General features: G+C 39.5%; 1 protein-coding gene and 1 pseudogene across 2 annotated transcripts; both read right to left on the bottom strand.

Annotated features, from left to right (window-relative positions):
- Nucleotides 1–27196: 27196 nt before the first annotated feature.
- On the bottom strand, nucleotides 27197–30580 carry LOC107768890 (14-3-3-like protein GF14 iota). Of its 2 annotated transcripts, none has more exons than XM_075221820.1 (7): nucleotides 30389–30580; nucleotides 29069–29375; nucleotides 28827–28914; nucleotides 28461–28570; nucleotides 28012–28146; nucleotides 27685–27761; nucleotides 27197–27601 (listed from the first exon to the last, which is right to left on the bottom strand). In XM_075221820.1, the coding sequence occupies exons 1-5, from the start codon at nucleotides 30459–30461 to the stop codon at nucleotides 28029–28031; spliced, it is 696 nt and encodes a 231-aa protein (XP_075077921.1). In that variant the 5' UTR covers nucleotides 30462–30580; the 3' UTR covers nucleotides 27197–27601; nucleotides 27685–27761; nucleotides 28012–28028. The 2 variants fall into 2 exon arrangements, with proteins under 2 accessions (XP_075077921.1, XP_075077922.1); XM_075221821.1 differs by lacking the exon at nucleotides 30389–30580 and adding an exon at nucleotides 29903–30017.
- Nucleotides 30581–30762: 182 nt separating this feature from the next.
- LOC107768889 (putative methyltransferase PMT5) lies at nucleotides 30763–36276 on the bottom strand (annotated as a pseudogene).
- Between the last annotated feature and the right edge of the window lie 35813 nt (nucleotides 36277–72089).

Here is a 72089-nt window from a genome sequence, read left to right as displayed (position 1 = left end):
TCATTCTGACTTATTACAACTTTATCATAAACAAAGATGCACTTAAATCCATTCTTGATAAGAAGTCCGAGAGAAACTAAATTCTTGTAAATTTCAGAAACATGAAGTACATTGTTTAGACTCACAACTTTTCCCGAAGTCATCCTCAAAGATCTCTTTCTAACTCCTTCAATTTTGACAGTTACGGAATTTTTTATAAAGATAATCTCGTCGGGCCGTGTAGGAGCATAAGAGGCAAACAACTCATTGTTAGAATAAATATATTGAGTGGCTCCAGAATCAATCCACCACTCCTCGGGATATCCTACCAAGCTGCATCCAGAAAGTATGGCATATAAGTCCTCCATTTCTTCTGTCTTTTCAACTATATTTACTTAACTCTTCTTCTTATAGCCTTCTGCCCGACCTTTCTATAATTGTGAAAATTACCTTTGAACTTCTTCTTGATCGGGTAGTTCTTAGGTCCAGTAGGCTTCTTTCTCTTTTCGTTACTTTGTTATACCTCCTCAAAAATATTTGCTCCTATTATTGTAGAGTTTCGTCGGGACTTCTTTTCGGAAGCCTTGTTGTCCTCTTCAATTGTTAGACAAACAATTAGGTCTTTAATCTTCATCATCTTGCGCTTATATTTCAAGTAATTCTTAAAGTCCTTCCATAAATGAGGTAACTTGTCAATGAACGTCGCTACTTGAAACGCTTCATTAATGACCATATCTTCGATAATAAATTTATTATTAGTAATATAATCAATATCTTTAATAAAAATATTGATTTGGTTCATACCTTCAGCAAAGAGATCATGAACGATGACTTACAGTTCTTGGACTTGAGTTATGATAGACTTGCTGCCAACCATTTTAAGGTCCAAAAATTTGAAGGCCATAAACTTCTTAAGCCCAACATCTTCAGTCTTATACTTCTTTTGCAGATCATTTTACAACTCTTTAGAAGTTTTCATAATGCTATAAACAATATACAAGTCATCTTCCAAACAACTGAGTATATAGTTCTTGCAAAGGAAGTTAAAATGCTTCCAAGCCTCAGTGACCACAAATCGCTTATTGTCAGGAGTTTCTTCTGTCAAGAGTGGAACGTCCTCTTTAATACAACGTTGCAAACTGAGCATGGTCAGATAGAAGAACATTTTCTGCTGCCAGCGCTTAAAGTCCATGCTGAAAATTTTTCGGGCTTTTCTAAGCCAGTATAGAAGTTCTGCGGCTTGACGAGGCAGTGGCCGCCGCCACAACAGAACCATTTTGGTTTTCCGAATTCTCTGCCATTGTTTTTGTAAAAGAAACTGACAAACAGATTTAGTAAATTGGTGTTGATGAACAATCCACTATATAAAAGAGAGTACAAAATATCGAAAGAACAATCTCACAAAGAGGCACACTCAAGTGAGAGGCTAGCACTTGTTCCAAAAATTCTCCACTTCAAGACTCTCAAACCCCTTATGGCTACATTGTGTATGCTACTAACTAAATGAGAATTGAAAGGGACTAGCCAGATTTGGAGAATTATATTTTTCTTGTGGTAAAAGATAAAATCAATTATGGTAAATATACTTCCCTTTCTTCAAGAGATAGGAAAACCAAATGATAAGAAAATAATGACAAATACCTAGCAATTTTGGGAGAGCATTCTAAGGTTACAGAGATTTTCTTTTTCGTAGAGATAGGGGCGGATCCACCTCCCGACCTACGGGTTCATGTGAACCTAGTAGATTTTGCACAAACAGTGTAAATGTGTTTGAAAAATTTACTAAATATCTATAAATATTTGAATGTGAACCCGGTTACTATTGATAATTTACTCGAGATCGTTGCAGGAACCCATAAGTATTAAATCCTAAATCCGCCTCTACGTAGAAATATCTTACTTGAAGGTTATTGTTGAATAAGGAAGTCAATTTCAACCACTTTTGGAAGTCAAGGTTCAATCTTTACAGAGTTTTTCTTATTCTAAATCTTCTCCTGTGTTCTTCATGTTTATTTTTTATACTATATCAAGGCACGTGCGTTGCACGTGCATCCCATATTATGTAAATATAATGTATATTTATAATTATATATTTATGCATATATCTTCTAAAAATATTTGATTGAGCTAGTGTATCCGACGTCCCAACAATCATATTCTTTGTATTCGAGATATAAAAGTAAGAAAAAAAATCATACTACTCCTATTACATATGAGTATATATCACTACACTTTCTTATCAAACTTCTATCTTTTGTTTTAAAAGAAAATATTCTAGAATAGATAGAACCTCTAGGGATTAATCAATTGGAAAACAATAAAGCCTTCCGTTGGCAAATAGGCCATAAACTAATTCTAATGGTTCTTTTGCAGAAAGTTAATATTAAAGTACACGATTGTCCCATAAATACAAGCCTCTAGATGGTAGGAGACATGAGAAAATGAAAAAAAAATTAATTTACCTGTCCAGGTGTAACTGAGCAAAATATGACAAATGAAAGAGACAATACATTTTATGGGAAAAATGGAATTTCTTATAGAAAGAAGAAAAAATTGTTAAATTGATTTGGCACTTTGTGGTGTACTGTTATAAGTGCAATAAAAGATATGAAAAGTACACATAAATGTTATTATTGGTGGAATCTCAAAGGACCAAAACCGATAAAGGGGCAAAGCTTTAAAAACATTTGCACGAATTAAACATGTAATAACTAGTGTAGACTAACCAATCCTTCCTATTTATTAAGCAAACAAATGTGCACACCTACAACATGCTATAACTGATGGCAGATGAAACAATCCTAATTCAATTCAATGCAGCTGATATTATCATCTAACATATTTGTTTCATTTTTTTTAAAGGGGTAATACAGTCATTTAGTTTTTATGGGCATTTGTGTAATTCAACTTTAGACTTAGGGTCTTCCCATATTTAGTATAACTAGTTTTTAGACACGTGCGTTGCACGTGCATCTTATTTAAGAGTGTTTGAATTATTTGGATCGAAATGCAGAAACTGCCATGCCATTTTATTAATATCTACTTCAATTTATTGGAATTCCATTGAAAAGTTTTCATTAATTATGATCTACATGGTTGGTAGGGGCGGATCTAGGATTTAAATTCTATGGGTTCAATCTTTAAGGTTCTTGACATAAAATCAATTATATATTTAAAATTATGGGTTCAGGTCTATTATTTTTATAAATTTAGTAGAATTTTACACATGAATTTATACTCTATGATAAAAGTACATGGTTCAGTTGAACCCGATAACACTATACTGGATCCTCCCCCGATGGTTGGGTAGCTATTTTAGAGGAAGAACACAATATTAAAACTAATTGCACGATAAGTAAGAAGCAAGAAGCAAAAGAAACTTAAAAGACCATGCATGTAACGACCCGACCGATCCTTTTACTTTCTAGATCCCCGTTTTCCTAAATAAGACTCCTCGTATGTGTTTTTATGACTTGCGGGGATGGTTAGTTCGAGGTTTGGAATGGTTCAGGTTGAAATCGTAGTACTTGGTTTCTGAGGGTTGGCTAAAAAGGGATAAGTGTGACTTGAGTCAACGTTTTGAGTAAACGACCTCGGAACCGGGATTAGACAGTTCCAATAGGTTCATATGATAATTTTGGACTTGGGCGTATGTTCGGATCGGGTTTTGGATGACCCGGAAGCGTTTTAGCGCTTAATATTGGAAGTTGGCACATTGAAGGTTTTAAAGTCCATTAAATTTGGTTTGAAATAGGATTTGGTGTTATCGAGGTCCAATTATGATTTCGAGCCTAAGAATAGTTTCGCGTGGTGATTTAAAACTTGCATGCAAAATTTGATGCCATTCCGAGTAGTTTAAGTATGATTCGGCGCGTTTGGAGTAAGTTGGAAGAGTTTGAAGTTCATAAGTTGATTCTATTGGTTTGGGTTGCAATTCTTAGTTTTAATATTGTTTTCCGCATTCTGAGGGTGCGAGCGAGTTCGTTTTATGTTTACAAACTTGTTGGTATATTTGGACGAGGCCTCGGGGGTCTCGGGTGCAATCCGGACAATGCACAGATTGAATTAGGACACAAAAGGGCTACTGGTGCACCAGTTCTGGTGTGCCCGCACCTGCACACTTTTGGCCGCAGGTGCGAGCCCGCAGATGTGTGATTTTGGCCGCATAAGCGGCTTGGGGCATCTGGCTAGTGGTCCGCAAAAGAGGAGAAGCACGCGCAGAAGCGGTCGCGCTTCTGCGATGGGTCGCCCGTAAGTGAGAAAGGGGCCGCAAATGCACTTCACGTCCGCAGAAGTGGGGTCTCGTCCACAGAAACGGCCAGTGTTGGGCCTAAGAAGTTCCGCAAAATCAGTACCGCAGATGCAGCCCAGGGACCGCAGATGCAAAAGTCCTGCTGGGCAGAACCTTCATTTAAGTCGGGAATCAAATATTTTGGGTTCATTTATTGCATTCCTTTGGCGATTGTTGGAGCTCTTAGAGAGGGGTTTTCACTAGCTATTTGAGGTAAGTAATTTCCATCACAATGTAAGTTAAATATATAGATTATGAGTAGATTTTAACATGTAAATTTGTAAAAATTATGGGTTTAGATGAATAACCCTAGGTTTTGATAAAAATGGGATTTACCCACGAAAATGGTTATGGGATTGAGTGAAAATTATATATTTGAGTTCGTGAGGTTATTAGTAACAACTTTTTCGAAAATTTCCGAAATCCGGGCACGTGGGCCGGGGATAAATTTTAGGAATCCTTCAATTGGGGTCGGGTAATCACTCTAATAGTTAGAATATGAACTTTTGAACATGTATTGATTAATTTATGTAATATTTGACTAGTTTTGGATTGTTCGGCACTGAGTTGAGTCTTTAGAATGAAATTGTGACTAGAAAGTGAGCCTTGAGACGAGGTAAGTCTCTTGTCTAACCTTGTAAGAGGGAATTTTCCCCATAGGTGATTTAAATTAATATTTGCTTCTAATTATGGGGGCTACGTACTCACGGGGTGACGAGAGCCCGTACGTAGTTACTATTTATGCTTATGTCTGGGTAGTTTAGGACTCAAATCATACATTACTTGTAATATTTTCACCCTACTTTTTAATTTAAGTGCCTAAATTATATTAGAACTTGTTAGAGGAATTGTAAAAGACTGAATTTTACTTACTTGAATTTTTAGCGGATTACTTGACCATTAATGGAAATTATATTACATTGTGTATTAGTCTTGTTATGACGTTGAAGTCAAATGCTTATAAAGTATCCTCTCTTCTTGTGGAGCGCGCGGAATGCCTCGGCAGTAGATAGATAAATCTATGGTTCATGCCGCACGACCCTCGGCAGTGTACACGTTATTCTGGATAGAGTCGTACGACCTTGACATAAATCGTACTTAATAATACTCAGAGCCCAATTATACTTGATATTATTTTATGGCTTGTGAGGTATTAATTATTAGTGACAGGAAATTGACTTGGAAATTACTAAATGTGAAATAATTATTCATTCCTGCTTGTTATTGAGTTGTTATTTTTATTTACATAACTCATGCCTATTTAGAATTTTTGTATTATTATTGTTGTAACAACCCGACCGGTCATTTTGAGTTCTAGCATATCATTCATCGGTTTGAGACCCTGAGCAGCTTCACTTCAGGTATTATGACTTGTACGCGTGGTCGGAATTTAATTTTGGAAAGTTCAGAGTTGATTTGGAAAGAAAAATTCTAATTTCGGAAGCTTTAAGTTGGAGGAATTGACTAAAGGGTGATTTTTGAGTAAATGACCTCGGAATCGAGATTTGAAGGTTCCAACAGGTTCGTATAATGATTTCGGACTTGGACATATGTCCGGATCGGGTTTTGGATGACCCAGGAGCGTTTCGGCGCCTATTGTGGAAGTTGATATTTTGGAAGAATTTCATAAATTTGGGTTGAAGTGTATTTCAATGTTATCAATATCCGTTTGGGATTCCGAGTCTAGGAATATCTCTGTATGGTAATTCTGGAATTGGGAGCGCATCCGGAAGTGGATTCGGAGGTCCGTATGTCATTTTGGAGTCATTTGGCTAAAGCTAGAAATTTGAAGGTTTTTGAGAAGTTTGACCGGAAGTGGAATTTTTGATATCGGGGTCGGAATCTGATTACGGATGTTGGAGTAGGTCCGTAATGTCAATTATGACTTGTGTGCAAAATTTGAGGTCAATCGGATGTGATTTGATAGGTTTCGTCATCGAATGTAGAAGTTTGAAGTTCTAAAGTTCATTAAACTCGAATTGGGGTGCGATTCATGATTTCGATGTTGTTTGATGTGATTTGAAGGCTAGACTAAATTCGTAATATATTTTGGGATGTGTTGGTATGATTGGTAGAGGTCTCGAGGGCCTCGGGTGGAATTCGGATGGTTAACGGATTGAAATTCGACTTTAGGGATCTGCTGAAGTTGTTGTCATGACTGTTGTTGGTTTCCTTATAAGCGATCGCGAGTGGAAGTCCTCGATCGCGTAGAGTTATTTGGGGGCGACTGTGAAATGTGCTATGCGGTCGTGATGATGGACCTGCGATCGCGGTGCGGTGGGTAGTTGTGCTACGCGAACGCGGCTGTGGTAATGCATTTGCGAAGAAGGAATGAGGGATGGCCTGATGCTACGCGTTTGCTTATCGCGATTGTGTGAGGAGGAGTGCGATCGCGAAGTGTTGGGTTACAGAACGCCGCGTTTGCGTGGGCTTGTGTGCGGTCGCGTAGAAGAAAATGTGGAGGCAGTGTGCTTAGCCTTCGTGATCGCGAAGGCACTCCCGCGATTGCGAAGAAGGCGGACCTGGGCTGGGCAGAATGTTTTAAAAGCGGGGTTTGAGTTCATTTCTCCCATTTTCATTTGGCTTGGACGATTTTGGAGAGCTTCAAGGGGAGATTTTCATCAAGCAATTCTAGGTAAGTGATTTCTTCCCATTTATGAGTTAGATACATGGTTTATATATGGATTTAGACATGAAAATTAGTAGAAATTGTGGGGTTTTGGTAGAAAATCTAAAAATTGTTATTTTTGGAATTTAACCACGAATTTGGGTATGGAATTGGAAATGAATATATTTGAGTTCGTAAGGCTATGGGTAATGGTTGTCTTCGAAAATTTTCGGAATCCGGGCACGTGGGCCCGAGGGTTGCTTTATCGATTTTTCGAGAGGAGTTAGAAATTGATTAATTATGAATATTATAGTATATTTTGATTGGGTTGTAACTTATTTGACTAGTTTTAGAGCGACGGGCATCGGTTTGAGGTGCTAGGGAGGCTTTGGGGTTATGGAATTTCGGAGCGAGGTAAGTCTCCTTTCTAACCTTGTAAGAGGGAATTAACCTCATAGGTGAACTAAATTATTGTGTGCTTCTATTTGTGGGGGCGACGTACCTACGAGGTGACGAGAGCCCGTACATAGTTACTAGTTATGCCTATATTCGGGTAGTTTTAGGCTCACATCATGCCTCGTTAATATTGTTATTGATTTATGTTTATTGTCTGTCTTAAGAGGGAGCGAGATTGAGTTTGCTTATTAAATGTTTTGAAAGGAGTTGAGATTGAAGAACTTAAGATTTAAAAGGTTTCATTTGAACTTCGTAAATTTCGTAAAGGATTGAGTAATGCTATAATAGCTTAAGAAATCTATGTGTAACCGCGTCGCATGTATGTTTCGCGAGCGGGGTAATTTTCTTAAAAAGCTATAAGCTAATTTTCCCTTATTTTGAAAAGAATCAAGAAAGAGATGTGATTTTAATGTTAAATTTATATTTGACCGCATCGCAAGTATGATCCGCGAGCGAGGAGATTTTCTTAAATTTATACTTGACCGCATCGCACGTATGATTTGCGAGCGGGGTATTTCCTTCTACCACTCTTATGGGATCAGGCTATTCGCCTTGGCAGGATTTATGTACCACACTCCAAAATGATAGATGGGATCGAGCCGTTCGCCTCGGCAGGTTAATGGATGCATATATGGTTCGCGTCGTTCAACCCTCAGCAGTGCACAATTTACTTTTATGTTGGATCTGGTCGTACGCCTCGGCACTTCCTATATATATATATATATATATATATATATATATTATCCTCATGGAATCGTGCGTAATATTTGGCAAGAAGCCAGTGTATCTGAGGGTTTTTCTCTGATTTGAATTATGACAACCTCTTTGATGAAATCTACTATATCTATCTATATATATATATATATATATATATATATATATATATATATATATATATATATATATATATATATATATATATATGCTCCGATTACGGAGGGAACTTGCTAGTTGAGAGCTTGAGTAAATTGTAAAGAGGAAAATTGTACCACGTATTTTATACTTGTTTGTTTCATATATTTACTTTGTCTCATATTTATTCACTTCTTTACTATACCTGATATTATTGGACCACTAGTAAGTGTCGAAGTCGACCCCTCGTCACTACTTCTTCTGGGTTAGGCGGGATACTTACTGGGTACGTGTTGATTTACGTACTCATGCTACACTTCCTGCACAGTTTTGTGGAGGTACACATATGTTTAGCGGCCTTGTGGGCGCAGAGGTGCGATTATGGCAGGGACTTAGGTGGGCTGTATTCTTTACGACGATCCGCAGCCAACGGAGTCTCCCTTAGAGTATTGTATTTTCTTTTCTATCCAAATTTGCATCCCGGACAGTTATTGTATTTTATTTTATCTTCCTAGTTGATGCTCAGGCACTTGTGACACCGGGTTTTGGGTTGATTATGAGTTGTGCTATATTGGAATTTTTAAAGATATTATTATTTATTTTGTAAGCTTCATCTTTTACGATTTAAATTGAAGGAAAATATGATTTCAAAAGTAACAAAAATGAGAACCCATTTAAGTATTTATTGTTGTCTTGCCTGACAGTGGTGTCCAGCGCCATCACGACCTTTATGGAATTTGGGTCGTGACAACATGGTATCAGAGCGCTAGGTTCACTTAGGTCTCACGAGTCATGAGCGAGTCTAGTAGAGTCTTGCGGATCGGTATGGAGACGTCTGTACTTATCTTCGAGAGGCTACAAGGCTGTTAGGAGCACTTTCCTTCTTGATTCCTCATTGTGCGAATTGATTCTTTGAGGCTTGTACCTTTATTTCTTTCCTATTCAATCTTATGCGACGTGAAGCGCTTGTTGTAGATTGGGAATCGAGGAATTGTCATGGTACTTCATAGGTGGTGCAGGGTGTCTCTGCCTGCGTGTTTGATTGGGCTATTTCTGTCACCTTGCGGAAGGCTGTCTTGTCGTTTCAGCTCAGCATCAGTATTTCCAATGGTTTTGAGATTTGGCATTGATTGTTATGACGATTCGTGTGTTGTTATCGCACCGTGATTGTGTAAGGTAGGATGCCTCTCTATGCGTCGAGGCACTGAATAACTTGAAAGGAGGTTTTACTCAGTGCATGATTCAGAGGCTCAGTATTTTATTTCCAGCGGAGGAAAGGCAATCGGACTATGAGTGTTTGGTTTGATGAAGTAACGGGACTTGGTATTTTGAACGTGGTGAAATTTCCATCTGTGATGTGGTGTCGTCATCCTTGATTGAACGTGTTAAGCTCGCCGGTGTTTTGGTCTTCTTCAAATTGCCTTCGAGGCAGGGTGTTGTGAAATAGCGCCTGAGATGCGGTTGTCAGAGATAACGGAGTGTAGCGGTTTCAGAATCGAAGGGGTATTTCTAATGTTGATGGCTCGAGGAGGATGATCTTCTAGGAGGCTTGGGGTTGGGGGCAATTTATTAGCTCAAGCGTTACTGAGATGGATTTTTATTTAAGGCAACAACTGGGCAGCGAAGAATGAGGAAGGACACGTGGGAGGTGTCTTGCGGTGGTTAAACTTCTAGAAGGCCAAGTGTAAGAAAATAGAAGTTGAGTATTGCTTAAAAGAGGAGAGTTTGACCAAAGTGGGAGAGTGGCAGAGTAGCATATAGGTTCCGTGGTAGGATAGCCACACGCATTGAGGGAAGCTTAAAGCAATTTTGGAATCATGATGGGCAGTGACCAGGACCATGGATTTTATTTTGATGCAACATGACTTCGAGTTTGGAAGGCGTTGTTGGACTTTTAGCTGTTGTCGATGGGGAAGGAGGAACCTTGGCGGGCCCCAGGGTTATGTAATTGTAGTTTCAAGCTAAGTGGGAGAGCCCCACCGCCTATGATTGGATTGCGCAGTTGTCAACTTGTGCGGTTTCTGGTTATTAGTGTATTGATGGGTTATTACGACTAAGGAAATAATACATCAACGGTAACTTGAGCAAAGAATTTGAGGAATGTGCGTTATCTTTGGCCTTATCGGTTCATGTTCAGGTCTTGGGTAGACTCAGAGTCTATGATTCATATAGATGCGATGTAGAAGGAAAGGAATTCAACCGGTTGCTTCTTCGAGAGGGTGTTCATGTGCTAGCAGAGCCTTGGAGTTTGATTATATTCGGGGACAAGTCAGAGTGGGTGACTCCCAACAATTGTCCTAGTGGGTTCAAAATTCAAAGTGCGGTGCGTAAGGATTTCGAGTTCATGGTATGGTTAAGTACTGAGTTTCGGCAACGGATTATGGTAAAGGGGACTTGAAATGTTCTATGTTATCATCGGTCTGCGGTGTGGCATTTGAGGAATGGGAGAAAATAACTTCGGATTCATAGAAGGGTTTTCAGAATGGGTGTACCAGTTGAAGATGCGAGTATGCGCATAAGGAGGGTATGAGATGGTTCGTGGGTTTTGGAGACAACGTGGTCTTGTGAAATAAGGTCACTCAGGATGAGTGCGAATTTGGGTTCATGATGTTTTGAATGGGGCTATTATTATTCCTAAGGAAAGTCCAGAGTAAATTAGAAGAAGTCGGATTCGGTTAGCTATGGTTGAATTGTTATGATGGTAGCAATGATTAGTTCCTTCAGCGTGTTGAGTTATACATGTGATTTGTGGCGGTACGTGCGAGGTTTAACGACCGCCGTAATTGATTTTATTTGGAGGCATTCGAGTATTATGACCTGTTATGTGTAGATGGATCCCGAAAGAATTATGGTGGTTTAAACCACTACTCGAGGTTTGTATTTTTCTGCGGTTATGGGAATTCAGTCACGTGTGGCGATGGTTCTCCTGAAATGAGTTAAGTGAAAAGTTTCTATAGGATGAAGTGTATACCCTATTGGTGGTTTGGGAGTTATGATGAAATTCTTGTACTCTTGCATATTGGTATGTTAGGTGTAGTGAGCGGCATGGGAATTGGAAGTTGAGGATCAAGGTTGCGGTTGATGTCGACAAGAATGTAACGAGCTCGGATAAGCAGGGAAGAATTCAGATGTTTAGAGTAAGCTGGTATTGTCCTTAGCATCACCTGAGATCGGTGTCCTGTGTAAGAGGGCTTTGTGTACTAATTTGTAGCTTCTTGATTTGCTTTACAACACTAGTGTGACCGGTGGTATGGATATGTGGACTTGTTACTTGGTGCGGAAGGTCGTGGGGGTGTATCCCAAGGGAAGATTGTATAAGTGTGACAGTAGTAACTTGATTGGTTAAAGATTTAAAACCAAGTATGGAGATTGTGGTACTATCGCTAATGTGAGAATTTATGCCTGAAGGGCATTCGGTTCATTTGGTTGTGGAATGTGGAAGTTTGTTCCGGATTTGACAGTTGTTCTTATGTGTCATGAATAGGTCATTGTGGATCCCTGAGGGGCTATTTAGCCAAGCATGGTATGATCAGAATCGGTTTGAGGTCCGTGGATGGATCTATATGTGAATGTGGGCTCTATATCAGACTAGATGTGCTCGTCTCAGCATAGCGTTGTTTTTGGAAGGGTCTTCGGGCCTTGGATGTTATTCTTGTCGTCATCCATTCCGTGCAATCTATTATACCAAGTAGGTTGTGAGGTGGTTTAATTATTCGCACTCGTATTGAGATCCCGTATTGTTTGTGGTATTATGTGAGCAGGATGGCTCTTGAGATGCAGGTCATATATTGCACCTTAGTGATGCTTGCGTTTTGTTGCGCGTGACGCTACCCGTATCCTCGGGATTTGTATTATGCACTTGGCGTGTTTATAGTTGATATTCGGGCATTTCGTGTGGATGAGTGGTACGACTCGATGTGTGTTTTCTTTAGATTATTATATGTGGATCGGGTGGCATGCCGCCACAGGTATATGGTTGGATCGGGTGGCACTCCGCCACGGATATGTTGATTGGATCGTGTGGCACGCCTCCATGGGTATCATGTGTGGATCGGGTTGCACGCTGTAACAATGTGTTATTGAGTACAGTTTCCCATATCTATTATTGCGTGTTTTGCTTCTCATTTCCTGAGGAAGGTTCATAACATCCTTTCGGTTGTTTAATTAGTTGCATGGGTTGAGTAGTTCTTTCCAGAGTTCATTTTTCCTTATGTATCGCCTTCGAGTCTGTAGCTTGTTGGCACATTGTGGCATCATACGAGATTTCTGGCAGTGTCTGAGGTGGCTTATTTCCTGAGCAGCTTGTACTGGGTGAGACGAGATTATTGGACCTGGGATCAGTGCGATCAGATTTATATGAAGCATATTAAAGAGTAAATATTGTTATTCAGTCCAGAATGAGTAATGGTTCTTGTCGGGAGGAGAGACTCCATAAATGGTGATTCGGTAGGTGGTTATGAGTTATACACATCTTATCTGTCGTGGCAATATTGCAAGGGTTGGAACAAGACTTATATAGGTCATGAGGTGTGTTGTGAGCATCGGATTCCTGGGATTTCGGCTGTTGTTATCAGGGGATGTTATTAGGGTCATATGAATTATGCGGTGCATGGTGTGCATTCTGCGAAGGTATGCAAACATGTATTGGTGCATCGTGTAGTGATTACTACAGTGTTCGTATGTTGGAAACAGACCTGGTAGAGGATTTCAGATGTTGGAATTTGGCTCTAAGGCTTATTTGACTAGATAAAAAGCAAGAATTTTCAGGTTTGCTCGAGAAAATGTGCTCAACTGGGTTATGGTAGCACGGGTAGGTGCACGAGGTGTTAAATAGCGATTTCAGACAACTCCAAAGTAGTTTTTAGTACGTTCGCGGGCGAACGTATATTGAAATGGGAGAGAATATAACGACCCGACCGGTTGTTTTGAGCTCTAGCGCGTCATTCAGCGGTTTGAGACCCTGAGCAGCTTCACTTCAGGTATTATGACTTGTACGAGTGGTCGGAACTTAATTTCGGGAAGTTCAGAGTTAATTTGGAAAGAAAAATTCTAATTTTGGAAGCTTTAAATTGGAGCAATTGACTAAAGGGTGATTTTTTGAGTAAACGGCCTCGGAATCGAGATTTGAAGGTTCCAACAGGTTCGTATGATGATTTCAGACTTGGGCGTATGTCCGGATCGGATTTTGGATGTCCTGAGAGCGTTTCAGCGCCTATTGTGGAAGTTGACATTTTGGAAGAATTTCATAAATTTGGGTTGAAGTGCATTTCAATGTTATCAATGTCCATTTGGGATTCCGAGTCTGGAAATTGCTCCGTATGGTGATTCTGGAATTGGGAGCGCGTCCGGAAGTGGATGCTAAGGTACGTAGGTCATTTTGGAGTCATTTGGCTAAAGCTAGAAATTTGAAGGTTTTTGAGAAGTTTGACCGGAAGTGAAATTTTTTATAACGGGGTCGGAATCCGATTCCGGAAGTTGGAGTAGGTCCGTAATGTCAATTATGACTTGTGTGCAAAAATTGAGGTCAATCGGACGTGATTTGATAGGTTTCGGCATCAAATGTAGAAGTTTGAAGTTCTAAAGTTCATTAAGCTCGAATTGGGGTGTGATTCATGATTTCGATGTTGTTTGATGTGATTTGAAGGCTAGACTAAGTTCATAATATATTTTGGGACGTATTGGTATGATTGTGGAGGTCCCGAGGGCCTCGGGTGGAATTCAGATGGTTAACGGATTGAAATTCGACTTGAGGGATCTGCTGAAGTTGCTGTCATGACTATTGCTGGTTTTCTTATACGCGATCGTGATGGAAGTTTGCGATTGCGTACAGTTGTTTGGGGGAGACTGTGAAATGTGCTATGCGGTCGCGATGATGGACCTGCGATCGCGGTGCGGTAGGTAGTTGTGCTACACGAACGCGACTGTGGTAAGGCGTTCGCGAAGAAGGAATGAGGGATGGCTTGATGCTACGTGTTTGCTCATCGCGATCGCGTGAGGTGGAGTGCGATCGCGAAGTGTTGGGTTACAGAACCTCGCATTCGCGTGGACTTGTGTCCGGTCGCGTAGAGGAAAATGCGGAGGCAGTGTGCCTAGAGTTCGCGATCGCGAAGGCACTCCCGCGATCGCGAAGAAGGGCGGACCTGGGCTGGGCGGAATGTTTTAAAAGCGGGGTTTGAGTTCATTTCTCCCATTTTCATTTGGCTTGGACGATTATGGAGAGCTTCAAGGGGAGATTTTCATCAAACAATTCTAGGTAAGTGGTTTCTTCCCATTTGTGAGTTAAATACATGGTTTATATATGGATTTAGACATAGAAATTAGTAGAAATTGTGAGGTGTTGGTAGAAAACCTAAAAATTGATATTTTTGGAATTTAACCACGAATTTGGGTATGGAATTGAAAATGAATTATATATTTGAGTTCGTGAGGCTATGGGTAATGGTTGTCTTTGAAAATTTTCGGAATCCGGGCACGTGGGCCCGAGGGTTGCTTTATCGATTTTTCGAGCGGAGTTAGAAATTGTTATAAATTGATTAATTATGAATATTAGAGTATATTTCGATTGGGTTGCAACGTATTTGACTAGTTTTGGAGCGACGGGCATCGGTTTGAGGTGTTAGAGAAGCTTTGGAGCCGGTTATGGAATTTCAGAGCGAGGTAAGTCTCCTTTCTAACCTTGTAAGAGGTAATTAACCCCATAGGTAAAATAAATTATTGTGTGCTTCTATATGTGGGGGCTACGTACGCACGAGGTGACGAGATCCCGTACATAGTTACTAGCTATGCCTATATCCGGGTAGGTTTAGGCTTACATCATGCCTCGTTAATATTATTATTGATTTATATTTATTGTCTGCCTTGAGAGGGAGCGAGATTGAGTTTGCTTATTAAATGTTTTGAAAGGAGTTGAAATTGAAGAACTTAAGATTTAAAAGGTTTCATTTGAACTTCGTAAATTTCAAAAAGGATTGAGTAATGCTATAATAGCTTAAGAAATCTATGTGTAACTGCGTCGCATGTATGTTTCGCGAGCGGGGTAATTTCCTTAAAAAGCTATAAGATAATTTTCCCTTATTTTGAAAAGAATCAAGAAAGAGATGTGATTTTAATGTTAAATTTATATTTGACCGCATCGCAAGTATGATCCGCGAGCGGGGAGATTTTCTTAAATTTATACTTGACCGCGTCGCACGTATGATTCGCAAGCGGGGTATTTCCTTCTACCACTCTTATGGGATCGGGTCGTTCGCCTCGGCAGGATTTATGTACCACATTCTCGTGGAAGTGGGCCGTTCGCCTCGGCAGGTTAATAGATGCATCTATGGTTCGCGCCGTTTGACACTCGGTAGTGCACAGTTTACTTTTATGTTGGATCGGGCCGTACGCCTCGGCACTTCCTATATATATATATTATCCTCATGGAATCGTGCGTAATATTTGGCAAGAAGCCAGTGTATCTGAGATTTTTTTTTCCTGATTTGAATTATGACAACCTCTTTGATGAAATCTGATATATATATATATATATATATATATATATATATATATATATATATATATATATATATATATATATATATATATATATATATATATATATATATATATATATATATATATATATATATATATATATCTAGTTGAGAGCTTGAGTAAATTATAAAGAGGAAAATTGTACCACGTATTTTATACTTGTTTGTTTCATATATTTACTTTATCTCATATTTATTCACTTTTTTATTGTACCTGATATTATTGGACCACTAGTAAGTGTCGAAGTTGACCCCTCATCACTACTTCTTCGGGGTTAGGCGGGATACTTATTGGGTACGCATTGATTTACGTACTCATGCTACACTTCCTGCATATTTTTGTGCAGGTACACATTTGTTTAGCGTCCTTGTGCGCGCAAAGGCACGATTATGGCAGGGACTTAGGTGAGCTGCATTCTTTACGACGATCCGCAACCAAAGAAGTCTCCCTCGTATTTTCTTTTCTGTCCAAATTTACATCCCGGACAGTTATTGTATTTTAGTTTATCTTCCTACATGATACTCATGCACTTGTGACACCGGGTTTTGGGTTGATTATGAGTTGTGCTGTATTGAAATTTTTAAAAATATTATTATTTATTTTGTAAGCTTCATCTTTTACGATTTAAATTGAAGGAAAAAATGATTTCAAAAGTAATAAAAATGAGAACCCATTTAAGTATTTATTGTTGGCTTGCGTGATAGTGGTATCCGGCTCCATCACGACCTTTATGGATTTTGGGTCGTGACAATTGTAGCCCATAGTAAGTATCATTGTCGATCCCTCGTCACTACTTCTTCGAGTTTAGACTAGATACTTACTGGGTACATGTTGTTTATGTACTCACGCTACACTTCTGCACTAACTGTGCAGGATCTGAGGCAGGTGCATCTAGCGGTTCTACCGGCGCGCATCCCAGTTATCCCGAGGCCTAGTGGTGAGCTGCTTCCTGAGCCGTTCTGCAGCCCCTAGAGTCTCTCTTTGTATTTTATATTTTGTCTACTTTATTTCGGACAGTAGTTAGAGTTTTGTATATTCTACTAGTTGCTCGTACACTTATGACACCAGGTCTTGGCACACACACTAGTAGACTTTATGGTTTTGGAGCACTTGTATCACTATGATTGCCACTCAGTTATCTCCGTTTCATTTATTGAATTTTTCACTCCTTAATTTCTAAAATAAAATGAAATTTAATTACTTGAAAATTTATTTAAAAAAGAGGAATAATATGGTTTATTCACTATTGGCTTTCCTAGCGGTAATGTTAGGCGTCATCACGACCCATAGTAGAAATTAGGTTGTGACAATGCACGAGCTGGGACAAGAGTTCTGTGCTCTGTAAACGAAAATAACTCAAATGCGGTACTTGTATTGCTATTTGAATATGCATCCAGTAACCGTTTGGACACACTGATTGAAATCCTCTGTGTTACTTTTATCTACGGGTACGTTATTGCAATGTACGTAGTACATACTATCTGAACTTTTAGAGTTTATAATGTCAATTAGAAGTTTATTCCTTTTAACTTCCAACAATTATTCAAAAGTTACGAAAAAATTATTTTATTTGTGTGTTTAGTTACATTCCTATAATATATTTAACTATTCTAGAGGTCTTTCATAGATCATTGTCTTGAGAGTTGAGATCATCAGGCATTACATCCCTAAAACAAATTCATAAATAATAATGAGAAACAACTTCAAATGATTGAGATCAAGCGTGTCAAGTCAAAACTTGTATGCTTCAACTTAGTATTTATTTAAAAAGCTAATATAAGAATGAAAATAAAAATGTAATAAGATCATAATTATGAACACTTTAAAATTATAAGGAAATTTTAGGAAAAAACTAATACAAATGGCGATGACAGCATATATAAATAGAACACATGTTTTTCTTCGGGAAATAACTTCTGGTTTGATTGTTACTTTACAAACAACAAATGGAAAAGACTAGAACCCCTCACTTACATAAAGCCTCACTTCTGGTATGTTTTCGTTTGTCGTTTTTCTTCGCTTTATATCAACCAAACAAGCAAACCATATTCAATGCGACCCAAGCATCCTTTTATGGATGCCTAAGAAAGTGATATAGTTTGTTACGACTTAATATTAATGTTTGAAATTTAATAGTATATAGGATATGAAATCAAATTATTCGGTAACTAAAGGTAAAACACAACTCCTATATTGTTGTGTGCGTTTCCTACCCGGCTGTCAGCTCTTATATATGCAGCGAGAGAGCTATGCGGCCCTTAGTATTCCATTTGGAATGTATTTTCAAGTCTCAACTTAGACGTTTTATGAATTAATTAGCTCAGAATATAATAAGTAACATAATTAATTAGTTAGGAATACTAAAAGAATCACAAGTTTAAAAGTGTATCATATACATTGTATATTCTAATCTAGTGTTGTTACATTTTTATACATCAATACCCAAAAGACAATATACTTTTAAAGGGTAAAAATGATGGAAAAAACTGATACTTAGTATTAGATGGGTAAATTTGTAAATTAACTTTGACCTAGGGTGTTCACACTTATAATATAGTATGATATGATGATTTGTTTTAATATTTCTTCCACGGGTTATAACTGAACTCATCAATCTAGGATTAATGGAACCTATTTTTGAATAATTAATATAATTTGTGTGCCTTCGTTTTATAATTCTTTTGATTGAATAAAGTGATTGGAAAAGATCTCTTTAAATTGAATTGCCATAAGTTGAATTGAACTTGGGAGAAGGACTCTTTTACTTCAGACACGAAGCTCTATATGTTACACCTAAGTTTCAATGATGACAATAATGTAAATTTAACTGTATCTATTTAATTGCAGGAAATTAGGAGGGCAGTACTAAATCAAAGAAAGTCAATATATTAAAGATATCACAAAGGAAACAAGATCAAGTGCAATTGCAATAGGAAGACAGTCCCTACTTCAAGGATTGATTTGGAATCTGGAGATTCTGAAGATTGATCGATCAAGTCAAGCCACAAATCATTCCTCTAATTATGAATACGAAAAGGAAGGACGTAAATGAATCCAACCCATCTCTTGAGAAGGATTCGGAGGCATCCCTTGGGTCAAAACTCTTAGAATATTTTGTGCCACAATCAAAGGTCAATCTGAAATGGCTACTCAAGACTCTCGTATAAGAAGACTGGCAGACTCAAGAATTCAACTATGCAACTTACCACTGTTTTCTATGTCTTCCTAGTTCTTAGCACAAACACTGTATTCCTAAGTTTACTAGTGTCTCAAAAGATAGGAAGTGTTAGGAAGCAAAACAAGAGTTGTGTCAAGTTTATAAAACATTGTTGTTGAAAATTGTTGGTGGTAAACGATCCATAAAATCACTACTACTGTAACAAACCATTGAAGATCTAAGAGAATCCTTGTGACCCAAGGGAACTGTATGTAGGTACCACACCGGTACTGAACCAATATAAAACTCATGTGTTCTCAGCCTTTAAAACCCTTGCAATTTATTTTCTTCGTCAATCAAACCTGCTGATAAAGCTAAGTCGACTAAGTCTCTTCTAAGTTGACTAAGTTTTTAAATTAGCTACAATTCATGCCCTCTTGTACTTTCAATTGGTATCAGAGCAAGACTCACGAACATTGCTTAACAGCAAGTGAGGAAAAGATCATGGGATCAAATACAGTCGTTGAAGCACTATTTCAAGAAGGAACTTCTCAAGTACGACCCCCTTACTTCAATGGTCAGCACTTCTCTCATTGGAAAGTGCGCATGGAGACCTACACTATGTTATATGACATTAAAGTTTGGCGCATGATCAAAAAGAAAAATCTTTCAATTCTGCCAAAGAAGGATGACAACGGTCAAATCATAGTATCATCTGATCCTCTTGACTTAGATGATTACATTGAAGAACAATCAATCGTTATTCAAGTGAATGCTAAGGCAAAATGTTGTACAATGCTATCAGTGGAGAAGAATATGAAAATATATCAAGCTATGAAACTGCAAAGGAAATGTGAGATAAGTTAAAGGTCACATATGAAGGAACCAACAAAGTGAAAGAAACAAGGATCAATCTCCTAGTTCGACACTATGAATTATTTCAAATGAAGGATGACAAATTAGTAGAGGAAATATTTTTCAGGTTCAGCAAAATCCTCAGAGACTTAAAATCATTTGGTAAACCAATCAAAAGCGGAGAACAAGTTAGAAAAATTCTTAGAAGTCTTCCCACAATTTGGTAATTCAAAGTCATTGCTTTGGAATGTCAGGATCTTGACAAAATGTCCTATGATGAACTTAGAGGTGATCTAATTATGTTTGAGAAAACACACTTAGACAGGCAAGTTCAACAAGAAAATAAGAAGACAGTTGCATTCAAAGCAACTACGGTTGAATCAGAAAATGAAGAAGAAGAAGGAGGAGGAGGAGAACAAGATGAGAACATAGCTATGCTTTCCAAAGTTATAACAAGCATGATGAAAAAAAAATAGAAACAACAGGAGAGGTAAATCAAATTTCAGAAAAGGGAAGATGAACAATGATAATGACAAAAATGATGGAAGATGCTACGAGTGTGGAAAACATGAACACATTCAAACCGAATGCCCTGAACTGAAAAAGAAACTAAGCAAGAACTTTCTAAAGAAGAAATCATTTAGAGCTTGGAGTGATGAAGAAGAATCTGATCACGAAGAAATTGCCAATATGTGCTTCATGGACATCAAAGAAGATAGGGATGAAAACTCTGGTGAACTTGGTCTCATGACAGACGAATGAACAAGTGAGGTACGTCTTCCTACATGTCCTAACTATCATGAACTCCAAGAATTTATTGATATTGCTTTTGCATATATTGAAAAAGTTCTGAATGAACTTCGAAAAATTCAAAGAGAAAAGAAAGACTGGGCTTTGAAGTTGTAAGTATGTGAAATTGAGAGAGATATGCTTCAAGATGAAGTTAATGAACTTCAGCTTCAACTGAATGGATTACAAAAATCCACCAGTCATAGTTCAATTAGATCAAATCAATTTACTCGTCATAAATCTCCGACTAGAACTAGAAATCTTTCTACATGTACTCATTGTTGCAAAAATAGGCACAACTTCTGACCATTGCAGGATTAAAATCAGATGAGAAAAAGTCTCTGAAAATTCCAATAATCCCTCATATTTTTACTGCGGAAAACTCGGTCATACCTCTAATCATTGCAGATTTAAGAACAATAGGAGATGGGTCTGGCGACACAAGCCCTCTAGTCAAGCTAATACTCAGAGCACTAACCATTCAGGACCCAAGCAAGCTTGGGTACCTAAAAACAAAAAATTTCTCTTTGTTTTGCAGGAACAATGCAAGAAGAGTCGAAAAGGGAAATGGTACCTTGATAGTGCGTGTTCAAGACATATGACTGGTGACAAACAACTATTCAAGACGGTCATGAAACTAGATGGAGGAACATCCACTTTTGGAGACAAATCAAAAGGGAATGTAATTGGAGTTGGAAGAGTTCCCTTCAGCTCAACATGTGATGTAGACGAAGTGTACCTGGTTGATGAACACGGTCACAACCTTCTCAATGTCAGTCAACTATGTGAAAAAGACTATGAGGTTCATTTTAAAAAGCATGGTTGGTTTATTGAAGATGAATTAGGTAAAGTTATTCTTTCTGAAAATAGAGACATAAATGTCTATACTATCGGTAACATAGATAGTCTTGGTAATCAAATTTATTTAGCTTCTATGATTGATGATCCTTGGTTATGGAATAGAAAGCTTGGCCATGCTAGCATGCATACTATTCAAAAACTTTCCAAATGTGATCTTGTTATTGGTCTTCCAAAACTAGATTTTTCAAAAGATTATATTTGTAATGCATGTCAATTAGGAAAACAAACTCGTTCATCTTTTAAGATCAAAAATATTGTTTCTACTACCAAACCTCTTCAACTCTTGCATATGGATTTGTTTGGTCCAACTAGAACTACTAGTATTGGTGGTAGAAAATATACTTTTGTTATTGTAGATGATTTTTCTCGTTTCACCTGGGTTGTTTTTCTGAGCCATAAAGATGAAGCTCTAAGAAATTTTGAAGTCTTCTGTAAGAGGTATAGCGTGAAAAGGGATATTACATCTCTTCTATAAGAAGTGACCATGGAGGAGAGTTCGAAAGCAGAGCCTTTGAAAACTTCTGTAATGATCAAAGAATCTCTCATAACTTCTCTTCCCCAAGATCACCTCAACAAAATGGAGTGGTAGAACGTAAGAACAGAACTTTGCAAGACATGACAAGAACCGTGATTGTGGAAAACTCTCTCCCTCACCACTTCTAGGCAGAAGCTGTAAGCACAACATGTCATATCATTAACAAATGTCTGATTTGACCCATTCTTATAAAGACTCCATATGAGCTATGAAATGGTAAGAAATCCAACGTCAGTTACTTCCACCCATTTGGATGCAAATGCTTTATTCGCAATAATAAAAAAGACAATTTGGGTAAGTTTGATCCAAAAAGTGACGAAGGTATTTTTTTTGGATATTCTCCCTCAAGTAGAGCATATAGAGTATTCAATAAAAGAACTTTATGTATTGAGCAATCCATTCATGTTATTTTTGTGGATACTAGCCCTCGCTTAAGGAATGAAAAATCTCCTAAAGTTGAGAAAATATCTATTATCCCAAAATCTGTTATTACAGGAAAAGACATTCATGATCAGGCGACAAATTCGCAATTTCAGTCAACTGAGGAGCACATTGAAGTCTAGGAACCATCGTCTGCTGAACAGTCAACTAATGTGGAAAAGGATCCAGTCACAGGTGTTCCAAATGAATGGAAAAGTGAACCTGGATATCCCCACAAGTTCATCATTGGAAATCCACAAGAAGGTATCATTACCAGAATATCTCAAAAGCTCAACTCTCACGTGGACTTAATATCACAACTTGAGCCAAAAAAGGTTGATGAAGTCCGCAAAGATGACTACTGGGTCAAATTCATGAAAGATGAACTTGATCAATTTGAAAGAAATAAAGTGTGAGACTTGGTTCCAAAACCATCAAATGCTTCCATCGTAGGAACTAAATGGGTTTTCAAAAATAAGCTGAATGAATCTGGTCAAGTAGTTCGTAACAAAGCAAGGCTAGTTGCCCAAGGTTACTCTCAGCAAGAAGGAATCGACTACGATGAAACACTTGCTCCTGTAGCAAGATTAGAATCCATTCGAATGCTACTTGCTTTTGCTGCTCATAAAGGATTCAGGCTATTTCAAATGGATGTATAAAGCGCCTTCCTAAATGGATATATCTCTGAAGAAGTATACGTGAAACAACCTTTTGGCTTTGTAAGCAACAGCTTCCCAAATCATGTATTCAAGCTGTCAAAAGCTTTATACGGACTCAAGCAAGCCCCTCGAGCCTGGTATGAAAGATTAAGCTCTTTTCTTCTAAATCAAGGTTTCAAACGAGGTAATATCGACACAACTCTTTTTATTAAGAGTTCAAATTCAGATAATCTTATTACTCAAATTTATGTAGACGATATTATTTTGGGAGCTCTAACTCCGTATTATGTGAAGAATTTGCTCATATCATGAAAGGAAAATTCGAAATGAGCATGACGGGAGAGCTAACCTTCTTTCTTGGTTTAGAAATCAAGCAATCTCCCAAAGGGATTTTTATTAGCTAAACCAAATACACCAAGGAACTCATAAAAAAGTTTGGAATGGAGAATACAAATCCTATTGGAACTCCAATGAGTCCAACAACTACGCTTGAAGAGGACAGAAATGGAAAAAGTTTGGATGAAACAATGTATAGAGGAATGATTGGATCTCTACTATATCTCACGGCTAGTCGACCAGATATAATGTTCAGTGTTTGTAAATGTGCAAGATTTCAGTCGGCTCCAAAGGAATCTCATCTGACTGTAGTAAAACGCATTATTAGATATCTCATTGGGACCACTGAATTAGGATTATGGTATTCTCATTCCAACAATTTTGATTTAAAAGGTTTTTCAGATGCAGATTTTGCAGGTGATAGGACTGACAGGAAAAGTACTAGTGGTACATGACAATTACTGGGGAATGCTCTAATTTCCTGGCATAGTAAGAAACAGAATCGTGTTCCCTTGTCAACTACTGAAGCAGAGTATTTAGTTGTTGGAAGATGCTGTACACAAATTCTTTGGATCATGCATCAAGTTCTCGATTATGATTTATCTCTCACTTCTACTCCTATTTTCTATGATAATACAAGTGTTATATTCTGTCAAAAAATTCTGTGCATCATTCTAGGGCAAAACATATAGAAATTAAGCATCATTTTATTCGTGATCATGTTACAAAAGGTGATATTTTGCTAGAGTTTATTAGTACTCAGTCCCAACTTGCTGATATTTTTACAAAACCTCTTTTGGAAGAAAGATTCTGTCTACTGCATAAAAAGATTGTTATTTTGTCTATTACGTAAAAATCTTCCGTATCTTTATAAAATATTTTACTTCCTTTTTTAGTTTGCTTAATTGATGAGTGTATTAATTTGATGTGAGTTCTATTATTACTCTTCCATTGGTGTCGTCGAAGCAACTTCTCAGACATGTCACTTAAATCTAAACCTGCCCTTTCCTCCAACCGATGCAACTCTTCAATCTTCCAAAAGCCTAGTTAATTACCCTCCTCTCATTATCCATCACTTCTCACCAACCTTTCTACCATGGCTAAGAGAAACCTGTCATCCTTCACTGCCACAAGACGAAGCAGAAGATTTCAAAAAAACTAAAACCATGAAGACGCCGTCGATCTTGAATCATCCCTTGATTCAGACCTCCTCAAAATCGATAATAAAAGTAGTGAATCATCGGAGGATATACCCATTAGCTAGAAAAAGGCAGGAAAAAGACCTATGGAGAAAACACCCAAAAGGCCTGCATGCAAGAAAGGAAAAATGAAAAGCATAGATTTTGGGCCAGAGGATAAACTGAACTTCTATGGACCAAGTGAGAAATCGAGGTTTGAGTCTTATAAGTATAAATCTATGGCTTATGGACGCTCTGTAAGTCTCTCTCTTATGAAAACTTTGCACTGTGATGTGATTTCTAACTTTGATTTTCAACGTCTTTCTCCTCTGTTTGATACTGTTGGAAATTCTGTGTATGAAGAACCTGTGAGGATGTTTTATGCAAATATGTTTGTTAATGACAAAGATAACTTGGAGTCAATAGTTCTAGGCACTCGGATTGTTCTTGATTCCTCTCAATTTGAAAAGATCTTTTCTTCTAAGTTTTATGGTTATGATGTTTTTGTGCAAAACTCCTGGCCTAAAGACTTTGAAGTTTCTTTAGAAGAGACAAAAATGTTTCTGTCTGAAAACCCTCCTGACATTGGTCCTAAAAGTCTTAAGTTTGAACACCGCGTATTAGCCCACATGATTTTTACTACTCTACTTCCTAGGACTCGGTCTCTCAACACTTTGACTACTATGGATATCTTTGTTCTTTATTGTCTTGTGAACAATAAAAGGCTTGACTGGTTTGTGTGGATTCGTTAATATATGCTTGAAAGTATCAGGGATATATCCTCTTCTGCTGCTTGTTTACCCTATGGCTTGCTCATCTTATATATTCTTGAGGTCATAAAGGTTAATTTGACACCTTTCACCCCTAAGTACGTTACAAACACTTATGATAATACAGCCTTTGCTATGATGGGTTACACCTTAAGTGACGATGGATGGGTCAGACGTGCCAAGGTTGAAAGCACTCCAGTACAGGTTGAGCCAACCACTGAACCAACTGTGCCTCAGTCGACTGCTACCAACAACCTACAGCAGATTCAACAAAGTCTAGATGGGGTAAAAATCATGCTCATTGCAATGAAAGAATATGTGGACAAGATCAGGAAAGTCACCAAAGAAACAGGTACAGATGTGGCTAAACTCAGGATGGACATGGGAGCCACAAGGAGGCAAGGAATAAGGGCATTCAACTCCATGACAGAGAAGATGGGCAAAATCACCAAAGAAGTTGAAACCTCCTATGACTTCTTCTGCACCAAAGTGATCAATACCTTGAAATACTTTCTGGGGAGGAACTAAGGCAGTTGTATGTGTGTGTTTAAAACAATCTTTTTGATCTTTGTTTATTTTTGTTTTGTTAATTACTTTTTCTTTGGTCTGTAAGAACCATCACCATGTGCCTCTGCTGAAGGCATAACATCTGCTACCCTAACTACTATGTTCAGTATCTACTCTGTTATGTTTGTTCTATCTGCACTTGCTTCTTTCTTTTTAATTAATGTCAAAGGGGAATAAACGTGATGAGTAAAACAGAGCAACAACTCAGGGGGAACAACACTTCAGTACATGGTAACAACTCAGGAGGAGCACGCATTTTAAGATATGAAAATATGAAAGGGAATTATACTTTGTTTACTCTTTTTGATTGTCATCATCAAAAAAGGGGAGATTGTTACACCTAAGTTTCAATGATGACAATAATGCAAATCTAACTGTATCTATTTAATTGCAGGAAATTAGGAGGGCAGTACTAAATCAAAGAAAGTCAATATGTTAAGGATATCACAAAGGAAACAAGATCAAATTCAGCAAGGACAATGCTAAATCAAAGGATGTCAAGGCCATCAAAAAGGAAACAAGATCAAGTGCAATTGCAATAGGAAGACAGTCCCTACTTCAAGGATTGATTTGGAATCTGGAGATTCTGAAGATTGATCGATCAAGTCAAGCCACAAATCATTCCCCTAATTATGAATACGAAAAGGAAGGACGAAAATGAATCCAACCCATCTCTTGAGCAGGATTCGGAGGCACCCCTTGGGTAAAAACGCTTAGAATATTTTGTGCCTCAATCAAAGGTCAATCTGAAATGGCTACTCAAGACTCTCGTATAAGAAGACTGGTAGACTCAAGAATTCAACTATGCAACTTACCATTGTTTTCTATGTCTTCCTAGTTCTTAGCACAAACACTGTATTCCTAAGTTTACTAGTGTCTCAAAAGATAGAAAGTGTTAGGAAGCAAAACAAAAGTTATGTCAAGTTTATAAAACATTGTTGCTGAAGATCGTTGGTGGTAAACGATCCATAAAATCACTGCTACTGTAACAAACCATTGAAGATCTAAAAGAACCCCTGTGACCCAAGGGAACTGGATGTAGGTACCACACCGGTACTGAACCGGTATAACACTCTTGTGTTCTCAGCCTTTAAATTCCTTGCAATTTATTTTCATCGTCAATCAAACCTGCTGATTAGTCGACTAAATCTCTTCTAAGTCAAATAAGTTTTAAAATTAGTTACAATTCACCCTTCTTGTACTTTCACCGTAAACAAACTTTTTTGCAGGAACCATGACATGCATGATAGCTGTCTCTCGTCTCATCCACTCTAATACATCTCCAACCATAGAGCACATTATCCAGCTATAGCATTATCATCGAAGGATGACTACTCAAATGGAATAACGTTTTAGCATCAATTTTGTTCTTCATTATCATTAACTTTATCCAATTACAGTAAGTAATAATACGGAGGGATTGGATCAAAATCTTTCAGCAAATCCTCCTTTTTTGTCCTTCAAATGAAATTAACTCATAATCTCAAGAGATTGGCCTGTCCCTGAACAAAATCCAGGATCTAAGAAAAGACTAAGACTCATTTGAAAAAGATCAAGTTGAATAACACTTTCCACCAAAGAAGATAAATAAAGGAAAAAATGGAAGGAAATGAAAATGTCTCAATCAAATTAATAAATGCATCTTCTTCTGGTAGGGGCATTGCAAAATCATGCACGCGCTATAGTCTCTAAGATAGCTGAGGGAATTTCTCAAGCATACTGCCTGTCATGTCTCTCCTTGAGACTCCATTAATGCTGTCAACGAACAAAAGTCAATTTTAGCAAGTGTAAATTGATGATGATTCTAAAGTTGGCTTTAGATCAAGTTAAAGACTCACTTGAGGCCAATCTTCTGTTTTTTGAGGCGGTTCTGCTGCTTTTTGAGGAGGTTCTGCTGCTTTCGAATTCTCTTCAGCTGCAAAAACAGTAACATTCAATCTAGTTTCCAGGAATCTTTATATTCATTTATTTTTCATAGCTATTTTTCCAGCGCATAAGGGAAAGTAGAATTCAGAGAGTTCTTCTGGTTCCTTCAGTACAGAGAAATCAAAGGTGTAAAGTAAAGTTGAGAAAGACATTTAACAAATCTATCAATTTGAGTTCTCCTCAACTACAGCTACAATAGATTGCCATAATCCTAAAACAGACATTTAGATAATTGTTACCTCCATCTTCGGGCAAATCAGAGGTTGTCTCTCAACAGCTGCATGATTAAGGTACTGTCCTTGTATGATTCTTCACTTAGAGTGTCCAACTCCGCTATTGCCTCATCAAAAGCTTGTTTAGCCAAGTGACATGCCCTGGAAATTTGAATTGTCAGTTCACATCATCAAGAGAACAAGAAACATATCCAGAGATATTCAGTGGTCAAAAATTGTACTCCCTCCGTTTCAATTTAGATGAGTTAGTTTGACTCGACACGGAATTTAAGAAAAAAAAAAGAAATTTTTGAAACTTGTAGTCTTAAAATCTTTGTGGGGTCATTACATTTGTATGGTTATAAAATTTTCTCATCAAGGGTAAAATAGAGTTTTAAGTTGATTTATTTTCAATTGTAGAATTCTTTTTGGAACAGACTAATAAGGAAAGTCTAAATTGAAACAGAGGGAGGTACCTTTCTGGAGAGTTCATGATCTCATAGTAGAACACAGAGAAGTTCAAAGCAAGACCAAGCCTGATTGGATGTGTTGAAGAGAGATCAGAGTTTGCAGTGGCCGTAGCAGCCTGAAGAATACAAAACAAGAGAACTCTCAAATGTACCCAATTTAATGTGCATCAATTGACATAATTAAAAAAATTTAAGTTATATACATTGACGTTGTAAAGAATTCTAAAACAACCAGTGTAGTTTAACCTATTATGGTTACCAATTAATACTATATAGAGATTTACCTGTAATTATCTTATAAGTGATGTGATTATGTAAATATGTTTTAAACCGTCAGTGCATAGAACTTAAACTCAAATTAGAATAACTTGCCTCGTAGCCCTTCAATGATTGTTCAGCAGCCTCTTTCCTTTCCTGATCAGTCTTGAACTCAGCAAGGTAACGATAATAATCACCTTTCCTGAAAAGGATACCGAAAAGAAGTTATACACAGATTATAAAACATGGTTTTTAATAAATGCAGATATCATGAAGAACCTCAGAACTGGATCATAAGCTTGTATGAATCATTTTGATTAAAACAGTTAGAATGGATTGTTAAACATTTGCCTTACATTTTGTAATAAAAGACAGTAGCTTCTCCGGTGCCAGAAGATGGGATTAGATGTTTGTCTATGATTTCTAGTATATCATGACAAATCTTGGACAGCTCCTCTTCTACCTTGTGACGATATCCCTTAATCAGCTTCACATTGTTCTCATTCCCTTTCGACTCCTCTTTCCGCTCAATGGAGGACATAATACGCCAAGAAGCCCTTCGAGCTCCAATAACATTCTTGTAACCAACAGAAAGCAAGTTCCTTTCCTCCACAGTCGGTTCAGCATCGAGTTTTGCAACTTTCTTCATACTCTCAACCATTTCTGAGAAGCAATATGAATCTGAAGTTACCAAACAGAACAATAGTGCAAACACACTTATATCTGATTCCCATTAGATGATTCAAAGTCAAATTTGTGGTTTTGCATTCTCAAACACCAAACCTGCCTAGGCCAAAGGCGAATCGAGGAAGTTAGCAGGTTCAGAATGAATGTGATCTTATTAAATGTATACATTTTAACTTCTTTTTTTTTTTAATTTGCCTATGTATATAAATTTTAAGTAGAAAGCAAGGGATTCAATTGAACCCATAGATCTCGCCTAGATGCACCTCTGAACCAGGCAACAAATATGCCCTTCAACCCAATAAAAGAACCAATCGACAGATCAGGATTTTACTATCAAGCCCTTAATGAACTAAGATCAATATGTTCTAATTGCAAATCCAAGTTGATGATAAATCGAATTCTCGAGTGGAAGACTTTTACCAGGAAAAGGGGTCAAATGTTAGTTCTTTTAATTTCTATTATCAGAAGAGCCTAAATTGCATAAAGATTGGCACTTTGCTTACGTGTTTAACATCTTCTAGACTTATAACTGGATTAGATAGCTTTGAAACGCAGTATGGATCAATATGTTTTGACCTATAAACAAGCACAAATTCATTATAGTAGAAAAAAGCTGCATTATAGGAGTACATAAAGATTTCCCCAGTACTAAGAACAGCTTGCCAATTTGGATTAGCAAGAGGGAGAGTCGTGTCCATTCTCTATTTGGACACAAGTAGAAGCACAAACAAAGAAAGAGGAGAAAGGGAGGAAAATTGAGTATATGTATATGATGTTATTCATGTAAAAAAACAAGCACGGTGATTCCATAATTTAATGAAATTAAATCAAAGAAAAATGATACATGAACATATAATAAGTTACCAATACAAATGCATGCTCGTAGATACATTCTTGATGCAGGTATAGAAAATCAAAGGATTAGACAGGCCAGGGGCTTCGGATATGAATGCTAAATTAATGAAGAAAGGCAAAGAAATGAATTTAACCATCATAACGTTCAGCTTGTTCAGCGAGCTTAGCCGTGTAAACATGGGTTTCTCTTTCCTTTTCCTTCGACATGTTTCTTCAAGCAAAACAAGATAAAGGATGTTGATGTTGTTGTAAACGGCTAATGCCAAGAAAGATTAATAGTTCCAATCACAATTCTTCTTTCTCCTTGGTATAGAACACACGGAGAGGGGCCGGGATGGGGGAATGAAGAAGGGACGTCAACACAGAAAAGGGAAGGGGATGGATAATAAGAAGGACGACAGTTACAACATGGAGAGAGTTGTGGGAAGATGACTATATCTCTACCGTTCAGTTGTTACTACGCCAAATTCGGGATTTAACATACACTTTTACTCACGTAGCCTACGGATCACATCTGGATTCTATCTTCGATCTCACTCATCGTCTATACAACAAGTAAGCCTCACTCACAAACAAATTGGAGTCTGGCTAACTGTCCATTTAAACATGTCATATGTAATACGTACTGGTTTTTCCTAGTCGTATGTACGTTTATTGTCTTTCAAATATTTTCTTTGAGAGACGTTAAATTAAAGTTAACTAACTCTATACAACTAACATTTAACTCTGCACATCTTTTTTCTAATCTACGGTCCTAAATAAATTGTATTTGTATCTCTGCAGGCTGACATATGATCTATTTGAAAGAACGCCGAGATTCAGAGCTCTTTAGGCAGCTTGTGGCCTGGTAAGATCAAATAAATTCCACTTCATAACAGACATATCACAATGGAAACTTCTTTCACACTTCAACATGTCACGTGTATTCCTCGTTTCTGGTGGATTTTTGGAGAGTCGCCCGTGTTAAAAAGGAATGGACAATGATTTTGATGAAGACTGGACAATCGTAGGATTGGCGGAAGTGTTAATTTCCAGAAAAATCACTTTCTCGTGAATGGTTTTTGGCATACAAGTAGCCGTTGGTCGCTTCCATTCTGGAGGTCAATCACCCTAGCTTCCCAGTGGATTTGTGTGGCTAACATGCGTGCTTTCTCTATGAGGCCTAATGTGTCAGAAAGAATAACCCAACCCTATCAAGAATTCATATTTAAATGTCAAAACCTGTACAAACTGCAAGGAATCATGAAACATGACGAGTAACACCTTCAGGTGTTGAGTCAACTAGAGCAGGAAAAAGAAAGTGTAACCGAGATTGACAAGGTCAGCGCAAAGGAAGAGTAAGCTGGATGATTTTTAAAGAGCACAGCACAGAGAGAAAATACAATATTACCTCAGATCGCAGAATACGATCCATCTCAAGAAGTAGTTCAAGCATACTGCAACCTTGTGAAGCAATGTGCGAAAGGAGCCCATTCGCATGGAGCAGATCATATGTTAGTGGATATGTAGGAAACGGTTCGCACCTGCCCAATTTTGAAAGCACTGTTATCAGTACGTTACCAGAATCCTTCAAGCATTAACTTAAAAAGAAATTGCTGAGTTCATGGTCACTCAATCAACTAAGCTTAATTTAATAGATGTCGCCTATATAAATCCTCTACATCCATTCTGCTCTGTTCAGGCCTGTTTCATTCCATTACTAAATGTCTTCAGTATTACTGTATAAAAACAAGCTACTAAGCTGTATTAATGCATGAAAAATTAAGGGAAAAGCAAGAAACAAGTATCAACAATAATATTCTTTTGAATAGAACAAGTACAAGCCTTAAATTTCTCTGGCTCTTCCGTTTGTCTATAAGTTTATCTTCACACATGCAACATAACTGATGGCTTTTCTGGAGTAGAACATTCAAGCTTTAGAAAATACTGCAACCATAAATTTTTTTTTTTTTTTTTGAGAAATAACTGCAATCATAATTGTGAAATCAGTATTCTACAGATGCCAAAAGATTTTAAATCACATGAAGTACCAAGATTATGAGATGGTTTTACAACCCTTCTCACTGGTTAAGGGTAATAAGATTGAGATAACAAAACTTCTTCCTAACATCTATCGTCTTGACCTCCCATTTTAGTTACTAAATCTTATTGCGGATTTATAATGCCATCAATCATCAATTCAAAGGATGAAAATGTAAGCAAACTGAAAATATAATAATTCATGCAACTTGAACAAGAAAAAATCACGATATGTAAAAGAACAAGAATTTTGGAATAGGGGTTATATTACAGCATCGTTAAACCCACTTAAATATTCTACATATTATGTATGTGATTTGCAAACACAAGCATTACAAAAAATATATCATTGTTATTCATTTGGCGAATGTGCCATAATTTTCTTCCACTATAACAATCTGACTGAAAAGCTGATTGATAAGAAAATACACCAGAATATTTCACTACCAATTAAGAAAAAGTAGAGGAAATATCCATATTGCCTATTTTGGTAGAATTATTGCATATATGTCTTTGCAAGTCTTAAAAATATAAAAGATAATGGCTTTACCAGTCATGCAGAATACCAGCAAAACCTCGATCAAGTATGAGAGGAAGTGTATTACGCGGCACAACATTCATCACCCATACTGATTTACTTGCCTCCAACAACGCAGCACTTAAACCCCCATAATGTGCATTCATGTCCACGACATTCTGCACAATATTATATGGAGGCAATGGATCCTCTTCACCTGGCCTCTTTGGATGATCAGAGAATATCAAGGGTGACAGCAAAGACCAATAATTTCTCAAAGCTGATTTCCAGAATTCTGAATCCTCAAAGAAATCATCAGGATGGACTCCTGTCCAAGAGCAAAACACAGGCAATGAATGATTGCTAGAATGAAGTGTACAAATAGCCGAAAGTTGGAGAATGAATGAAAAAGCCACAAAATCCATTTTAACCAGAAATAAAATACTTGCCATGAATTTCAATATCAGTTGAGTTCAGAGGACCAGATCTTCCGTGAATTGGAATCCACCGGTTACTGCCTGTCCCAGATATACACCGTGCAAGCGGTTGGTAGTATAATTGCATGTCCCCTTCTTTACAAATAGGTATATCAAACTGCTTGCTACACCAAAATGTAAAAGATCACTATTGGAGGTTAAGAGGAAGAAATAATGAAAAGGTATAACTATATCTTCAAAAAAAGGAGAACGAAAACGGAAGACAAGTATATGATAGTTTCAGCACAAGAAGATTTCTTATTTTTACTTTTTTTTTTTTTTTTTTGGGTTTGGGTGGAGGGGGAGTGGGAGGACATATGATGATTAATTTACGACTGCAGATCTGTGAATCATTTCAAAGTTATCAAAGCACATATCAAGTACGATTAGAACAAGTTTGTTTATAGGAAAATTCTTTGTATCTGCTTTGCAAAAAAGACTGGCAGGGGTTGGGAAGAAAAAACATTTTTTCCTAAGATCATATATTCTAATCGGTATTTTGTTTACTGATTCAAGCTCTGAAATGGATAGTGCCTTTTCATCTAGATTACTATTCTTCACATTGACGTTTTTTAGTTAAAATAAATTGAAACAAAAAATAGCTTCAGTGAAGCTATGAACAGAATTTAGAGGGAGGAGTACATGAACTCCTCAGGTTAGTGCTCTCATTGGCCTTACCTAGCTATATAGCAGTGAGAATTTACTGTCTTCTGCCAGATGAAAGTCTCTTCTTGCTGTCCCAAAAGAGACCAACAAAGCTTTTTAGTCAACTCTTCCAATGGAATAGACATGCTTCCCGTCTTTGCACTAGTGGAACTACCCTGCTGCTGCCGGGTTGTGGGTGAGGTTAAAACAAAGTAACCTCCAGGCTTGAGTACACGGTCTATTTCAACTAAAAATAGTCCATCTGTTTTGTCAAATCACTATTAGTTTCATGCTATTGAATTCATGTTCATGATTTAACAGAAGCTCAGGTATAAAAAATTGACAGTTGTTGAGGGATCCAAAAAGAAACAACCAGTCTTATCTTTTTCCTTAATAGGAAAAATAGAAAACAAAATTTAACAAGCACCACCCTGCAGTGCATTCCTATATTAGGAATGGTGAAGGTGTTCCTAAAAGGGAAGATCTATTTAAGCTCCAACCTAGTAATAAAGGTTAACCATCCCACATCCAAGAGATGGTCTTACCTTCAGGGCAGCTGCAATTGGCAATTCTGCTTTGGAGGGAGAGGGATCAAGCTCATAGCAAAATTTTGAAAAAAGGATGATAACAATCAGCAGGATCACCAAACAGAATGGAGCCATATAGGTAGTATAACGCAACTTGTTAATTGTTATATTTGAAAAAGAAAAAAGAACGAGATGGTTCAACAATAATATGAGATTTATTGTATAATAGACATTAGAGGATGAATGCTCGTTTGCGAATAAATTACAAAAACAAACTGGAGAGAAAATCACAATTATATACATTGCAAGTACCTAATGAAACAAACGATAGATAAATTAATGCTTATGCAGCCTGCAGCTCAGATAAGTATGCATATAAAGATTATGAGAAAACAGCTGGCAACCCACAGTTCCTCAAAATAAACAATACCTTTGCTATCCCAAATGATTCCACACTGAGCACAATGAACCATATCATAAGACAACGATGGAAATGGAAGCTGCTTCGAAAAAAAGTTGCCTATGACTGCCGGAAGTCCTCTCTCAAGTGCTAACTGTACTTGGCTACCAGATGATTCATATGCTGCCACACAAAAAGCCATCAACTTCAGCGAGAGTAGGTGAGCAACGAAGCTACCAAAGCCGCAACCAATATCTAGTACAGTGTGCACCTGTTATTCAGACGAGAACAAAATTCTTATATTCTAATAGTGCAAGAACGGTTCCATACCCTAGTTCCAATATAATGAAGCGGACTTGCATGTTAGGAGCATATGTGTTGATTCTTGAGAAACCAGCAAGCGAATGAAAAGTGGAAAGCGAGAGTATATTATGGAAAGAATAACAAAGATTAACTTACACCAGCTTGAAGAAATTCTGCATCACTTTCAAGCCCAATCATCTCAGCAATACGGTGAGAGTAATCTTTGACACTATCAACCATCATACCAGCCTCTGAGTGGAAAGAAATTTGGTTCTCTTCCAGTAACATTAGTCTGGAAAAAGAAAAAAGAAAGCCTATTATAAAGCAGGCAAAAATTTTATCGCAGCATCACCTAGTGGAGGTCGAAGACTTAATACATAGGCTTTCATCCAACTAACATGTTAAATACTCAATTTGACCTTTCAAAGATTACTTCAGGGAAAGAAAAAGAGAAAAATCATCCCAAGTTCATTTAATTAATTATACCTTTTTGCCATACTTCCAGAAGAAAGGAACTGATCTTTGGTTAGCCTCACATTTCCACTCCATATGATATCCCTACCTGTTGGCCACGTCAGAGGAATCTTATAAGTCCTTAGGAGGACGAACCAAACAATGTGGATGTTCGCGTGATAACTCCCAGTTTCGATCAAACTCCTCCCCATCTTTCAATCCAGCTAACAACTTTGCAGATACATTATAACAAGGCACATAGTTCTCTCTTTCCTTGCCACAAAACCCAATGTCCTTTATCCAATTGGCTCTCAGAGAAAGGCTCTTTAGCTCTAAATAATCGCTTCGCGCTTGCTCCTTTAACTTTCTATAACTCGTATAGATGTCAGGCGTTAAAGAGGAGGTCACAGCGTCAAAGGAACTTGAAGTTGATCCTAACAAAGCTATTAGCACAAATATACTGACAAGACACAAGAGTAACCAGCTCAGCGGCGGTTTATGGCCGAAAAGTACTGATAGTTTAGTGAACAAATGACTTCTCATGTACAAGTTTCCGCAAGAACTGCCTTAAACCCAAGTTTTGAGAGGATCAATAAGTGCTAATTACTGTTACAACCTGAATCTCCAAAAATTGTGAAAGCTATAACCTACCATCAGGTAACATCTCCCGTATGTATCATCTTGCGTCCTCTAAATCCTAATTAACATGAGTTAGACCACTATCAAAGCTTCCTCAAGAATAAATATAAAACTCCCAATCCGTGGCAAAATAATCATACACAAAAAAGAATCACAGGACCAATACAATTTTGATCCCAGAAGTGCCCAATCCGCAACTAAAACAAGAAATTTCAGATCAGTAAAATCCTCCGTGAAATAAACTTGAGACGCCACAAATAAACAGTCGAGCAAATGACAACTCTGAAACAACTATCACAATTTACTTTAAAAGAACTCAAATGCAGCAACCAGGCCCTCAGATTAACCTGCAAATGAAAAACACCAAGTCCCACATAAAAATTCAACCACAAAACAACAAAAAAATTACAACAGCAATAGTAATAAGAAAACAAAGCAGCAGCAACAACAACAATAACAACACTTCAATCCCGAACTAGCTAAGGTCGACTATATGAATCGGCTATATCTATTTTACTTTAATTAAAACTTGTTTCATTACAATACTCAATAATTTGTCTTTTAAGACAAATGGGGTTCTCTAAAACTAGGTCCTCAGCTCAACATTCAATAAAACACCATTCCACAGAAAATATCAACACAAAATAACAACAGCAATAACAATGCTTCAATTCCAAACTAGCTAGGATCAGCTATATAAATCCACTATAATCTATTCTATTTAGACCCATTTCATTTAAAAGCTCAACTATCTGTCTTTTAAGACAAATGGGGTTCTCTAAAGCTAAAGAATTAAAAAAGAACTTCAACATGTAAATAAAGAAGAGAAAAATGGAGCAGAAAATGGCTCCAAAATTTTAAGCATTTCGAAACAAGATCTCAAATTCAGATCAGATCCATATGCAATTGCAAACAAAAGAAAATGACATTGCAACATATATAAGGTCCATTATTGTTCTTAAAATGATAATTAACTGAGCAAATGATAAGGGTTTTTGGAGTACCAGGTAAATGTCAGATAAGTTGCGTGTATAAATTTTGAGAGTGTCTATAATTCCGTTATATATACATATGGGTTGAAGATGACTATGCAGAATTTGGATTCACCATTGACAATTAGAGAGAGAATGAAAGAGAGACAGGGGACAGCTTTTTTACGGATGCGTGAGATTTTTCTATAATGTGGAAACAATTATTTCTTTATACTTTTTTTCTGTTATTTCATTTGTTTATTAATGATCATGTCGTGTTGCTATATTGGATCAATTTCGATTGGCTCCATTCAAGACCTTTAGGAAATGTTTTACCCATAAAAATCTACGTATTTTTTATTCAAGTCAACTTGGATATACATCGTCTAGTTTATTGAACTATTATTATTGCCGGTGAAAATATATGTTATCGAATGGGTCTGTCCATCAAAATCAATACAAATAAGAAATTTTTTATCATAGCCTTTTTTTTTTTTAACGGCGAAGGTTCAAATATACCTTTGTACTTTTAAAAATGGTCTAAAAATACATTCGTTATACTATTGGGTTATCTATACTCATGCCGTCATACTTTGGGTTCAAATATATCCCTCATTTAAACGGAGAAACAAGTGTCATCGTCTTGTTGGCCAATTTTAAATATCTCCTAATTAATTAAAAAGACTCATTACCCATACCCGAACAACAATTTTCTAAAGCAATTTTTTTTTTTTGTAAAAACTAGAAAATACTTAATTTATTTTTACTAAAAACAGAAGAAAAAAAAATGAAAATATTTTTTTTCCAGTGTTTACAAAAATACTGCTTTAAAAAAAATTAAAAAATATTTTCTAAAACAATATTTTTGTAAAAACTGAAAATAATAACTGAAAAGCAATTAAAAATTGGAAAAAAAACTGAAATTTTTTTACCTAAAAACTAATATATATTTTTTCAGTTTTTACAAAAACATTGCTTTAGAAAATAGCTTTTCAGTTTTCTTTTAGTTTTTACAAAAAACATTTCTTTAGAAATTATTTATCAGTTTTTTTTAAAAGCAATATTTTTCTAAAAATTGGAAAAATATATTTTTGATTTTTTCAGTTTTTAGTAAAAAAAAATAACATTCAGTTTTTTTCAATTTTTACAAAAATATTGCTTTAGAAAATTATTTTTCAATTTTTCTTTTCAGTTTTTACAAAAACATTATTTTTAGAAAATATTTTTCAGTTTTTTTAAAGCAGTTTTTTGTAAAAACTGGAAAAAAAAATATTTTTGTTTTTCTCAGTTTTTAGTAAAACAAAATTCAATTTTTTCTAGTTTTTACAAAAGAAATATTGCTTTAGAAAATTTCTTTTCGTGTATGGGTAATAGGTCTTTTTAATTAATTAGAAGATATTTAGAATTGGCCAACAGGACGATGACACGTGTCCCTCCGTTTAAATGAGGGGTATATTTGAACCCAAAGTATGAGTGCAGGTATATAGATAACCCAATAGTATAACGAGGGGTATTCTTAGACTATTTTCGAAAGTACAAGGGTATATTTGACTCTTTGCTTTTTTTTAATATCAGAACACGAGTTTCTAAGTTGTCACTCTGTTTATTTGAGCCAATGTGATCTTTTCATCTTGTTTGTTTTAAATGTACGTGTATACGGGCGAAACCGAACCCATGGGACCCCACGATTTCCGATGAAGTAAACAGAGCGAGAGTCGTTATGGTAAGGAACCAGAGTCGAAGCAAAGAGCCCCTCGAGCCGGGGTCCGAGCAAAATGCATGACCTCTGGATTATCGGGACCATGACCCCCAGGTTCGAATCCCAAAGGCCTCGGAGAGCATTACCAGATAATCAAGCACGACTAATAAAAGACCGTGATATCCGTGACCAGCCGGATATCACGGCGTGAATCTCGATGCGTATCGACAGAGAAACGGTGATTAGTTAAGCAGAAGATTTTTTACCTTTTATGGAATTGTACTTAGGGTAAGACTCCCCTATTATATAAAGGGGGTCTCATTATTCATTAGGGACACTATAACACGCATATCAAGGCAATATACTCTTATTTACACTGTTATTCAAAGTTCATACTCTTGTTCATCAACTCTTCATTATTGTGAGTCCGGAATCGAGGGCAAGCATTTCATTAAGATTGTTATTGAGTCCGAAATCACCCTCATTAAGTGGTTTGACAATCTATTACATCTTTTATCTGTTTAATCTAACGTAATTTATTATTTGTATTGAATTAATCCGCATATCCTTAAAACCACATATAAATTCTAATTGTTATCCGTTTTTAGGGTAAATAGTTTGGCACCCACCATGGGGCTAAGGATAATAGTGGCAATTTGATACAAATTTCCATAACGTACTCTATTTTACACTTGTTCTTTGAGCTTTTAATTTCAGGTCAGATTAAAAATGCCGAACTCCCAATCTGCCCATTTGAACCTGGATGCTGAGTCCGGCCACCATGGCGAAAACAATAACGTGGTACCCAGCAATGAGGTGCCCCCTGCTGACCCCAATGGAGTTCCAATCGCCGATCCGATCGATGCTAACTCACACATGGCTATCGGAGCAAACTTGCCTACTGACCCCAAAAATAACATTCGGGGAGAGCCCGATCGGTAGCTCGAACCACATACGACGACGAAGGTGACGGGATCAACTTGCGCGTGATCTTCGAAATGTTACATGCTCAACATGCAGCGATAACCCAGTTACAGAACCAAAGTCGAGCTCCCAGTAGAGTTGAACCCGAATTGTCCGGGAAAATGCCCGCATAAATGAACCGGACACAGAAAGGCCAGGTGAAGCAGAACCCGAGACTAACCCTGAGATAATGAAGATGTTTGAGGAACTGACAAAATGGGTGGAATCGGGAGAAAATAAAATCAAAGCCAACGATAAAAAAAATGGAGACCTATAACTTTAGGGTCAACCAAATCCTGGGAGCACCACCGATAGTGAAGGGCCTGGATTCCAAAAACTTTATCCAAAAGCCTTTCCCTCCGAGTGCAGTTCCGAAGCCGATCCCAAAGAAGTTTCGTATGCCCAAAATTCTGAAGTATAATGGGACAACTGATCCCAATGAACATGTGACCTCTTATACATGCTCCATCAAAGGAAATGACTTAGAAGATGATTAAATCGAATCCGTTCTGCTGAAAAAGTTCGGAGAGACCTCGTCGAAAGGAGCTATGATATGGTATCACAACTTACCCTTAATTCTATTGACTCGTTTGCTATGCTTGCAGATGCTTTTGTAAAAGCGCACGCTGGGGCCATCAAGGTCGAGACTAGGAAATCAGACCTTTTCAAGGTAAAGTAGAGAGATAACGACATGCTCATGGAATTCGTATCAAGGTTTCAAATGTAATAGATGGACCTGTCCCCGGTCGTAGATGATTAGGCCGTTCGGTCCTTCACCCAAGGACTCAATCCCCGAAGCTCATTGGCTTCACATCAGTTGAAGCAAAATCTGATAGAATACCATGTAGTAACTTGGGCCGACGTCCACAGCCGATATCAATCAAAAATCAGGGTCGAAGACGATAAGCTCGGGGCCCCTTCCGGGTCCGTTTACCCTGTCAGAGCTAGTGACATATCCAAAAGAGACATTGATGCACTGGTAATATCTGTACTCATAAACAAATCTTGAGTTAAGCGTGTGCTAATTGATCCAGGTAGCTCGACCAATATAATTAGATCGAGGGTCGTGGAATAACTGGGTTTACAAGACCAAATTGTACCTGCAGTCCGAGTTTTAAACGGGTTTAACATGGCATGTGAGACCACTAAAGGGGAGATAACCCTGCCGGTAAACACTGCTGGAACCGTTCAAGAAGCAAATTTCTACGTGATCAAAGGAGATATGAGATACAATGCTCTGTTCGGGATGCCTTGGATTCACAACATGAGGGCAGTGCCCTCGACACTACATCAGGCATTGAAATTCCCTACGCCAGGAGGGTTCAAAACAGTTTATGGAGAGCAATCAACTGCAAAAGAGATGTTCGCGGTCAATGAGGTGGTCCCGATATCTACACTTTCAACATCGAAGAACCCGAGTTCAGTCACCAAGGAAGAAACCAAATAACAATCACCAACACCGACCCCGACCGAACTAGAAAAGTAGGGGGCGGGCGAGGAGGATGATTACGGAGTCCCTAGGTCATTCATATCCCCTGATGATTCAGATGCCACCAAGTCAATGGTTGATGAGCTGGAGCAAATCATATTGATCGAGCACCTGCTCGATCGGAAGGTATACCTGGGCACGGAGCTTACTCCCGGGCTCGGGAAAAAATTCATTGAATTTCTTATAGCTAACGTGGATTGTTTCGCTTGGTCCAATCTTGACATGACAGGGATTCCGCTGAAAATAACTACTCACAAGTTGATCTTAGATCCGAAGTTTCACCCGGTTAAACAGAAGAGGGGGCCTCAGTCCGAAGTCAAGCACGCATTCATCAAAGACGAGGTATCCAAACTCCTTAAAATAGGTTACATTCGGGAAGTTAAGTACCCAAACTGGTTAGAAAACGTAGTGGTAGTGCCAAAAAAGGGAAATAAATTAAGAATGTGTGTAGAGTACAAAGACTTGAATAAGGCATGCCCTGCAGACTCTTTTCCTTTGCCTAACATCTATCGCATGATCGATGCGACGACCGGCCACGAGATACTCAGCTTTCTCGATGCCTATTCCGGGTACAACCAGATCCGGATGGATCCGGGCGACCAGGAAAAGACTTCCTTCATTACTAAATATGACACCTATTGTTATAACGTAATGCCATTTGGACTAAAATATGACGGTACCACTTAGCAACGCCTAGTAAATCGGATACTCGAAGAGCAAATAGGGAAATCAATGGAGGTTTACATTAACGACATGTTAGTTAAGTCTCTACGAGCAGAGGACCATTTGAAACATTTGCAGGAAACCTTCAACATACTGAAGATATACAATATGAAGCTGAACTCGGAGAAATGCACATTCAGAGTCGGGTCCGGGAAGTTCCTCGGATTCATGGTGTCCAACCGGGGAATCGAAATCAATCCCGACAATATCAAGGCCATAGAAGACATCACTGTGGTGGACAATGTCAAGGCCGTTTAAAGACTAACCGGGCACATAACTGCCTTGGGTTGATTCATTGCAAGATCATCCAATAAGAGCCATCGATTCTTCTCATTATTGAAGAAGAAGAATAACTTCTCATGGACTCCAGAGTGCCATCAAGCTTTGGAAGAACTCAAACGGTAACTTTCGAGTCCGCCTTTACTTCATACTCCGAAGGCAGACGAGTAGTTATACCTATACTTAGCGGCATCCGAGATAAAGGTAAGTGGAGTCTTAGTCCGGGAAGAAGATGGTACGCAATTCCCTATATATTATGTTAGCAGGAATCTAGGCGAGGTCGAAATGAGGTATCCTCACCTAGAGAAATTGGTGCTCGCTTTGCTAAGCGCTTCTAGGAAGTTAAAGCCATATTTCCAATGTCAATCCATATGTGTCTTGACTATTTATCTATTAAGGAACATAATTCACAAACCCGATCTCTCTAGACAATTGTCCAAATGAGTCGTGGAAATTAGTGGGTACGATATTGAATACCGACCCCAAATCGCAATCAAATCTCAAATTTTGGCAGACTTCGTGGCCAATTTCATGCCGACCTTAATACCCGTAGTTGAAAAGGAATTGTTGTTAAACTCAAGGACCTCATCGGGGATCTGGACCCTCTTTACGGATGGTGCTTCGAACGCAAAAGGGTCCGAAATCGGCAACGTGTTGAAGCCGCTCATGGGTAACATAATTAGGCAATCTATTAGAACTGTGAAATTGACTAACAATGAGGCCGAGTACGAGGCCATGATTGCAGGTCTAGAACTGGCTAAAAGCCCGGGGCCCGAGGTGATCAAAGACAAATGTGATTCCCTCCTTGTGGTGAATCAAGTCAAATGGATGTTCGAAGTGAAAGAGGAACGAATGCGAAGATACCTGGATAAGCTACATGTAATACTACATCGATTCAAGGAGTGCACCCTGCAACATATACCCCGAGATCAAAACAACAACGAAGTCTATGCTCTAGCTAACTTGGGGTCGTCAGTTGATGACGATGAATTCAGCTCGGGAACGGTCATATAACTCATGAAATCGGTAGTGGAAGAAGGCCACACTAAGATAAACTCGACAAGCTTAACCTTGGACTGGAGAATCAAGTATATAGATTACCTGAAGACCGGGAAGCTACCCTCGGATCCTAAAGAATCAAGAGCTCTGCGCACGAAGGCAACCAAGTTCAGCCTGTCCGAAGATAACACCTTATTCAGAAGAACATTCGATGGCCTACTCGCCATATGTCTGGGGCCGGGAGACACCGAATACGGTTTTGAGGGAAGTTCACGAAGGCTCCTGCGAGAACCGCTCGGGGGTCGAACCATTGGTTCATAAGATAATCAGAGCCAACTATTACTGGATCGACATGGAGAAAGATGCAAAGGAGTTCGTATGGAAATATGATGGTTGTCAGAGGCATGCATCGATGATTTATCAGCCTGGGGAGCTACTACATTCGGTCTTGTCACCCTGGCCATTCATGAAATGGGGAATGGACATCGTCGGTCCCCTGCTATGGGCACCCGATAAGGCTCAATTTATATTATTTATGACTGACTATTTTTCTAAATGGGTTAAAGCTCAAGCATTCAAGAAAGTCAGAGAAAACGAAGTCATTGATTTTATTTGGGATCACATAATATGTTGGTTTGGTATACCGGCCGAGATCGTATGTGATAACGGAAAGCAGTTCATCGGCAGAAGGGTAAGTAAATTTTTCGAGGACCGTAAGATCAAGAAGATACTGTCAACACCCTATCACCCTAGTGGGAATGGGCAGGCGGAGTCTACAAATAAGACCATACTCCAAAACCTTAAGAGATTGACCGACGCCAAAGGAAAATGGAAGGAAATATTTCCCGAAGTCCTGTGGGCATACCGTATGACTTCAAAGTCTAGTACCGGGGCCACCCCATTTTTGTTGGTCTACAGTGCCGAAGCGCTAATATTGGTCGAGGTAGGAGAACCAAGTTACAAGTTCCAATATACGACCGAAGAGTCAAACGGTGAGGCCATGAGCATGAGCCTAGAACTATTGGATGAAAGGCGCGAGGCCGCCCTCGTCCGGTTGGCCGCCCAGAAACAACGGATCAAAAGGTATTACAATCAGAGATCCAATCTCCAACACTTCAATATCGGGGACTTGGTGTTAATAAAGGTGACACTAAACACCCAGAACCGGAATGAAGGGAAGCTGGGACTGAATCGGGAAGTTCCATATCGAATTATTGAGATTACCGATAAATGTTCATACAAACTCGAAGCGGGGAACGGTGAGCAACTACTGAACAACTGGAACATAACCCACCTAAAATGATACTACTGCTAAGGTATGACCCCATTTATTTTTTTTATTGCATATATTGCGAATTGGACTAACACTTGCAGGCAATAACCAAAGGAAGGTGTAGCTGTTAGGCCTGAAAGTACGTATTGCACTCTTTTTTCCTTGAAACGATTTTGTCCCAAATGAGTTTTCCGGCAAGGTTTTTAACGAGGCAGCAGTGAGTCATGCTAACTTAGAATCAAAGGCCAGTTATGAGCCGGAGTCGATGGTCAAATCAATAGTATACGAGCCTTCTCATTGATCGACCTCGAATATTGGGGGCCATCACCCTCGGATAATGATTTTGAGCAAGGAAGGAAACTTTATGCTTGAACAGTCTGGGATCGGTGAATAGGATTTATTATAAGGGCCAAATAGTCAAATGAACTGTGCCCGTGTAGATCACCTAAGGCATAACACGAAGCTTGTACACACTTAAAATCTTGTATATTACGCACAGGAATGAAAGAAAGTTTATACCCTGCAGATACATATTTTTTCCCTTAAGACTATTACATTTTGTTCCTTAAGGATATCGAGCCCAAGGGCTACCTCTATCCAGTTCCAATAGATCACCCCCACTCGGGGACTGTCGTCCAAGGCAAGATCGGATGGCTCGGGCTATTGAAGTTCGGAGGCACAAAAGCCTATTAGGCAGTGCCTAAACTTAAAAGGCTACCACCACCCTTACTCGGGGACTGCCGTCCAAGGCGAGCTCGGACGGCTCGGGCTATCAAATCTCGGAGGCACGAAAGCCTATTAGGCAGTACATAAACTTGAAAGGCTACGGCCACCCCCACTCGGGGACTGTCATCCAAGGCAAGCTCGGACGGCTCGAGTTATCGAAGCCTGGAGGTACAAAGCCTATTAGGTAGTACTTAAACTTATAAGGCTACGACTACTCTAGAAACGGTTCGGAGACTCCGAAGCACGCAATCAAAACATAAAGCCTTCAAAAATTCCAAACTGACTCAAAGATTACCCTTGGCAAAATTAAGTCTAAAAAATCAGACACAAACACTTTTGGGGAAAGCTTCCGGTCATATCGAGCTCCCACAAGTTTCAAACGAAACTTACATAAAAAATAAATCTTGTTCGTACCTCCGAACAAACAACTTATTACTGCATTTTATTCCGTGCTAAGGCATTTGAAATCTTTACAATTGTAAAAAGAATGCTAAAGGTAATAGACTTGGAAATTACCAAGAGGAAAAAGAACCTTGTATATACACATCCCAAAATATCTTTACAAGGCCAATGAAAACGGCCTCAACAAAATAAAAATATAAAATGCAAAACAAAGGAAAAAGTTCCTAAGGTACCCTAATCTCCACCGGAACCCGCCTCATTATCAGAGTCATCGGGGTCTTCTCCATCTTCGGGTTCACCGGAGCCCTCGGAGCCTTCTTCACCCTCAGGCTCGCCCAACTTCTTGGCCTCTACGTCGATCCTCGAGCCTCTTCGATATTCCACAATGATGGATGGATTTGACCGAGGCATACTTCATACCTCCTACAGAAGTCCAGAATGACCGGATCCAGCAGGCCCAGTATGAACGGGTAAGTGTAAACACTCAGATACCCCTTCACATGGGTAGTAATGGCTTCCTCGGGCCCGGGGATTACTATGTCCTTATCCGCCCAGTTGCAGCCCTTTCGAACCGCAGGAAGGACTTCTTCGGTGATGTAGCAAATGTACCTAGATACCGCCTCGCATCGGCCTTGCATTGACGAGGGATTTTCAACCTTAAAATCATCCGCGATCGAGCACCCCTAGGGGACGAACATGTTCAAGGGAGGCTCGGTAGCCGTTTCATGGGTAGCCATGCCTAGAGTGGTTCTCTAGAGGACAACCACATCGGGAGTGGTCTCCTCGAGTTCGGTGGTTGGCTGCGAAGAAGAAGAAACACATTTTTTGGGAACGATTTTGGAAGTTTTTGCCATTATTATCTGGAAAAAGTTTAAAAAATATGAAGAAAGGTTGGAGATGAAAGCTTTGCTGAGAAAATCAAGTACACTGGTTTGGGTAGAAAATAATTAAAGGCTTACAATTTACTGAGAAATCTTGATGAACAGAGATAAAAAAGTTGGAGTATGAAGAAGGGCAGTAATATCCTGAAGTTTCGAAGGTAGAAGCTTGGTCAAAAGGTAAAAAATGAATGAAGGAGGGGAGTATTTATAAAGGTTTCACGCCATTTCGCATCCAGGGATGGCCGGCCGATGGCTGACAGGCATTTGAAGTCATTATGACGAGACTGACGGGACGTTCCGAATTCTTTGTCGTTTCTGTCACGGCGTGTTGAAGAAGGGATCGAAGTGCACATGTCGTTTCTCGTCGTTTCCGTAAACTTAGGACCCGTTTGGCCATGAGTTTTGCCAAAATAAATTTGAGATTTATTTGGCAAACACATGTTTGGCCATAGATTTTGCCCACATTTTGGCAAAATCCCAAATCCAAAATCCAAAATTCTAAAATCACCTCAATTGCTGATTTTGAGCCAAAACATGACCGTTACATTTTTAAATTTTTTTAAATATTACCCTAAACTTTTATAATTTATAAAAGAGCCCACATTTATTACGACCAACTAAATATTTGATGAATATGCTCCCTTATCAGCTCAATCCTTTGTACATCTTACTTTTGCTTCTGATTTGTAGGCTAAACGGCTTTCTGAACACTCATATCACTTAACTTTTTTTTCTTAATTAGGAGCCGTAATTCTCTAATGGGATTTCACTGTAATTAATAATTTATATAGTTCATTATAAAAATAATAATTTTGTACCAAACTTATTTATGTTCAGGGCTATGGTTTATGATAATGATACTATTGGGTATTTGTGATAGTTTTTAGAACTTGTGGGTATAAGTCATGTTTCATATTTTTTCAAATAAAAAGTGAAATATGTTTTGAAAAATCATGTCCAAACACATTTTCATCTTCAAACCAAACTTCACCCAAATCAGATTTTCAAAACAAATTTGGGAATCTATGGCCAAACGATAGCTTATTCTCCGAGTAACGAGGGGATTATCTATATACGAACGAAATCGAACCCATGGGACGCCTCAGTTTTCGATGAAGTAAACGGAGCGAGAGACGTGACGGTAAGGAACCAGAGTTGAAGTAGAGAGCCCCTCGAGCCGGGGTCCGGGCAAAACGCATGACCTCGGGAGTAGCGGGACCATGACCCCTAGGTTCGAATCGCAAAGGCCTCGGTGAGCATTACCATATAATCGAACACGACCAACAAAAGACTGTGATATCCGTGACCAGCCGGATGTCACGACGTGAATCTCAGCGTGTATCGGCAGAGAACCGGTGATTAGTTAAACAGAAGACTTTTATCTTTTATGGAATTGTACTTAGGGTAAGACTCCCCTACTATATACAGGGGGATCTGATTATTCATTAGGGACACTGTAACATGCATATCAAGGTAATATACTCTTATTTACTCTGTTTTGCAAAGTTCTTACTCTTGTTCATCAATAACGGGATCGAGGGCAGGCATTTCATTAAGGTTGTTATTGAGTTCAAAATCACCCCCCTTAAGTGGTTTGACAATCTACTACATCCTTTATTTGTTTAATCTAACGCAATTTATCATTTGTATGGAACTAATCCGCATATCTTTAAAACCACATATAAATTCAATTGTTATCCATTTTTTAGGGTAAACAATATAAAATCGTGTTATTTAATAGTATACTTTTTAACACAAATTTGGAGTTATTTAGCTATTTAACTTTAGAGTGTGTTTGATGTTTTATTTATCAAACTCACTTTTATGTTCTTCTGTCACTACTAATATTATGCTGCGGTATTTGAACTTTATTTTCAATCAAATACTGTATGGTAAAATTTGCGAGAGTGATATACATATTCAGCAAAATATAGAGAGATTCAAGTCAAGAGAAATAATGTTTTTCCAAAATAATATATGGTACCAATTTGATAAATAAATAGATTATCTTATATTCCCTCCGTTTTAATTTATGCGAACTCATTTGACTGGGCACGAAATTTAAGAAAATAGAGAAGATTTTTGAACTTGTGGTGTAAAATGAGACACATATATTTTTTGTGGTTATAAAATATTGCATAAAAATAAATTATTTCCAAATAATAATGAATGAGTCATTATTTTTTATACGGACTAAAAAGAAAATAAATTCGTATAAATTAAAAATGACTTGTACTAGTGCAACAGGAGGAGCCATATAATTTACAAAAGGAAGAAAAGAAAGGTAGAAGAAACGGCTAGTACAAGTACTAAATTTTGAATGTAACGAGCTAGGGATGAAGTGGGCAGTTTTGGATTTACCATGTCGTTGTCCACTAGTCATGTATGCTTCAGCTTAGGAGCCATGTTTTTGAGATATGACGTCTTTGTTTTTTTGCTATTTGATTTTTCATATTACTGCTAATAAGTAGTAATAGTAATAACTACTGTTATAAATTACCACAAAAAAAAAAATAACTACTGTTATAATATGGCTGAATCTAACTAAAAATTTAGTAGATGAATTAACATCGACTCATTGCATGCTTTGGTAAACATTTTCAAGCGAAAAACAGCTAAAAGATCATATAGTATGTTGTATTATTAATAGTTAAGAACTTCAAATGGAAATAAATTTAAACTATGCCTCTTTTTCCCAAAATTTGACCTGTACAAGTATTTGTACTTTACTAATATTTTACTCCCATAAATTTCATCAAAGGAACATCAGTTTCTGTGGTAAAATATTTCTAAAGTTTTAACCATATTCTGGCTCGTTTTCCTATTTGTATTCGTTTTTCCTTACTCTTTGACTGTGACAGTTTATCGCATTATTCAACACTTTACGGTAAAATAATTATGTCCAGAAGCTTATACAATTATGAGATTTGTTTTTTCCTAAAGCAGCAATAAAATTTTCAACGTTTGTTCGCTATGTACAAGCTTATTCCAACTCCATGTGATTTGTCATTGCTTTAGATGGGGGCATTGGGGCAACTAGGCCCCTATGTCCTTAACCCTATCATATACTTGACTAAAACCGGAAGACCAAAAAGATTAAGTAATGTTGTGTATGCGGGTATAACTGAGCCCATGAGATGCCTTGACTTTCGATGAAGCAAACAGAGCAAGAGATATGACGGCAGGGAACCAGAATCGAGACCAGGAGCCCCTCGAGCCGGGATCCGGGAAAAGCGCCCGACCTCGAGAAGTATCGGTGCTATAACCCTGAGTTCGGTTCGAATCGCAAAGGCCTCGGAAAACACTACTAGGTAACTGAGCACGACCAACAAAAAGCCGTGATATCTGTGACCAGCTGGATATCACGGTGTGGATCTCAGCACGTATCGGCACATAACCAGTGATTGGTTAAACGGAAGACTTTTACCTTTCATAAAATTGTACTTAGGGTAAAACTCCCCTACTATATAAAGAGGGGTCTAATTATTTATTGGGGACACTGTGACACGCATATCAAGGCAATATATTATTATTTTCTCTGTTACTCAAAGTTCTAGTTCTTTTTCATTAGTGCTTGGTCATTGTGAGTCCTGCATCGAGGGCAGATATTTCATTGAGGCTGTTGTTAAGTCTAGTATCACCCCCCTTAAGTAGTTTAGCAATTTATTACCCCTTTATCCGTTTAATCTTATGCAATTTATCATTTATTTCGAATTAATCCACTTATCTTAAAACCATAAACAAATTTAATTGTTATCAGCTTTCAAAGGTAAACAGTTTGACGCCCATTGTAGGGCTAAGGATAATAGTGGCAATTCGATACGAATTTCCATAACACACCATGTTTTTCACTTGTTCTTTGAAGTCTTTAATTTCAGGTCAAGGCTTAAAATGTCGAACTCCCAATCTGATCCTTTGAACGTGGATGCGGAGTCTGGACACCATGGTGATAACAACGATGTGGCATCCAATAACGAGGTGCCCCCTGTCGAACCCTAATGGAGTTCCAGCCGCCGACCCGATTGATGCTAAATCACATGTGGCCATCAATGTAAACTTGCCTACCGATCCTAAGAATAACATCCGTAGGGGAGTCCGATCGGTATTCCAAAATACACACGACGGTAAAGGTGATGGGTTCAACTTGCGAGTAATCTTCGAAATGTTGCAGGCTCAACAATCAGCGATAGCCTAGTTGCAAAACCAGAACCGTGCCCCCAGCAGAGTCGAGCCCGAATTATCCCGGGAAAACGCTCATAGAAATGAACTAATCGTAGAAAAGTCGAGTGAAACTGAATCCAGGACCAACCCCGAGATTATAAAAATACTCGAGGAACTGACAAAACAGTTCGAATCGGGAGAAAAGAAGATCAAATCCAATGACTAAAAAGTAGAAACCTACAATTTTTGGGTCGACCAAATCCCAGGAGCACCATTGATATTTAGGGGCCTGGATTCCAAGAAGTTTGTCCAAAAACCATTCCCTCCGAGCGTAGCTCTGAAGCTGATCCCAAAGAAGTTCTGCATGACCGAAATTCCTAAGTACAACGGAACAACTGACCCAAATGAACACGTGACCTCCTACACGTGCGCCGTCAAGGGGAACAACTTGGAAGATGATGAGATCGAGTCCGTCCTACTGAAAATATTCGGAGAGACCTTGTCAAAAGGAGCTATGATATGGTATCACAACATACCCCATAATTCTATTGACTCGTTTGTTATGCTTGCAGACGCCTTTGTGAAAGCACACGCCGGAGCTATCAAGGTCGAGACCCGAAAGTCAGACCTTTGTAAAGTGAAACAAAGAGATAATGAGATGCTCAGGAAATTCGTGTCCCGCTTTCAAATGGAACGAATGGACCTGCCTACGGTCGCAGACGATTGGGCCATCCAAGCCTTCACCCAGGGACTCAATGCTCGAAGCTCATTGGATTCACAATAGTTGAAGTAAAATCTAATAGAATATCCGGCGGTAACTTGGGCCGACGTCCATAATCGGTACCAATCAAAAATCAGGGTCGAAGATGATCGCTTGGGGTCCCTTCCATGTTCGTTTATCCCGTCAGAGCCAGTGATATATCAAAAAGAGACGTTGATAGTTAACCAAGATCAAATATAGACCGGTATCAACCATATAATGGAGATCGAAGAGGTAATGTGCCTGAACGAAACTTATGAGAAGTGAATGGAGAGGCGACCGAGGATAAAATAACCGGGGGCTCATGAGCAAAAGCAGTTTTAACAGGCCCATCTGGCCTAAGGAAGTGCCAAGATTATCGGAATACAACTTCAACGTTGATGCTGCTGCCATCAGACATATCAAAGATACCAAGTGGCCTCGACCTTTACAGTATGATCCTTCCCAAAGGGACCCCAACCTAATGTGTAAATATCATGGCACTCACAGCCACAGAACTGAAGACTGCCGACAACTGAGAGAGGAAGTAGCCCAGTGATTCAACAACGGAAACCTCTGAGAATTCCTGAGCGATCGAGCCAAAAATTATGTCAGGAATAGGTGCTCCAATAAGCAGATCGAGTAGGAGGAACCTCAGCACATCATTAACATGATTATCGGCAGGGTCGACGTCCCTCAAATTCCAATGTTAAAACGCACCAAAGTGTCCATCACAAGGGAGAAACAGACTTGAGATTACGTACCTGAAGGAGCTGTATCTTTCAACGAGGATGACGCTGAGGGCGTCGTGCAACCGCACAATGATGCAATGGTAATATCTGTACTCATAAATAAATCTCAAGTTAAAAGTTTGTTAATTGATCTAGGTAGCTTGGCCAATATCATCATATCGAGGGTCGTAGAATAGCTAGGTCTACGAAACCAAATTGTGCCAGCAGTCCGAATTCTAGACGGATTCAACATGGCATGCGAGACCACTAAAGGAGAGATAACCCTACCAGTGAATAGCGCTGGAACCATTCAGGAAACAAAGTTCTACGTGATCGAAGGATATATGAGATACAATGCTCTGTTTGGGAGACCATGCATTCATAATATGAGGGCGGTGCCCTCGACACTACACCAGGTGTTGAGATTCCCGACACCGAGAGGGATTAAAATAATTTACGGAGAACAATTGTCCACAAAGGATATGTTCGCAGTCGACGAGGTGGTCTTGATATCCGCACTCTCGACTTCAAAGAATCTGAGTCTGATCACCAAGGAAATAACCAAATAGCAATCACTGATACTGGTCCCAACCGAATCGAAAAAGCAGAAAACGAGCGAGGATGACGACTATGGAGTTCCCAGGTCTTTCATAGCCCCCGACGATACTGATGCCACCAAATCAACGGTCAAGGAGCTAGAGCAAGTCATATTGATCGAATACCTGGCGGATCGAAAGGTATACCTGGGCACGAGGTTACATCCCGAGATTAGGAAAAACTCATTGAATTTCTTATAACTAACATAGATTGTTTCGCCTGGTCCTACCTTAATATGACAAGGATCCCGCCGAAATAACTACTCACAAGCTGAGCCTGGATCTAAAGTTCCACCAAGTCAAACAGAATATGAGGCCTGAGTCTGAAGTCAAACATGCATTCATCAAAGACGAGGTATCTAAACTCCTTAAAATAGGATTCATTCGAGAAGTTAAATACCCCGATTGGTTAGCAAACATAGTAGTGTCCCTAAAAGGGGAATAAATTAAGAATGTGTGTAGACTATAAAGACTTGAACAAGGCATGCCCCAAGGACTCTTTATCTTTGCCCAATATCGATCGCATGATCGATGCGACGGACGGTCACGAGATCCCCAGCTTTCTCGATGCCTTTTCCGGGTACAACCAAATTCGGATGGATCCGGGAGACCAGGATAAAACATCCTTCATCACTAAATACGACACCTATTACTATAACATAATGCCATTCAGACTAAAAAATGCAGGTGCCACTTACCAACGCCTAGTAAATCGGATGTTCGAAGAGCAAATAGGAAAATCAATGGAGGTTTATATTGACGACATGTTAGTTAAGTCCCTGCGAGCAAAGGACCATTTGAAACATTTACTGGGAACCTTCAACATATTGAAGAAATACAATATGAAGCTAAACTCGAAGAAATGTGCATTCGGAGTCGGGTCCAGGATATTCCTCGGATTCATGGTGTCCAACCGAGGAATCGAGATCAACCCTGATAAGATCAAGGCAATAGAGGACATTACCATGGTAGACAATGTCAAGGTTGTCCAAAGGTTAACCGGGTGCATAGCTGCCTTGGGTCAATTTAGTCCTCCGACAAGAGCCATAGGTTCTTCTCGTTATTGAAGAAGAAGAATAACATCTCGTGGCTCCCGGAGTGCCAACAAGCCTTGGAAAAACTTAAGCGGTACCTTTTGAGCCCGCCTTTGCTTTATACTTCAAAAGAAGATGAGCAGCTGTACCTGTACTTAGCAGTATCCGAGATAGCAGTAAGTGGAGTCCTGGTCCGGGAAGAGGAAGGTGCATAATTTCCTATCTATTATGTTAGCAGGACTCTAGGCGAGGCCGAAACTAGGTATCGTCACCTGGAAGAATTGGTCTCGCTTTGCTAAGCGCCTCTAGGAAGTTAAAACCGTGTTTTCAATGCCATCCCATATGTGTCGTAACTACTTAACCATTGAGAAACATAATGCATAAACCCGAGCTCTCGGGGAGATTGGACAAATGGGCATTGGAAATCAGTGGATACGATATCGAATATCAACCGCAAACCACCATCAAATCTCAAATTTTGGCTGACTTCGTGGGCGACTTCTCGCTAGCCCTAATACCCAAGGTTGAAAGGGAATTGTTGTTGAATTCGATGAATTCCTCGGGGATCTAGACCCTGTTTACGAACGGTGCCTCGAATACAAAGGGGTCCGAGCTTGGCATCATGTTGAAGCAACCGACGGGTAATGTAGTTAGGCAATCTATCGAAGCTAAATACGATTCCCTTCTTGTGGTGAACCAAGTCAATTGGACGTTCGAAGTCAAAGAGGAACGAATGCGAAGGTGCATGGATAAACTACATGTAATGCTACATCGGTTCAAGGAATGGACCCTGCAACATGTACCTCGAGATCAAAACAGCGAAGCCGATACTATCGCTAACTTGGGATCGTCGATTGATGATGATGAATTCAGCTCGGGAATGGTCGTTCAACTTATGAAATCGGTTGTGGAAGGACACGCCGAGATAAATTCGACAAATTTAACCTGGGACTGGAGAGATAAGTATATAGATTAGCTGAAGACTGGGAAGCTTCCCTCGGATCCTAAAGAATCAAGAGCCCTACGCACAAAGGCAACCAGGTTCAGTTTGTCCAAAGATAACACCCTATTCAGGAGCACGTTCGATGGCCCACTCGCCATATGCCTGGGACTGGGAGTTACCAAATATGTCTTGAGGGAAGTTCACGAAGACACCTGCGGAAACCATTTGGGTGCCGAATCGTTGGTTCGTAAGATAATCAAAGCCGTATACTACTGGATCGATATGGAAAAAGATGCGAAGGAGTTCATACAAAAGTGCTACGGATTTCAGAGGCACGCACCGATGATCCATCAGCCCGGAGAGCTACTGCTTTCGGTCCTGTCACCTTGGCCATTTATGAAATGGGGGATGGACATCGTTGGTTCCCTGCCATGGGCACCCGGTAAGGCTCAATTTATATTATTTATGACTGGCTAATTTTCTAAATGGGTCGAAGCCTAGACATTCAAGAAAGCCAGGGAGAAAATAGTTATTGATATTATATGGGACCACATAATATGTCGATTTAGAATGCCGGCCGAGAACGTAAGTGACAACCGAAAGCAGTTCGTCGACACTAAGGTAAGCAAATATTTCAAGGACTATAAGATCAAAAGGATTCTATCAACACCCTATCACCCTAGTAGGAACAGACAGGTGGAGTCTACGAACAAGACCATACTCCTGAACCTTAAGAAGAGATTGACTGACGCCAAAGGAAAATGGAAGAAACTTTTTCCCGAAATCCTGTGGGCGTATCATACGACCTCAAAATCTAGTACCGGTCCTCCCCGTTCTCGCTGGTCTACCGTGCCAAAGCGCTAATATCGGTCAAAGTAGAAGAGTCAAGTTTATGGTTCCGATATGTGACTGAAGAATCAAACAATGAGGCCATGAGCATGAGCCTGGAATTATTGGACGATAGGCGTGAGGCCGTCCTCGTCTAGTTGGCCGCCCAAAAATAACGGATCGAACGGTATTACAACCAAAGAGCCAACCTCCCATACTTTAATATCAAGGACTTAGTGTTAAGAAAGGTGACACTGAACACCCAAAACCCGAATGAGGGGAAGTTGGGACTGAATTGGGAAGGTCCATATCGGATCATACAAACTCGAAGCAGAGAACGGTGAGCGACTACCAAACAACTGGAATGTAACCCACTTAAAACGATACTACTGCTAAGGTAGGACACCATCCATTCTTTTATTTAAATATATTATGAATTGGACTAACACTTGCAGGCAACAGTCAAAGAATGATGTAGCTATTAGGCCTGAAAGCACGCGCTGTACTCTTTTTTCCTAGAACAGGTTTTGTCCCGATTGGGTTTTTCCGACAAGGTTTTTAATGAGGCAACAGTAGATCGTGCTAACTTAGAATTGAATACTGGTTATGAACTGGAGTTAAGGGTTGCATCAACAGTATCCGAGCCCTCTCAACGATCGACCTCGAATACTGAGGGCCATCACCCTCAGATAATGATTTTAGCAAGGAAGTAAAATTTGCGCTTCAAAAGTCTGGGCTCGTTGGATAGGATTTATTGTAAGGGACAAACGGTTAAATGAACCGTGCCCACATAGACCACTTAAGCCATAACATATAGTTTGTACCCATTTGCAATCTTGTATGTTGTGCACATAAACAAAAGAAAGTTTTCACCTTGCAGATATATATTTTGTCCCTTAAGACTATTACATTTTGTTCTTTAAGGAGGGATATTGAGCCTAAGGTCCGCCTCTATCCGGATCCAAGAGATTATCCCCACTCAGGAACTGTCATCCTAGGCAAGACCGGACGGCTCGGGTATCAAAGCCCGGGGGATACAAGCCTATTTGGCAATGCCCGAACATAAAAGGCTACGACCATCCTAGAAACAGCTCAAAGATGTCCAAGGCCCGTAATCAAAACATAAGGCCTTCAAAAATTCCAAACCGATTCAAAGGCTACCCTCGGTAAAACTATAATATAAAAATGTTTAAGTATGCACTTCGGGGAAGGCTTCCGATCATACCAAGCCTCCACAAGTTTCAAACAAAATTACATCAAGAACGAGCCTTGTTCGTGCCTCCAAACAAGACCCTATTACTACGTTTTATTTCGTGCTAAGGCATTGGAAATCTTTGCAATCATAAAGAAGAAACCGAAAAAACTAACTCGAAAATTGCCAAAGGAAAGCCTTATATATACATTCCAATAAATATCTTTACAAAGGACAAACGACCTCAACAAAATGAACAAAAATACAAAAATAAAAGAAAAATCTCTAAGGCACCTAAGCCTGATCTCTACCGGAGCCAACCTCGTCGCCGGGGCCATCGGGGTCTTCTTCGCCCTTGGGATCGCTGGAGTCCTCAGAGCCTTCTTCGTCCTCGAGGTCAACCAGCTTCTTGGCCTCGGCCTCGAGCCTTTTAGCATCTTCTATCTCGATCGACAGGTCGAAACCCCGGGCATGGACCTCCTCGAGAGCCTCTCTTCGGGAATGCCACTTCACGTATTCAATAGTGTATTTCAAGAGGTCCTAGGCCGCCTCAGCATCAGCTCTATACTGAGCCACCATCTCTTCCGCATCGGCCCTGGTTGTTTCCGTCACCGACTTGGCTATTTCCAAATCCTTGCCAAGGGCATCCCGCTCAGCGATAGTCGAGCCTAGTTGTATCACGGACCGAAATCGCACATGTCATGATGACGCCTATCTCACTACTAGGCAAGCCGGCAATCTAAATAAACCACCATACCTTTTAAGTTTGAAACCATAATATCTAAATTCAGCGGAAGAAAACTCATAAATACATATATAAATACTCCCAAAACCTGGTGTCACTGAGTACATGAGCATCTAAATGAAAACAAGGTCTGACTGATAAATCACCGTCTGAAAATATAGAACAGTACAATAACTAAAAAGGAAGGGAGTCAAAGTCTATGGACGCCAAGCAGCTACCTTGATAATCTCCACAGAATAAATTCCGAAATCTAGCAATCGCCGTATCCGGGAGCACTGAATGTGCACATGAGGTGCAGAGTGTAGTATGAGTACAACTAACTCAATAAGTAACAAGACTAACATTTGGGATGAAAGAAGTGATGAGCTCAGCAGGTACAGTCCAATATAGAAATAACAATACAGAAATGTAGGCTTGCTTTCAAGTTCAACGGTTACTCTCAGTACAAATAAAATAGATCAATTCTGAACAATGTGAGGAATATGACATCTCTGTATCTACATGCCAATGTACATACTGTATGTGATTCACCTTAGTGAAAACTCCATATACTCACAATCTAAGATACTTAATCACTCAGTACTGTATATGGCCAATCCAGCCCAAGGAAGATCCATCATAAATATATATGTATATCCTCAACTGACGGTCAGTCACTCAGTACTGTATAAGGCCAATCCAGCCCAGGGGAAGATCCATCCCCAACTATCAATGATTAGGACAAGATCCATGTCCAGGGAAAATCCATCCCTCAATATAAATGCTTCGGGCAAGATCCATGCCCAGGGAAGATCCATCCCTCAATATAACTGCTTCGGGCAAGATCCATACCCAAGGAAGATCCATCCCTCAATATATATATATATATATATATATATATATATATATGGAAAGATCCATCCCAGATATATGTATATCAACTACGCTCACTGTGGGGGTGCAGACTCCGGAGGGGCTCCTTCAGCCCAAGCGCTATAATAGCCAGAACCAAGATTAATAAATAAACATAACTATCACTCAGAATCTCCAGTCTCTCGGGCTCTCAATGACATGAAAAATCAACCCGACAAGATGATATGAAGTATCAATGAATGACAACAGAGACTGAGATATGATATGCAAAGTGATAGATGTGACTTAGTACAACATTGTAAATTTAAACAAATAGTGCAACAAAACGACCCATGTGGGTCCCAAAATATATCGGTGCGTAGCCAAATCATGATCTTTAACACGAGTCTCAGCTCACTTTCTCTAACACGCGGAGGATGTGCGGATAATGACATTTATTTAATTATGCAACTCCACGAAATCAATTAAGTCACAATTCCTATGATGCACGCTTATACGCTTGTCACCTAGCGTATGCGTCATCTCCAAACAATTCATACAACATGTAATTAAGGGAATTATACCCTCAGAACCAAGTTTAGAAGTGTTACTTACCTCAAACCTTGTAATTTCTCACTCCGCTATGCCCTTGCCTCATGAGTTGGTATCCGAAAATCTCCTATCTAGCCACAATTAATTTGATTCAGTCAATACAAATTATTGGAATTAATTCCATAAGAAAATACTAATTTTCCAATAAAAATCCGAAATTAACTCAAAATTTCACGTCTCGGAACCCGACAAAAGTTATAAAATATGAACGCCCATCCAACCACGAGTCCAACCATATAAATTTCACCAAATTTTGACATCAACTAGACCCTCAAATCTTAAGTTAAAGTCTTTGAAGATTTCTACCATTTTCAACTCAATCTTTACTCATTTGAACTCAATAATCTTTCCACAAACCTTATTCGTATGTGTATGTATAAATAATACTCTCACACTCAAGAATCATACTCTTAATAACCCATCTTTTTCTGCAAACCCGAAATTGAAGAATTGGGAAAAGAAATTCTTACCTTTTTGAAGCCCTAGCAAGATCCTTGTGAAATCTTCAAACCTTGAACAAGAATTGATGGATAAATGACTAAGTCTTCATGTTCTCTCTCTAAAATTCTCTCACCTCTCTCTAACATATCATATGAAACCCTTCAAAATGACCCCCAATAGTGTTTTATAAGAATGGGTTCGGGTTTATAAAACCAAAACAATTAAGCCCCGAAACACACTCTGCGGTCGCATATGCGACCGCATAACGTTTCTGCGGCTCGCGAAATGGCCGCGAAATGTGGCCTCCGGAACTAGGCAAGGCTGCCTCAGTATGTAGTCATTATGTGGTCTGCAGACCTGTTCTGCGGTCGTATAATGCACCTCAGAACTGATCTGCGATCGCATAATGCACCACAAACTTTCCTCCATACTTGCCCCACTCCTGATTCACTTTGTGGCCATTATGTGGTCCGCAGAGTGATTATGCGACCTCATAGTGGGCCGCATAAATGATCTTTTTTAGGTAAAAATCTTCCTTTACTCCTCGGTGCATTGTTCAACCCAAAAAGTCCGAGTCGCAGCTTGCAAGCTCGACATTTCTACAACCTTTGTACTAATTAATCTACCTAGACACCACAAAACCTTTTCAACTTAAGTTTTAAAGCTTGGAACTAAGTGTTCCAAATCATTTCAAAACCTCACTGGACCCGAACCAATTAACCCGATAAATTATAAAACAACTAAAAAATATAACTTGAGTAGTAAATAGGGAGACGGGGTTGTAATACTTGAAATAACCGGTCTGGTCGTTACAAGTTGAGATTGGAGGTCTTCAATATTTTGGCCCCGGGCCTCGACTTTCTCCCTCGCCACTCGAAGTTGGACCTCTATCGAGGACAACTGCTCCCGGGTAGTCTCCTTCTCTGAAGACAATTGGTCCATCTTTCCCTTCCACTCTTCAGCCATGGCCTTCTGTCAACCTTCTGTTGAACCTACGGGTTTTGACCGTTAGTCACCATGTCTAACTCGTCATCGCTAACTTCAAAGATCTTTATCTATTCCACCGGGTCGGCATGTTCCTTCCTAGCCGCGTCCAACTCAGCCCGGAGATTCTTGACTGCTTCTTCGCATTGCTCTCTAAGAAGCTTATACATGTCCCTTTTCTCAGCAAGCTCCTTGACCTCAACCTCGAATTGGTTAACTTCATCCCGACATCGGAGAAAGACTTCAATATGGACTACCGAGTCCTGCAAAAAATATGAAAAGGAGAAGTCATGAAAGCTATCAAAAATTAAGTTCAAAGACGAAAGAATGTAATGACGCCTTACCCGGTTCAGCACCTGTTGTGCTTCGTTGAACAAACACGGCGCATCTACCTCATTCATTTTTGCACGGGATTCTTCGATTGCCAGGCACCGGAGGTAGCTAGCTACTCTGACAGGGGCGGAAAGAACTCGGGTATCCTTCGGGATGATGATGATAGCTGATCGCTTCCGGCCGGGATCCATGCTCGAGGCGAGAAAGTAGTTGATCAACTTTGGCCTCGATTTTGGCCCACTGACCTCCGAGGATGAGCTTTTCTTCGGCACCTTTAAATCACCGAATACAGAGAAGTCTTCTAGAGCGGTTGAGTCCACACCATAAAAAATGCAATAGAGGGGATCATCCGCGCCATGAGCCCCATCGTTGGATCGCTCCTTCGTCGCTCCGGCTTCATCGAACATGGAATCCGTAAACGAAGGTGACCCCAAAATTTCTATGATATCGGTCAGGGCCGAGCCGACTTCTCGAGAAGTCTCGGCCCTAGCTTCTGCACCAGCCTCCTGAACCTGAGGGGGATTAGCCTCCATTATTTATCCCTCGGTTGTCATCCGCTCCTCGAGTACGGATGACTCACATGCCAGGAAAAGATCATCCTTCTCGGAGTCGTCTCTGAGCCGGTAAAGTGAGTCCGAGTCAGGAATTTAAGAGCTGGAACTTTCCTTTGGCTTACGAGCCAACCTTCTCCTTGGTTTCTTTTTCTCCGAGATCGGGGAACTCAAAGCCCTCCTTCTTTTCTTCTCTCCTGCTGTAGCCCTGGGCTTCCCCAAAGTAGAAATATCAGCGGGCAGGTCTTTTCCCCCTACTAAGGGCCTAAACTCAATGGTCTTAGGCAAGCCTGCAAAAACAAAAGAGAAGGAATAAGAACATAGTGCTGAAAAAGAAATCCTAGTGCTACTTATTCAGGAAGAGAAACCTTACCGTGGGAACGGGCCTCCCAGCGGCCCTTCGAGAGGTCGCGCCACGAGCACTCAACATTAGGAATCTACAAACAAATGCCCCTGATCCACTCCTTGAGCCGAGGAATGGCATTTGGAACTCGAGCAAGGGTTGCACCACAACAAATACGATGAGGAAAAGGGAGGTAAAACATGAAATGGACATCTAAAAGAAAAGGACACTTACGTGATATATTCCACTTCTTGGGAATGGCCTAAATTCAGTAAGTATTAGGTCGGCGGTCCTCACCCGTACAAAACGTCCCTACCAACCCCGATCTCGGTCCTCGTCAATGCTTGAAAATAGGGCTTTGCTAGCCTGTCGTACGAGATTTATCAATACCCCCGGAAGATTCAGGGACTGTACAGGCAGAGTAGATAATCGATGGTGAACAAGCAAGAGTCAATTTTATTCACGAAGAATCGGAGGGGGATTTCTATCCTCTACATCGATGAGTAGATCTGACCGAGGCACACTTCATACCTCCTACAGAAATCAAGAACAACAGGATCCACTGGGCCCAGTCTGAAGGGGTAAGTGTAAGAACTCAAATACCCCTCCACATGGGTAGTAATGTAGTCATCGGTCCTGGGGATTACTATGTCCTTATCTGCCCATCCACAATCCTTACGAACCGCAAGGAGAATGACCTCGGTGATGGACCAAATGTACCGAGATACTACCTCGCATCGGCCTTGCACCGATAAAGGTTTTTTGATATTAAATTCGTTAACGATCAAACACCCCCCGAGGACAAACATTTTCAAGGCAAGTTCGGCTGCCGGTTCATCGGTAGCCACACCCAGAGCGGACCTCTCAAGATCAACCACATCGGGAGAATTCTCCTCATCTTCGGTAGTTGGTCTTGAAGAGTAAGTAACAACCTTTTGGGGGAACAGTCTTAGAAGTCTTCACCATGATTATCTAACTTAGAATAAGGGAAAAGGAAGATTAGAAGATGAAGGACAAAAGCTTTCTGAGAAAATCAAATGTGCGGGTTCGGATAAAAGATAAATGAAAACTTGTAATTTGCTGAAAACTCTTTAAGAACAAAGGTAAAAATATTAATTTAGGAAGAGAGGCAGTGATATCCTGAAGGTACGATGGTAGAAGCTTGGTCAAAAAGTAAAAAAATGAACAAAAGATGGGAGTATTTATAGGGGCTTCGCGCCATTTCGTGTCCAAGGACATCCTGCTGACGATTGACATGCATTTGAAGTCATTATGACAAATATGATGGGACGTTTCGAATCTTTTGTCATTTCTGCTATAGCGCGTTGGGGAAGGAAACGAGGTGCTCATGTTATTTCTCGTCATTTCCGTAAATTTACTCTTAGAGAAATAAGGGTACTATTTGTATACGGGTAAAACTGAGCCCATGAGATGCCTCGTCTTCCGATGAAGCAAACAGAGCAAGAGACGCGACGACAGGGAACCAAAATCAAGACCAGGAGCCCCTCGAGCCGGGGTCCGGGCAAAGCGCCCGACCTCGAGAAGTATCAGGGCCAAAACCCTAAGCTCGGTTCAAATCCCAAAGGCCTCAGAAAACACTACCATGTAACTGAGCACGACCAACAAAAAGCTGTGATATCCGTGACCAGCCGGATATCATGGCGTGGATCTCGGCACGTATTGACACAGAACTAGTGATTTGTTAAACATAGGGTATGTTTTACCTCTTATAGAATAGTACTTAGGGTATAACTCTCCTACTATATAAAGGGAGGTCTGATTATATATTAGGGACACTGTGACACGCATATCAATGCAATATATTAAATTTTCTCTATTACTCAAAATTCTAGTTCTTATACATCAGTGCTTGGTCATTGTGAGTCCTGGATCGAGGGCGAATATTTCATTGAGGCTGATGTTAAGTCTAGTATCACCCTCCTCAAGTGGTTTGACAATTTATTACCCCCTTTATCCGTTTAATCCTACACATATTATCGTTTGTTTCAAATTAATCCATGAATCCTTAAAACCACAAACAAATTTAATTGTTATCTGTTTTCAAAGATAAACATGTTGTTTAGCCAAGTGTACATACATGATCACAAGTTATTTACTAAAGGGGGTTATAATATAAATAACTAAGCACACAAATTAAAAGTATTAAAGTGAATTTAAAATATAATATATACACTAACAAAAATTTTAATTTACCTACGCAATGTAATTTTTTGATAAAGCAGTATCAATTAATCCCTCTTCAATAAGAGTAGCTCATCCCTTGTGTGAATATCCTTTTAAGAAATATATGCATTTATTACGATACCAAGATATCAAAAATTTACAAGCATTCAATAAGTTAAGTCAAATTAATGGCAACAAGTAGATATGCTGTGATGATCTGATAGGTTATTTTGAGTTTTAGCCTTTATTCCATATTTCGAGACCTTGATTAGCTCCATTTAAAATTTCTTGATTTACGTGCACAATCAGTGTCTTATTCTGGAAGGTCTTTATGTGAAAAATTGAAGAAAGTGTGAATATTTGCCTTAAAAATAATTTAAGTTGACTACAATACGGATCGGTATTTTGACGAACCATGTGGGTCCGTAACGTGATTTGGGACTTGGGCGTATGTCCAAAAATTAAATCGAAAGCCGCTAACTTGATTTGACATGATTTGTTGAGATCGAGTAATTTGAAGGTTTAAAAAATTCCTAAGTTTGACCGTATGTTGACTTTGTTGCTACCGGGTTCGGATTTAGGTTTCGGGATTTGGTATAGGTTCATTTTACCATTTACAACTTGTATGCAAATTTTGGTGTAAAACGGAGTTGATTTGAAATGAATCGGACACTCATTTGCGAATTAAAAAGTTCGTAAGTTTCTTTAAAATTTCATGCATTTTGATGTTCTATTCATAGTTCTAGGTGTTATTGGGTTGTTTTGATCGTGCGAGCGAGTTCTTATGATGTTATTGCACTTTTGAGCATGTTTGGTTTGGAGCCTGAGGGGCTCGGATGACTTTCAGATAGGCTATAGGTCAATTTTGGACTTAGAGGTTGCAACTTTAGCTCGTTTTCTGATATATGGTGTTTAGTTCTTCGTGACCGCGAAGGGTAACTTGGGCTGGGGTGGTTTTCCTTCTACGAGAACAAGGAGAAGCGTTCGCGAACGCGATGGGTTAAGGGATTCTGTGGGGTGGCAGGGTTGTTCTACACGAACGCGAAGGCCAGGGGGGACAGGCCATCGCAAACGTGTGCATCCCCTCACGAACGCGAAGGCCACTTGGGCCGTTGCTCTTCGCGATCATGTCAGGCCCTTCGCAAACGCGAAGAAGGCCTAGCGCCCAGTAACTTAAATATCCCAAAGTCGGGATTTAACCTATTTTTCACTATTTTCACATTTGAGCTCTGCCTTGAGGCGATTTTGAAGAGGTTTTTCATCCCAACTTCATAGTTAAGTAGATTTTAACTTTTTGTTTCATTTCCATAAACACCCATTGATTTTAACCTATAATCTATGCTTTTTCATGGTAGAAATTAAGGATTTTGAGAAATTGAGATTTTGACCTCAAATTGATGTCAGATTTCAAAACTAATCACATAACCGAGCTCGAGGGTGAATGGATAATTGGTTTTGATTCAAATCTCAAATTTTGACCAAGCGGGCCCGGGGTTAACCTTTTCCCAAAAAACCTTAAAGATTGAATCGTTTTCACCCATTTGGTAGTTTCTAAAGCTTATTTTGAATTGTTTGAACTATATTTGGCTAGATTTGATTGGTTTGAGACTAATTCTATAGGCAAAGCCATGGTTGAGCTTTGATTTGATTGCGGAGCGAGCTAAGTGTCGTGGTAAACCTTGACTTGAGGGATTAGGACTTGTTACTCTATTTGCTACGTATTTTATGTGTGGGAACAACGTATATGTGAGGTGACGAGTACATTTTCGTTGTTATTGAGTTAAAGCATGCGGGTGGAGCTTGTTTATATGTATTTTATTGGTTTGTTAATTTTGAAATCCATGTTTAGGTTACAATATTATTTCTTGATTATTCGTTTCGTAATTATTGCCCCATTGCATAATTGTTGAATATTTCTGGAAGTTGAAGTTTGGTATCCTGGCTTCATATTTGACGGTAAATTTATTCTCCGCATTATTTATTACTCGGATTTTGTTACATGGTGAGGAAGAGAGAGTAAAAGCACGACGGGTGATGCCGTGCAATTGCATTTACATTATTATTATTATTACACGGTGAGGAAGAGAGTAAAATCACGAAGGGTGATGCCATGCCATTTATTTCATTTATTCATTATGATATGGTGTGGAAGAGAGTAAAAGCACGAATGGTGATGTCATGCCATTCATGTTATTTATTCTTTATTACATAATGAGGAGGAGAGTAAAAGCACGAAGGGTGTAGCCGTGCCATTTCATTTCATTTATATCATTATTACACGGTGAGGACGAGAGTAAAAGCGCGAAGGGTGATGCCGTGCCATTTACATATCATTGGTTTAATTGATTTTACCGGTTGATGATTTACTTGGTTATTTCGTGATTTCATACCTGTCGTATTTTTTATATTATCCCTTTTTCGCATATCCTCTCCCAGTTTGTACGTTATCATTCTTTGTTGTTATTGCTACTCTATATACACTTGTACTGGTTTATTTATGTAGGTGTCTTGTCATAGCCTCGTCACTACCTCATCGAGGTTAGTCTAGACACTTACGAAGTAAATTGGGTGGGTTGTACTCATACTACACTTCTGCACTTCTTGTGCAGATTCTGGTATTAGTCTTTGCGGCACTCAATAGCTTCCTGCTCAGATTCAGTTGCACCAAGACACTTGAGGTATAGCTGCACGATATACGCAACCCTGAAGTCCCCTTCATTTATATCTCTATTGTTTTATTGAGTTTCTAAATAGTTGTATTTTGTTCAGACCTTATTTGTAGCTCTCTAGATGCTCATGTAATCAAGACTCCAGGTTTTGGGATATGTTTAGATCTTGCTGTTCGATAGTATTTTACTCTACGTAGACTTATATCATTTTCATTGATAATATTTGGGTTTCAACTATTAAAATCGGTTAATTACATGTTTCACGATGGCTTCCCTAGCAAATGGATGTTAGACACCATCATGACCCTGAGGTTGGGATTTCGGGTCGTGACAAGTTAGTATCAGAACCTTAGGTTTCTTAGGTCTCACGAGTCATGAGCAAGCATAGTAGAGTTTGGAGGATCGCTACAGAGACATCTGTACTTATCTTCTAGAGGTTATGGAGTTTTAGGAAAAATTTCACTTCCTACTTTCTCTATCGTGCGATTTTATTCTATCATTGATGATTGAACCATTCTATTCTTGTTCTCTCGTAGATGGCGAGAACACACAAAACATCTATAGCCGGGCAGGAGCTGGATCCCCGTATTGCAGCTACCACCAGGGGAAGAGCTCAACCTAGAGCTCGGGAAACAACACATCCTATGGAACCTCAAATTGACCATGAGGAGGATATTCCAACTCCGATCGTATTAGTTGGACCAGCTCATATTCCGGGGGAATTTATAGCCACTCCAGTACTTCAGGATGCTTTTGTCAGTTTAGTGGACCTGATGGAGAGTGTGGCCCAGACCGACGCATTTTTGGTGGCACTAGCCATCTTTTAGGCTAGGGGAGGAGCACATACTCCCTCTACTCACACTCCGGAGTAGGTGGATCCCCTATATCAGACTCCACCAGCCTAGCCAGTTTGGGTAGTTTAACCATTTGTTGTGGCACAGGCCGAAGAGAGGCCTGCTATGTCTTCTAAGGCCGTGATGAGGTTGGATAAGTTTACCAAGCTCTTTTCTGTTCATTTTAGTAGTGCACCTTCTGAGGATCCACATGACTACTTGGACCGTTTCTACGAGGTGTTGAGCAACACGGGTATTGTTGAGACCAAATAGGTCAACTTCACAGTGTTCCAGATGACTGGTTCTACCAAGAGATAGTGGAGAGATTATGTGTTGACCAGACCAGCTGGTGCACCTTCACTTACCTAGGATCAATTTTCAAAGCTATTTCCTGAGAAGTATATTCCTTTCACACTAAAAGAGAAGTATCGCGGGCAGTTTGAGCGCCTTTAGTAGGGTGTAATGACTGTCTCCCAATACGAGACTCGATTTGTGGACCTAACTCACCATACGATTATTTTACTCCCTACTGTGAGGGAGAGAGTGAGGAGATTTATATTGATGGACTCACTTGCAGTATCAGGCTACAGATGGTAAGGAGACCGAAGATGATATTACTTTTTTTAGGGCCGTAGATATTGCTAGACGGATCAAGATGGTTTTGGTCAGGAGAGAGGGCCGGTATCTGATAAAAGGCCTCGTCATTTAGGTGGGTTTAGTGGTGCCTCATTTGGAGGCAGGGGTACTCTTGGTAGAGCCTATTTTTCCAGGCCATTTCAGTCAACACTTCAGGCATCCCACGGTGCTTCAGATAGTCGTGGTCCTTATGTAGCTCATCTTGGGAAACTAGCCTACCATCAGCTCCTATCAGTACACCTCCGATATAGAGTTATGATAGTGGTTATTCGGGTCGACAGGGCCAGTTCCAGGGTCATCAGTCACAATAGCTGAGGTCTTGTTATACTTGTGGAGATCTGAGTCACCTATCTAGATTTTGCCCCAGGTCACAGGGTGGCATGCCATAATAGAGTTATCGTGCAATTTTTACAGCATCGGTTGCTTCATCGCCCGCTCAGCCAGCTAGAGGTGGGGGTCTGGCTGCCAGAGGTGGAGTTCATGCCATTAGAGGTAGAGGTATGGCCGTTAGAGGTGGAGGTCATCCAGCTAGGGGCCGTCCGAGAGGCAGAGGTCAGAGTGGTGGGCCCCAACCTATTTCTATACATTTCCAGCTAGGCCTGATGCCAAGTCATCAGACACCGTCATCACAGGTATTATTCCATTTTGCCATAGAGACGCCTCAGTACTATTTGATCCGGGTTCTACTTATTCCTACCTGTCATCCTATTTTGCTTCAAATCTGGTTATACCTCGTGATCCTTTGAGTGCTCCTGTATATGCGTCCATGTATGTGGGAGATTTTATTATTGTAGATCGTGTTTATCACTCGTGTGTGGTTGTAGCTTTGAGACTAGTGTAGATCTCCTACTTCTTGATATGGTAGACTTTGATGTTATTTTGGGCATGGATTGGCTGTCACCTTATCATGCTATATTGGACTATCACGCCAAGACGGTGACCTTATCCATGCCGGGGTTGCCCCAATTAGAGTGGAGGGAGACTTCTGGCCATTCTACCACCATGGTTATTTCTTATGTAAAGGCTCAGCATATAGTTGAGAAGGGGTGCCTAGCATATTTGGCCTATATCCGTGATTCTAGTGCACAGGTTCCTTCCATGGATATAGTACCAGTTGTGCGTGAGTTTCCTGAGGTGTTCTCTACAGATCTGCCGGGGATGAAACCCAACAGAGATATCGACTTCTGTATTGACTTGTCTACGGGCACTCAGCCCATTTCCATTCCACCATACCGAATGGCCCCTCCTGAGTTGAAGGAACTAAAGGAGCAGTTGCAAGATTTGCTTGATAAGGCATTTATTAGACCTAGTATCTCACCTTGGGGTGCACCAGTGTTGTTCGTGAAAAGGAGGGATGGTTCGATGAGGATGTGTATAGACTATTGGAAGTTGAACAAAGTCATTATCAAGAACAAGTATATGTTACGGAGGATTGATGACTTATTTGATCATCTATAAGGTGCCAAAGTATTTTCGAAGATTGATTTGAGATCTGGCTACCATCAGTTGAAGATTAGGGGATCAGATGTCCTTAAGACATCTTTTCGGACTCGGTATGGGTATTATGAGTTCCTAGTGATGTCATTTGGGTTGACAAATACCCCAGCACCATTTATAGATTTGATGAATCGGGTATTTAAGCCTTACTTGGATTCTTTTGTGATCATATTTATTGATGATATCTTGATCTACTCCCGCAGTCGAGAAGAGCATGAGCACCATCATCGAGTTGTACTTCAAACCCTAAGAGATAGTTAGTTGTACGCCAAGTTTTCACTGTGTGTGTCTTGGTTGGACTCGGTTGCCTTTTTAGGGCATGTTGTATCTGTCGAGTGTATTAAAGTGGATTCTAATAAGATTGAGGCGGTTCAGAACTGGCCTAGACCTACTTCAGCTACAGAGATTCAGAGCTTCCTTAGTTTGACGAGTTATTAGAGCTGGTTCGTGGAGGAGTTTTCATCCATTGCAACCCCATTGAGATTTTAGAATCTCAAGACTGCTTTGATTACAACTGTTGGTGTTGCCCACCGATTCAGGATCCTACATTATGTATTGTGATGCATCGCGTATTGGGTTTAGCACAGTGTTGATGTAGGATTGCAGGGTGATTGCATACGCATCTAGGCAGTTGAAGGTTCACGAGGAGAATTACCATGTTCATGACTTGGAGATGGTCGTGATTGTTCATACATTGAATATTTGGAGGCATTACCTCTACCGTGTGTCATGTGAGGTATTCACAGATCATCGGACTCTGGAGTATTTGTTTAAGAAAAAGGATCTCAATATGAGACAACGGAGATGGTTAGAGCTATTGAAAGACTATGATATCACCATTTTGTATCATCCCAGGAAGGCCAATATGGTGGCCGATGCCTTGAGTAGAAAGGTTGTGAGTATGGGTAGCCTTGCATATATTCCAGCTGGTGAGAGACCACTTGCATTGGATGTTCAGGCTTTGGCTAATCAGTTTGTGAGGTTAGATGTTTCAGAGCCCAGTCGGGTTCTAGCTTGCATGCTTGCTCGGTCTTCTTTGTATGAGCGCATTAGAGAGCGATAGTATGATGACCCCCATTTGCTAGTTCTCAAGGAAACGGTGCGGCACGGTGGTGCCAAGCAGGTTACTATTAGAGATGATGGGGTGTTGTGGATGCAGCATCAGATTTGCGTACCCAATATGGATGGGCTTTATGAGTTGATTCTTGAGGAGTCCCAGAGTTCGCGGTATTCCATTCATCCAAGTGCCGCCAAGATGTATCAGGATTTGAGGTAGCATTATTGGTGGAGAATAATGAAGAAAGATATAGTTACATATGTGGCTCGGTGTTTGAATTGCCAGTAGGTAAAGTACGAGAATTAGAGGCCTGGCAGTCTGCTTCAGAGACTTGAGATTCCCGAGTGGAAGTGGGAGCGTATTACCATGATTTTGTTGTTGGGCTCCCACGGACTTTGAAGAAGTTCGATACAGTATGAGTCATTGTGGATAGGTTGACCAAGTCGGCATATTTCATTCCAGTGGTAGCTACCTATTCTTCAGAGCAGTTGGCTGATATCTATATCCGTGAGATTTTTTGTCTTTACGGTGTGCCGGTGTCTATTATTTCTGATCGGAGTACGCAGTTCACATCGCACTTCTGGAGGGCCGTATAGCGCGAGTTAGGCACATAGGTTGAGTTGAGTATAACATTTCATCCCTAGACAGACAGGGCAGTCCGAGCGCACCATTCAGATATTATAGGATATGCTTCGCGCTTGTGTTATGGATTTCGGGGGGTTCTTGGGATCAGCTCTTGCCGCTTGCAGTGTTTGCCTACAACAACAACTACCAATCAAGTATTCAAATGGCTCCTTATGAGGCCTCATATGGGAGGCGATGTCGTTCTCTAGCTTGTTGGTTTTATCCGGGAGAGGCTCGGTTGTTGGGTACCGATTTGGTTCAAGATGCCTGGGAAAAGGTCAAGATGATTCAGGATCGACTTCGTACAGCTCAGTCTAGGCAGAAAATTTATGCCAACCGGAGTGTTCGTGATGTTGCATTCATTATTGGAGAGAGAGTTTTGCTCTGGGTTTCACCCATAAAGGGTGTGATGAGGTTCGAGAAGAAGGGCAAGTTGAGCCCTAGGTATATCAGACCCTTTGAGATTCTTTAGAGAGTTGGTGAGGTGGGTTACAAGTTGGCATTACCACCTAACTTTTCAATAGTCCACCTAGTGTACCATGTTTCCATGCTCCGGAAATATCACAGTGATATGTCCCATGTATTAGATTTCAGCTCAGTCCAATTGGACAAGGGTTTTGCTTATGAGGAGGACCCGGTGGCTATTTTAGCCCGGTAGGTCCGAAAGTTGAGGTTTAAAAGTTATCCTTATGTTTGAGTGCAATGGAAAGGTTAGCTGGTCGAGAAAACTATGTGGGAGTCCGAGTCTGATATGCGGAGTAGATGTCCCCACCTTTTCACCAGTCCAAGTAGCTTTCTATGTCCGTTCGAGTACGAGCGTTTATTTTAAAGGTGGAGAATGTGATGACCTGATAGGTCATTTTGAGTTTTATCCTTTATTTTTGTGT

The sequence above is a fragment of the Nicotiana tabacum genome, chromosome 9 (assembly GCF_000715075.1).
Source record: "Nicotiana tabacum cultivar K326 chromosome 9, ASM71507v2, whole genome shotgun sequence".
Classification (NCBI taxonomy): Eukaryota; Viridiplantae; Streptophyta; class Magnoliopsida; order Solanales; family Solanaceae; genus Nicotiana; species Nicotiana tabacum.
Note: the sequence above shows the minus strand (reverse complement) of the source record. Positions and strands in the feature narration are given on the sequence as shown.

What these genes read in the sequence shown, in the direction of transcription:
- LOC107768890 (XM_075221820.1), bottom strand. Translation starts at nt 30,461, where the DNA reads ATGTCGAAGGAAAAGGAAAGAGAAACCCATGTTTACACGGCTAAGCTC. An exon ending in ACAAGCTGAACGTTATGATG is followed by an intron (nt 29,376 to 30,388) that starts GTTAAATTCATT and finishes ATTGCTTCTCAG; the next exon opens with AAATGGTTGAGAGTATGAAG. An exon ending in ATCATGAACTCTCCAGAAAG is followed by an intron (nt 28,147 to 28,460) that starts GTACCTCCCTCT and finishes TCAAATTTCCAG; the next exon opens with GGCATGTCACTTGGCTAAAC.